This window comes from Notechis scutatus, chromosome 4, assembly GCF_049901735.1.
Source record: "Notechis scutatus isolate UNSWTSFEM ecotype Mainland chromosome 4, rNotScu1.2, whole genome shotgun sequence".
NCBI classification, from domain to species: Eukaryota; Metazoa; Chordata; class Lepidosauria; order Squamata; family Elapidae; genus Notechis; species Notechis scutatus.
In genome coordinates this window covers 144,950,384-145,022,472 of record NC_142012.1, presented here as the reverse complement: position 1 = coordinate 145,022,472, position 72,089 = coordinate 144,950,384, and the positions used below count along the sequence as shown (strand labels likewise).

At 39.0% G+C, this 72,089-nt stretch overlaps 1 protein-coding gene and 1 pseudogene across 1 annotated transcript; both read right to left on the bottom strand.

Annotated features, from left to right (window-relative positions):
* Positions 1–18,815: 18,815 nt before the first annotated feature.
* TIPARP (TCDD inducible poly(ADP-ribose) polymerase) lies at positions 18,816–48,089 on the bottom strand. Its single transcript, XM_087965228.1, has 5 exons — positions 47,130–48,089; positions 26,485–26,653; positions 25,490–25,671; positions 22,012–22,281; positions 18,816–19,571 (listed from the first exon to the last, which is right to left on the bottom strand). The coding sequence occupies exons 1-5, from the start codon at positions 48,035–48,037 to the stop codon at positions 19,124–19,126; spliced, it is 1,977 nt and encodes a 658-aa protein (XP_087821354.1). The 5' UTR covers positions 48,038–48,089; the 3' UTR covers positions 18,816–19,123.
* A 5,838-nt stretch (positions 48,090–53,927) lies between these two features.
* On the bottom strand, positions 53,928–55,842 carry LOC113411754 (protein phosphatase 1 regulatory subunit 12A pseudogene; annotated as a pseudogene).
* Positions 55,843–72,089: the final 16,247 nt, after the last annotated feature.

Sequence of the window (72,089 nt, the reverse complement as noted above, 5' to 3'; positions counted from 1 at the left end):
ACTGGGGAGTGTTGATCTAGCTAAACGCTATCTGGACTTTAGCTTGGTCTGTACAATTGTTCTCATTGTAACAGGCCCAAATCTGCATCCAACTTGATGAATTAAATTCTGAGGCCATTAGGTTTAAAGGCTACATTGGGGGCTGATGTCAAAAACTAACTTTCTTGATTTTTAAAAAAATAAATCCTATTTTAAGTTCAAAAGCTTCACTCCCCTTGCTGGCAACTTTGATAAGATCATACGGTTGGAAAAGACTTTGAGGTCCTCTAGTCCAGTCCTGTGCCCAGTCAGGAATCCTCATACCATACATGTCCATTCTTTTTTTAAAAAAACACCCTCCAGTGATGAAATACCCAGGACTTCAGGAGGCAGACTGTTTCATTGCTTAAGAACTCTTCTGGTCAGGAAATTCCTCTTTATTATAAGCTTGCATCTCTCACTGCAAGGCTTCCATCCACTGGTACTTGTCTTGCTTCAGAAATTCTGGACGATAAATCCACACCCTTTCCGCTGTGATATCCCTTCAAGTATTGAAAATTGCTATTATGTCTCCCCTTAACCCTTTCTTTTTTTGGGATAAACATACCAAATTCCTTTAACCATTCCTCATAGGATTTAACCCAGGACTCTCACCATCTTTGTTGCTCTTCTCTGAATTTTTCCTCTGCAGCCTTTATACTGTAGTGAACAGAATGGTTGTTCAGCCAATTGTGACTCTATCTGGTAGCGCAACAATCCATCACATATTGTTCCAATTTGTCAAGAAGTATTAGACAGTCAATTGTATCAAATGCCTTTTTGAAATCTAATGTATGTAGCATTCCCTTCAACTACTATTGTTAAAGAAAATAATAAGATGTTTCTGGCATGACCTATTTTTAACAGACTCATGATGGCTTCTAATAATCACCCTGTTCAAGCCTACTGCTGGATTAACATTTCTAGAATTTTCTCAGGTATTGATATCAAGTTGATATCAGGTCAATATTTTCCTGGGTTGAATTTTATTCTCTCTTTAGATCCCCAATCTTCTGGGACATCCTCTGTGTTTCAGGATTTGTCAATTACTTCAGGAATTTCTCAGGTGACATCTGCCAGTTCCTTTAATACACCAGGATGTAAAATCCATCCAGACCAGGATACTTGAATTCAATTATATATTCTCTCATCAATTCCTTATTTTGACCTGCATTTCTCTTTTTCTCCCCACTGTGGAGCTTCTAACAAGTAGGACCACTTTTTCCTTGGGTGAAAATGACAGATGCAAGGTAGCAATTAAGTAGTTCAACCTTTGCCCTGTTGACTGCCGTCATCCTCCCAACTTCTCCACCCAGTGGGTCAACTGTTTCCTTGACTTTCAACTTGTTTCCACCTCCAAAATCATATGGAACAAAACTAATAAACACTCAGCTTCACATGACTCCATACCATAAATCTTCTGACAAGCCTTCATCACTTTTATATGGTCCCATGTTTCTAGAGAAATGTAGAAAGAAAGTACAACTGAAATACCATTTGTTAAAATCAAACTAATAACTCATTTTTGAAAATCTCCTTAGGTTTGCTTGATCGATTGCTTGCATACCTTTTTTTTTTTTTTTTTGCTTTGGGAAGTTCTGCAAACAATGTTACTTAAAAAGGCCATAGTAACCTCCCAGTCTAGCTACAAATACCAGCAAATGGTTTTGTCATAACCTTTTGCTCTGACATCATTCTGTAAGATGATAAATTACCTTAGCAATAGTGGGAGGAGGTATAAGAACTCATCATTTACTGGATCTCTATGTTCTTTGTTCTTAGTTATCCAGTCTGCTGAGTTCTTTCTGTTGACAAGATAATCAAGACCACACAGTGTCAAATACATGCACCAAAGAGATGTGTTAATCTACGTGTTCAATAGCACAGGTCGTTTTGTTACATCCATTTTTTAAAGTTATTGTTCCATTTTTCAAAGCACAATCTCTTCCTTTTCCTTATCCCTGGAACACAATTTTGTTCTCCAGATCAACCTGTGCAACACCGTAATATGGAATTTTTCCTTATGAACTTTTGTAATTACTGTTGGTATAAATAAGGCTGGTAGAAATATATGTATGTAGGAGTTTGGATATCTAAAATATATTCAATATTGTCCTCCACTTTAATTGGATTTACTCCCAAGAAAGTGTGCATGTAGGATAGCGATCTATATAAAGCTTGGATCAGATTTGCTGTGTTAGCCCTCCTTTTCTTGAATACTCTAAAGAAACTGAAGAACACAATTGTTCTGGGGTTTACATTCCATACTTTTATAATAGTAATTCTGTTTTGTAAGCCTGGGATTATTACATTTATTAGAAAAAACAGAGAATGAATGCGACCAATCAGTAAGTAAATAGTCCTCAATTCTATTCCATTCAATTTTTTTTTAATATTGTCAGTTTTTAGCTGTTAAATCTTCAGACTTAATTTAGATAGATCAAGTTAAGAACACTTCACCATTAGTAAAACAAAGTCATTGGATGTCAGAAAGTAATCATGAACCAAAGCACTACTTGTATAAACATCTCCTGTTTGTAGCAGATTGAAAATGAAATACCTTGATGTTGGTATATCTGTATTATTGATACCATATTGACCTGCATAACATATTCTTTTGTCAGAACCAGATGAACACTAGAAAGCTTAAATTAGGATTGGTCACAATTTAATAATCTCCAAACCTTGATTTTGCTCTGCAGAGCATTTCCCAGAGCAAGATGAGAATATGTTACTGAATATTTAGCTTTTTGTAAGGAACAAAACTACATTTTTTTTTAAAAATGTGATTTTCTTTATTTCCCATACTTTCACAAATCACCTTTTTGTTGTTATGATCCTAGGAAAATTCTTCCTCATCAAACTAATTGGGCTATCTAAAAGAAGAAGAAGCAAGACATCTAGCCTCTGGAACATATTCTTAATGCATTTAGAAAAGCAGGATAGTTAAAAGAAACAAATATTTTCTAGGTGGTAGGAATGAATCTGAGAATTTGCAAACTCTGGAAAAAGTTAGACTGTCAGAAGATGTAAAGTTTCACTGGACCTTATAGAAGAAATGCCCTCCAGAAAAGAGAAACATGTGGAATGTCCAGACCTTTGAAAAATGGATTGCTTTATTGAGAAGACAGGACATATTTTCAGGAGCAATAAGAAATGCAACAAAGAAGGCTTAATCATGAGTTAGGCACGTCTGCATCACATCTGCATCATGTGGTTGTCAGCCAGATTAGAGATTAGTGAAGCAGTCCATTGCCAGTTTAACCCAATTACAGACAGGAGTTTAGAGCTGCCCCAAATTTATTAAAGAAAGCCAGTAATTGTACCAATTTATATAGCCTTAGTTATGTTTCTTGTCCAAACTCCCAGTTTCACATTTTTAAACAGTTTGAGTAAGTGATGCTAAAGTACTTTTCTTAAAACCCTGTGGAATTATGTTCTATGAGGGCACAGAAAAATAGAGGCTAAATTGTCTTATTATAGGGCAAACTTTAATATTAAAAATCATTTTTGACAAGGTTTCATATATGAAATAGTCAATCATATTTGAATCTAGTGTGAGATGTAAATTCAGCCTGTGTATAAATCAGTATGCCTTAAAATGTTGGAAATGTGGACTAATTCCATAAATCATAATCATGAGACACCTTACACAAAGATGGACATCCTCTGCTACTTGTTAAGAAAGTCTGAGTAATCCAAATTGGACCTGCAATATTTTCTGACTTGCTTTTTATCACTGACTTCTCTTCCCTTCCCTTCCTCCGTTCTGTTAAAAGTTTTAGTGCAAGCAGTTCAGGCGGGGATTTGTTCTATTGCACTTTGTAATGTGAAATAAGTATTATACTGATGCTGTAAAAACAAAGGTAATAATAACAGTGTGTTTTAATAAATGTAAGATATCAGACTGGTTCCATATTTGATTATAGAAATGACATATTTATTTGGATAGAGTTGCTTTCCTTGTTTAGCATACACTTGAAGTTTCTGGTTTAACTTGATGTGAATCTTTATTCTCAGTTTCATCTCTTGGTTGCCAAAAATTCAAAAGGAAAAAAAAAATCATGAATCATTCTCTGTTTTCTCTTGCCATATTCAGGGCTGGCTTCTATACATGTATCTCCTGATTTGCATATTCACTCAGTGGGAATTTGTAGAAGAAAAGAGGTGTGTGTGTGTGTGTGTGGGGGGGACTTTAAGCAGCCTGTCTCTTTCCTTTAAACTACAGGGAACGTGCTAGTAATTTTGCAGTGTTTGTGTAAACATCCTGTCATCGTCATGGGCAATGAGTTGGATATTTGCTCATGACCTCAAATTAGGCTTTCAGTTTTGGTTTCCAAAGAAGGCAAGCCCAAATACTAACCAGTTGGCATTAATCCCAGCTCCTTGACAGCTTCAATCTCTCAGATGCTCTGGGGATCTCATCTCTGCCAAATATATGGACAGACTTTTAGATCTTTCCAAATTTTCCCACAAGGCTGGAAATAGCTACTGAATTCTGGCCCACAGTGCAGCCTGTCTCCCTTGGAGGGCTCATTCCTGACGCCTGAAAGGCTAACCTTGTAGACATCTAGCAGACCCGCCTTCTTCTACCTGGCGCCTCCCAGCTGGATTTAGAAGATTGGAGATGAGACGAAAGCCTTGTTGTGAGGACGTGGCATACAAATAAATGGCCTGGGTATACTTGTGCTGTGGTGAGATGATACCTGGATGAGCCTTTGCTAACCCTCTCCGTGTCTACCTCCATTCCCCCTTTGAAAGAAGGTGAAAGGAAGGAGCAACAGAGCAATCCTCCTTTTTTTTCAGGGACACAATAGATTCTTTTAATGCCTATCTCTAGATACCAGAAGGCATAGTTAATTCTCTCTTTTTCATTTGCATGATACTGGCTAAATTTCAGGTCAGACAGGCTACTTTTAGGATTTAGGAGGCCTGTTTATGACCTGAAAATAATTTAATTGTGACCTGATTTTAATCTGGGTTTGCATATCATTTGGGCTCTTTACGTAATCTTGTCAAGCATGATAGGCAAATAGAGTCATTGACTGCTGCACAGATTTATCCATGCATTCTACTACTTATATATTCAGGATTACTGGGCATTACCTTTGCCTTTCAGTAGCCTTTCAGGAAATCAGCTCTCCTTGCCAGCTATCTGGTAAGGTTGATCTAACTGGATGATGAAGAAAAGTAGGTTAAATTTCTGGAAAATCTGTAGGGTCAGTGGGAGGGACTGGGTGAATAGGGGAAGCATCTAAAGTTTTCTTTCTTTCTTCCACTGCTTTGCTATAGATATGATTTCTCATTGTATCTCATTCTCATTGATGAGGGAATAGAAAGGGAACTTACCAAATTTGCAGATGATACTAAGCTGGCAGGAATAGCTAACACTCAAGAAGATAGGCTCAAGATCCAGATGGATCTTGACAGACTAGAACACTGGGCCATATCTAATAAAATGAAATTCAATATAGAGAAAAGTAAAGTCCTACACTTAGGCAAGAAAAACCAAAAGTACACATATAGACTGGGTGAAACCAGGCTCAATAGCAGTAACTGTGAGAGGGATCTTGGAGTCTTAGTGGACAACCAGCCAAATATGAGCCAGCAGTGTGCAGCAGCAGCCAAAAAAGCTAATGCAATCCTAAGTTGTATTAACAGAGGGATTCAGTCAAGATCAAGATCAAGATCACTAATACCATTCTATAAAGCCTTAGTAAGACCACACCTAGAGTACTGCATCTAGTTTTGGTCACCACATTATAAAAAAGATGTTGAGACTCTAGAAAAAGTACAGAGAAGAGCAACTAGAATGATTAGGGGACTGGAGGCTAAAACATACAATGAACCGTTGCAGGAACTGGGCTTGGCTAGTCTAGTAAAGAGAAGGATCAGGGGAGACATGATAGCAGTCTTCCAATATTTGAGGGGCTGCCACAGAGAGGAGGGGGTCAAGATATTTTCTAGGCCAGACAAGGAATAATGGATGGAAACTGAACAAGGAGAGATTTAACCTGGAAACAAGGAGAAACTTTCTGACACTGAGAACAATCAATCAATAGAACAGCTTGCCCTCGGAAGTTGTGGGAGCGCCATCACTTGAGACTTTCAAGAAGACATTGAACTGACATTTGTCAGAAATGGTGTAGGGTCTCCCGCTTGGGCGGGGGTTTGGACTAGATGACCTACAAGGTCCCTTCTAACTCTGATTATCTGTTATCTGTTATAGAAAAACTGGTCTGCTCTCCACTGGTCAGTTTAGCTTGATTACCTTGCTTGCCAGGGAAAATTGGTCTTCTGCTACATTTGCAGTCTGAGAATGGTGTAAGTTCAGTGATGCATGTTCTTGCATGTTAATAGCAATAGACCCTATACTGAAATCCTGGTTTTTATTGTGAACCCCAGCATATTCATAAACACCACAGGAGCTGTGGTGGTGCAGTTATTAGAATACAGTATTGCATGCTAACTCTGCCACTGTCAGGAGTTCAATCCTGACCAGCTCAAGGTTGATTCAGTCTTCCATCCTTCTGAGGTTGGTAAAATGAGGAGCCAGATTGTTGGGGGCAATATGCTGACACTTAGAGGATGCTGTAAAGCAGTACTGTATGAAGCGGTATATGTGCTAAGTGTTATTGCTATGGCTATCTCCCATTGATGACTATCAGTCCCTTGTTCTGATGTACTTTGAAATTTAAATGTAGGGTTTAAAAAATGACTAGCAAGCTAGAATATTACCTAACAAACTACTGATTTTAACTTTTAAGAATGCCCTGAACTCTTCAGGCATTCTTAGAAAATAAAGAGCATTATCTTGCTTCAAATGTTTCTACTTCCTCTGAAAAAAGCCAATGTTAATTGGAGATATGATCGTAGCTAATTTTTCACCAGGGTGCCCTCTAGGGAATGGGTATTCTGGAACTGGCCAGAGTAATTGTGGCAACTATTTTGTGAACAGGAACTTACCTAACTAACCCTTTCAAGGCATCCACGGAACCCTCTCAAAACGTCAAACACAGTTGCTGTGCCCAAACACCTGATGTTTGCATTAGAGCAGGGGTCTCCAAACTTGGCAACTTTAAAACTTGTGGACTTCAAGCTCCGAGAATTCTTCATGCTGGCTGGAAATTCTGGGAATTGAAATTGACAAGCCTTCAAGTTGTCCCTCATTAAAGAGATGTGTGAAACCATGATTTCTAATGGTTAGAAATCAGCAGATCTGCCTTCACCGTACAAAACCTTTGTTTGGATTCTTGATAGACACATCCATATGTGCAAATATTTTCCAATGCTAGCAAAAACCAATGATTAACTGTTACCACTGAGTAGTCCTAGCTCATCCAACCAAGCACAAGGCACGTTCATCTCAGTTTGAATGCAGAACTAGAACTTGGCTGTCATCTGATATGGAATTGCTAATTTGATAACAGTTTGCAGAGGTGCCACATATGTTCCAGAGTTGTTGGTATGGAAACAACACAGACACTGACACTTTAGTGCTTTACTGTTGTATATTTTTGTTGCTAATTAATTAATATAAATCTCAGAACAGGTTGGTAGGAAATATAAATTAGCTGAGATTTAGAATAAAAGTATGGAATTGCCCATATGCTTTCAGACTTCTACAGAACCAGTCAGATAAAAAAAAATGTGTGAGAAATTCATCTATCTCCCTATTACTAAACTCTTCTGTGGCCAACTCCACATCACCATCATTACTCATTCTTGTGGATTTCCAAGGAAAAGCAAGGCACTCAGTTCATCCATTTGTTGTTCAGCTCCCCACCCATCCTCACATCATTAGAAAGTTATGTTGGCATAAAATTTGCTACCCCTCTGCCAGTCCCTGCTCTGGCTTTAAAACTTCTGACTTGTTGTACAGGGCATGTTAACCAAAGCCAGTGGTTAAATCTAGTGGTTTGGCTGCCCTTCCTTTCCTTTCGCCTTTCATCAGTACCCTATAGGAAATGATAAGCTAATCACAGTGATCTGGGATAACAGTATGGTGGGGAGAGATGGCTAGAGACATGGAGTCAGAAAGTTTTCAAAATACTGAACAGGTACTCCCTGACTTACAACTATTTGTTTAGTGATCATTTGAAGTTAGAATGACACTGAAAAAAATGACTTACGACCTTCACAGCATCCCTATGGTCACGTGATCAAAATTCAGGTGCTTAGCAACAGGCATATATTTACAACAGTAGCAGCATCCTAGGTCCGTGATGGCGAACCTATGGCATACGTGCCACAGGTTGGCATGCAGAGCCATTTGTGTGGGCACATGAGCTCTCGGCAAACTTACCTCACTGCGCGTATGCACGCCTTTTTTGGCCTGCCAGAGGCTTGAGGGAAGCCTCTGCAGGCTTTACAGACTGAAAAATAGGCCCGTTTTATCACTTCCTGTATTTCCGGAAATACTGGAAATGACGAAACAGGCCCATTTTTCATCCTGCAAAGCCTGCAGAGGCCTCTGGCAGGCCAAAAAAGGCCTCAAATGGGCCAAAAATCATTTGGGAGGTGCAGTGTAGGTTAAGGGGGTGGCGGGAGGAAATTGCATATGCATGCCCAGGTGCACATTGCCTTCTGGGTGTTGGCACGTGAGCATGCACGTGCATAAGAGCACACAGTTTTTGGCACAAGAGCCCAAAAAGGTTAGCCACCACTGTCCTAGGTCATGTGCTGTCTATTTGTGACCTGCCCAGCCAGATTCCAACAAGCAAAGTCAATGGGGGAAGCCAGATTTGCTTAACGACCATATGATGTGGTGGTTCGCTTAAGAACCATGGCAAAAAAATCATAAATCAAGCTTAACAACTTAACAACTATCTGACTTAGCAGTGGAAATTGTTGTCCCAATTATGCTCATAAGTCAAGGAGTACCTGTAGTGAAGTAGCTAAACCAGAGTGAGGCAGTGGTTTTTTTTCTGCTTTTATGGGAAGTTCTTCTACAAGCCTCAATTCAGGCATTAGGTTGTGGCTGATTCATAGATGGCAGAGACTGTCTTGTAAAGCAGAAGAGTGTTTGCTATTTCATTAAGCCTTCCCCAGAGTCATGGGATAGTGTGTCATTTCTTTAGACAACCCTCCCAGTCCTTAGGGCTTCGGTGGAAGCATACTAAATTCATGTTTCAGCTGCTTTTAGAAGAAGGCTGAAGTTGGGTATGAAAGGCTGTCTAACAGTTGATAGGATTGCTTAGTGCAGTTGGAGAACTCCTGTCCAATTCACCAACTTACATGGCATTCTAGCTCCTCACATCTCTCACTCCTATGTCTGCCATCTATTCGCTTAGATTATTTTAAAACATACTTTAGTGCATTTTATGCCCTCAACCTTTCTGGCTCTGCAGACTGGCAGAGGCGGTGGCAGTGGCAGCAGTGACGGGGGGGAGAGATGGTTTCACACACGCAACCTAATCTCGCACACACACAAATGGAGCTTTATGCACTCTACCACCGCTTGTGCAGCCCGGTTCCCAATGGGCCCTGGACCCCTGCTTTAGTGTGTTTGTTTAAAAGTTGGTGAAAGGGTGTTTCTCTCACTCTCCTCCAGTCAAAGTCCACCTCTCCTATCAATTTCTCAGCTACTCTTGGGGGCCTGACTTGGGCTTTGGAGCTAGAGATAGGCTTTCTCTCTTTGGAAGAGAAAACCAAACAATCAGGTGCCAGTGGGAAAAATGTTTGGTGTCCTTTTCAGCTTTGTTGGATCATCTTTATTATGTAATCCTTAATCAATTACCTTTTTTAGTGCCTCAGAGACTAAAGATCGCATTCTCCTAGCTGTCTTATGGCTACAGGATTGTTTGGTTTTCTCTTCCAAAGACAGAGCTCAGGTTCCAACTTCAAACCAACACCAGATTTCTCCTCCTGGTTGTCATGCCTGCAAGTGGGGTATCAGAAATCGGACTGGGACAACTTGCCAAAGCTCCCAGAAATATCAGAAAATATGGATGTGGCAGAGATCAAGAGGAACGACTCTTAACTCTTAGCATTCTTCCTATCCCCTCACAGTTGACCATCATATTAGGAGGTGTTGAATATGTTCAAAATGGTTGAATATGATGAAAATGCAATGTAAAAGAGAAGGTGGAAGAAACATCAACTTTCTGGCAATGTTGGAGCACTGCAACTTTGGAGTGTTGCAATTCAGTTACGTCTATGGCAGGGGTGGGATTCAACTGGTGTTACTACTGGTTTGGTGATTATGTTTTGCGTGCGCATGTGCGCTTCACAAAAAAACCTTAAGCTGTGCCGCCCGGACAGATGATAAGCGCTGCGTACGGGTGCACAGCGTTTGAAAAGCCTCTTTTTTCCTGCTTTTTTCAACCTCAGCTGTTGCCGCACAAAGTGGCTGAGGTTGAAAAAGCAGGAAACAAAGGACAGGTAAGAGCCCAGGCGGGTGGGTGGGCCAAACAGCAGCAAACAGTTCCGGGTCTGTTGCTCTTCAGAGCTACCGGTTCTTTAGAATCGGGCAGAACTGGTAGCATCCCACCCCTGGTCTATGGAGATTCTCAGTCATCCAGGTCATGGTTGTTCTAGAGATGCCTTTTCAAAAGGCAAATGAACTTTGTTTTTCCTTGAAAAAATTTGCTTTTCATCCAAGAGGCTTTTTCAATCAGAACTAAAAAAGCTTTTGGATGAGAAGCAAAACATCAGTTAATTTTTGAAGAAGCGAGGTCTAGAATTTAAAGCACATCATTTCTTTTCTTTCAGCACTGGTTTCATTGTCAACCTTAGAACTAGAACATGAAAATTGAGTGAAGAGAGAATGTAAAAATGTTAACCCAGACTGCTGAAAAATGGGCTCTTAATTCATAATTTTTTTTAAAGAAAACTTAGTACTGTACATTGCACCAGTGCTATATTGAGAAATTGCAAAATTCAAGCATTGTTAACATGTTAGATATTCCAGTTCTCATAAGAACAGCTCACACTTTATCAACAGGGGGAGAGAGAGAAGGAAAATCAATTACATGGAATCAAATAAAAATATTTATAGAGTGGACCATTTGAAGATTTTCTTCCCCACCAAGACGAACTCTAGAGAAAATTTGAGTTTGCTTTGGAGAAAATTCTATTGTATAATTGGCCAAAGATGTGAGAAGGGAAAGGAAGACAGATTTCTCTTTAGCACTCAGCTGGCCATTTAGCACCTGCAGAGAGAGAAAATTGGCTCAGAGCTTTGCACAATATGCCCCAATGTGCATGCTTCTACCCAGGAGGTCCTTCCTTATGGGCCATGTAAAGGAACAAGAATGGAAGAACAGTTTTACAGCATTCCCAAACTCAGTATCGCTATACCAGCCAAAATAATAATGTTGCTACCCTTAAAATGTAAGGGTTACAGTGAGGATTGAAGGAATAGTTGGAATACCAGAACTGTTTATTTAATCAGTTGACTTCTAGATATTAAAAATGTTTTTTAAGTTTCCTTCTGAGATAAATGCTTACTTCCAGGAGAAATTACAAGAATTCTTATCAACTAAACACTTCAGAATGGCATTGGCACCTACTGTCATCTTTAGTTTAAAAGCAGGGGTGGGAATTCAAATTTTTTAACAACCAATTCTGTGGGCATGGCTTAGTTGGTAGGCGTGGCTTAGTGGTCATGTGACTGGGTGGACATGGCTTGGTGGTCATATTATTGGCTGTGCATGGCCAACTCAATATCACTCATATCGAGGCATGCATCTCCTCGCCTGGCCTTTCATGACTGTGGGGATGCTGCAACAGTCGTAAGTGTGAAAAATGGTCATAAATCACTTTTTACAGTGCCATTGTAACTTTGAATGGTCACTCCACACAAGCAAAGTACCAGCAAAGGAGGGAAAAATAGCTCCAGAGAAGTTCCTGAGACAGGAATTCTTGTCCTGCCAAGAATGTAATAAGGGTTAACGGAGAGGCAGTTTCTGTAAACAACACCAGAATGTTTCCTTCCTGCCTTCCTTACAGGATTAGGCCAGTAATTTCTTGTAACAACTGGTTCTCCGAACTGCTTAGAATGTTAACAACCCGTTCTAGCGAATAGGTACGAACTGTAGAATCCCACCCGTTTAAAAGGCCATCCTGGACTGAGCTGGGCTAATTTGGAACTTCAGACAGATATAAGAAATGATTGGGAGAAAAACTGAATTTTTTTCTTTACAAAGGAAGCCTAATAGGCATGCCAAAAGCTTGGCTAATCATTGCATGATTATTATGGTGTGCATATTAATAAGATGTGATATGACCCTCTGAGTGAGGGAGAGCAGATGTTATATTACAGCAGGTTTCTGGTTTCTGCTGCTACTTTGTATCTCTGTCCATTTGAACAACCATCAACATAATATATTAGATAATTCATAAGTTTGCAAGATACTACAGCTGCAGCAGATTCCTATTATGCAGCCTTGGATCTTAGTAGATGTGTCAGTGGAGGTTCTTCTTATAAGAGGTTAGGACAACTTCCCTTTCAATCCTTCAACCAGCATAAGAATTAATATACATCCAAACTAAAGAAATCTATGTTCAGGATCTGTGACTGTCAGCAGGATCTTGTACTAATAAACCTTTCATCACTATCTTTGATGATAGTAGGGTTTAGCTCAAGGTGCTTGTGCAGGTGGCTTACATAGATAAAACATTAAGAATAAGCTTGTCTGGCTCCTACTTTCTACCATTGTTGAATGCAAAATAGTCAGCATGGAATACCCGGCCTAGACTTTGATCAACAGAGACCCACTTATTCATATGGGATATCTATGCTACCAGGATCACAAAATATGCTGGCTAGGAAGATCCCACTTTGAATGGAACCCTCCCTAGCTGTCAGTTATGATATAGTTCTTGCAAGTAAGAAAGAAGAAATGAAAGAAAGGAGGTCCTGAGTACACATTTCAAGAACCGTTTTCAGGCTAAGGACTTCCCATTGTCTTTTAAGAGGCACACTGAAACTCTGCACAACCAGGAGAAAGATAAATGGGCAGAGCTAGGATAAAAATGAAAGGTTGATGTAATTTCAGTTTAATTAAATCTTGCCCATATTATTGTTATTTGGCGATATTCTTACAAGACTTGAGTCATTTCCCCACTTATACAGTCTTCTGAAGTCATCCAACCAACTTTTGTGCCAAAATAAGATTAATAAAGGTGATATTTCTATCATTTCAACATTGTAAGTTTCTAATGGGGAATTTACCTTGATTCTGAATGAAACCAGTTTTCTGGGTTTGCAAAATACATTACACTATAAACTAATCAAAACAGGCTGGCTTTTCCCAACTTATTAACCCATAAGATACTAAACAAGATTATTTGTAACCAAGATTAGATATTGTGTTCCTCCTACTGTTATCTAACTCAGTTAAAACATATTAGATGAACATAGCCTTTGCATACTTCATTTCTTCTGTCACATTCACAATCGGTTTGATTGGATTCGGGGGATACACCCAATGTTTTCATGCTCTGTAAGCAGTACTGAGCCTCAGTGTGTAGCCCTGGCATATTGCAAGAAAGTCAGTTCTTCTGCAAGTTTGAAGTAACTGCTTCTTCAGTTGAGAAGTACTTTTTGCTTTTCGAGCTAAGAATGTACTTTTTGCTTTTCAAGCTAAGAATGGTTTACACATTTTCTTCCTCCAAATGTTCAACAATTTGTGATCAGGAGCAGAATTGTTGTCTCTGTGAAGTATATAACCCACGGAGTCTCATGGATAAATTGCTATTTGATACTGGTTAAACCCTGCATTTTCCCTTCATTGCTATCTATGTCCTACTGATATTTTTTTTTTTAAAGTTTGACATTGTGGACGAACTCCAGCCCAGAGGCATTCATAAGATTTTCCTGAACTTTGTTCTAGTGGGATTACTTTACTGCCCAGATTCCACAAATTGCTTGTTCAATAAAAAGGGTGTGTTTTTTAACAGTCCACTTAGTTAAAATTTACCTTCAACCTTTAACAACCTTAGCTGCAAGAAATATTTTCCATACCAATGAACAGTTACCCCCCCCTTTAAAAAAAAACTTCTGTGAAAATCAGGTCCTGTGAACATTGAGAAACAACCATGAAAGTTTAAGTGTTTCCTTTTCTAGATATATGTAGAGTGTGTGGAGAAATGAAGATAAGAATCGTTGCAGATGGTGGTTCATCAATCTATCACACAATCTGTTTTCTGTACAAAGGAAATGGAGGCCTATCACTTGGGCAAAGCAAAGCACAGTGTAGTGAACTGAAAAGCAATAAAGTAGAAGCCAGGTGTTCTGTGATAAGTGCTGCTGTATACGCATCTGTGGTTTTCTCAGGAAAAAAAAATCATTGCAAACAAATGTCCCCAATATTCAGGAACAAATACTACCCTTAGATAAAAAGCCCATTAACAACAACAAAAGTGGCAATAATTTTAAATGGGGATTGCTTTTGGCAAGGTAACTTGAAACTCTCCAAATGTTTCAGATAACAGCTGCCATAATTCCTTGTCACTGGCCATGTTGATTGTATTAGATAGAGATTAAAATTGAGAACCAGCGAAGGTACTGTTACACTGCTTATCCTTGGCATGTGGGAAAGGAAGTGATTTTATTCTATTTTATCTGAAATCTACATTACTGCCCAATTCACACAAATAGGGAAGTTATGGTCTAAGTGAGAAGTCTGGGTCCCGTCAGATGACCTTGCCTTAAGAAAGTCACCTGGACTATAGTTATCCTATTAGAGCAGGAGTCTCAAACTCACGGCTGCAGGCTGGATGCATCACGCGCTGGCCACGTCCACTCCCAGTTTAGCAAACGAAGAAAAAGTCACAATAGCTGTGACGACATGATGCCATGAGTTTGACGCCCCTGTATTAGATCATCTGGAATATAGTCAGAAATAGTCCTGTGCCTAACTCAGTCCTGTGCCATGGCAGGGGGACGGGGCGGGGACTCTATAGGGCAGGGGTCCCCAACCACCAGTCCGTGGACCGGTACCGGTCCGTGGAACAAGTCCTACTGGGCCGCTGGTTTGCTGGGCGCCGCCATCTTGTTTTGATGAAAAAGTGCTTCCGGTGAGCTCACCGGAAGCACTTTTTCATCAAAACAAGATGGCGGCGCCCAGCTGATGCCGGTACCGGGCCGCGCCATAAAAAAGGTTGGGGATACCGGGCCGCGGCATAAAAAAGGTTGGGGATCACTGCTATAGGGGATAACCAGCCCCGTAACCAGCTCTGAAACATCTTTGAAGCCAGCAAGACAGCAAAGTAGTAGTCTTACATGTGCACTCAGGACTATTGCTGCAATCTAGCCATGTTGCCATGATGTACTTCCATCTCAACATGTTTGTATAGCATATGAATAATGCAGTCTAAGTCCATTCAACAGCAAACTGTGATGACAATATCATAGCAATAGTACTTAGATTTATATACTGCCCTGTAGAGCTTTACAACTCTCTCTGGATAGTTTACAATGTCAGCATATTGCCTGCAACAATCTGGGTTCTTCTCATTATACCGACCTTAGAAGATGGAAGACTGAGTCAACCCTTCACAATTGAATTCCAGGCTGTGGGCAGATTTGCTGCAATATTGCATTGTAACCACTGAGCCTGGTGCAGTGGTTAGAATGCAGGAAATATATATTAAGGCATCATCACACAAATGCTGCCATTATGTACTCACATGTGCTCTCATCCCAGCATACGATGCAGATACGAGTCATATTTGCATAAGGATACGATCATACATTTCAACATCTGGCAGTTTGTATGCCTGTGAATCTATTCTTTTGAATTTTGATGCTTCTGTGTTTAATAAATATGCCAGATTGATTAGACTCATACAGACCCCCTCCCTTTTTTGTTGAGACCAGATGATGGAGCTGGAGGCCTTACTAGAGGTTATGGTGTATACATTAAGAATTCATCTCCATGAGTAGCAGAAAGTATAACATGAACACAGTTCCTGCTAGTGTTTGATTCCACAACTGATAAATAAAAAAATATTGCAGAAACTTTGTTTTGTTCGCTGAGATGTTTCCTTATCAAAAACAAAACCCTCCAGAGAGCAATTTGAATGAGAAAACATTTAAATGTGATCCTTCCACAGCGGCCTGAAGTGACCAGAATCCAAGAATAGTACTATTTTATGCTGCTTGGCTCTAAGAAGCTAAGCCAGAGAATAATATCGATGGCTAAGGATGAAGGAGCCTTCTGTTGTATGTCCCAATGCCAACCTGGATATTGCCATCACTGGGAAGGCAGCCTGGGTGGAAATCCTCATTCCAGATCTCTGTATGCCACTGAAAACTCTCCTCTGATCCCAGCTACTAAATTCAATGAGTAGGAACAATACAATTAAACTAGGGCCCCCATTCTTCCTTTATTACTACTTCCTGAACTCCTAGTTTTTCCATGAAAAGTATGCAGGCATGCAGTAGGGACAGCTGAAACACAACAATTTTCTTTCCCCTCTCAATTTCTTCAGGTTTTCATTAAGAATGTGGGTTGTAATAAAAGTTTAAATCAGGGACAGAAGTATAAGGAACATTTAATGTAGTGTAACCTACAGAGATTTTCAGATAGGTGGAGGTAGTACAGCTGGACTTTTGACTTATGACCACAATTAAATCCAAAATTTCTGTTGCTGAGACTTTGTTAAGTGAGTTTTGCCTCATTTTGTCCTTATTTGCCACAGTTGTTAAGTGAATCTCCACAGTTGCTAAGTTAGTAACATGGTTAAGTGAATTTGCTTCCCCGTTGATTTTGCTTGTCCAAAAGTTGAAAAACGTTGTTCACATGACCTCAGGACACTGCAACTGTCATAAGTCAATTGGCAAGCATTTGAATTTTGATCACATGACCATGAAGATGTTACAATGGTTAAGTGTGAAAAATGGTGGTCACTTTTTTCAGTACCATTGTAACTTAGAACAGTCACTAAATGGACTGTTGTTGAGGGTTATCTGTATTCAGATAAATAACAAATAAGCATTTGGACAATGTAAATGTAAAACAAGCAAGACAACAATGGCCTTTTGGCAATCAAAATTAATTCTCCATCGTACTATAGCGTCCTTGTTAGAACAGTGATCCCCAACCTTTTTGACGCCGCGGCCCGGTACCGGCATCAGCTGGGCGCCGCGGCCCGGTACCGGCATCAGCTGGGCGCCGCCATCTTTTTTGATGAAAAAGTGCTTCCGGTGACCTCACGGAAGCACGCTTTCATAAAAAGATGGTGGCGCCAACGCTCGGTGAGCTTTTCCGGTAGAAATGGCTTTCTACCTGGAAAAGCTCACCGAAGCGCTGGCGCCATCTTTTTGATGAAACGTGCTTCCGGTGAGCTTTCTACCTGGAAAAGCTCACCGAGCGCTAGCGCCACCATCTTTTTTGATGAAAACGTGCTTCCGGTGAGCTTTCTACCCGGAAAAGCTCACTGGAAGCACTTTTTCATGAAAAAAAGATGGCGTCGCCCAGCAAGCCGCGGCCCGGTAGGAGTTGTTCCGCGGACCGGTACCGGTCCGGTGGTTGGGGACCCCTGTGTTAGAATGTTGCGTGAACCCAATCATTATTTGTAAGCATGATAAAATGAACCTTTGTTAGATATGTTGTAGGACCACAGCCACAACACTGTGAACTCCAAAACTGACTGGGTGGGGGAAGGCATTACTTCTCACTTCTGAACAAATGGAAAACACCTGGCCAATGTTAGCATTATTTTAGCTTGCTTCAGTGATTATGGTGGAACAGAAGTGAAGATTATGCTATGTTTACTGGCAGCTGGCTTGCCCTTCATTTTAAAATCTCATATATTTTTATTTTGGAAAAATTGGAATGAATGAATATATATATATATATATATAAATAAAGTTTTCACGGGTACTTACATGTATGGTATTCAGCTTTGTTCGGGTATTTTCCCACATCATTAGGAGTTGTGCTTTTAAAGTTGTAGCAACGTTTCGACAGAATCTCATCTGCCATCATCAGGCTTCTGTATTGTGTTCGTCTTTCACAGCTGTTTGTCTGACTCACAGACGAACACAATACAGAAGCCTGATGATGGCAGATGAGATTCTGCCGAAACGTTGCTCCAACTTTAAAAGCACAACTATAATGACGTGGGAAAATACCCGAACAAAGCTGAATACCATACATGTAAGTACCCGCGAAAACTTAAGAATATATATATTAGCAATTTGTGAAATTATCAGAAAGACATAGATGTTACATGCAAGTAAGGTGTGCAACTAGTTTCCACAATGGTGGACTGTCAAGCTGCTAGCCAATTAACTTGAAGTTAGGTTTGCATCTCACACATGCTTTTGTGTTTCCATTCAAAACTACATGGCCCTAAATGATTTTTTTTTTAAAAAGGCAGGAAAACAAACCCTTTCTAAGCATAAATCAATTTTATCATCTCCCCAAGCATGTCATTTTTTTGTCTCCATCTCTTAGCCATCTCTTCTCATTTATGAAAATCCCAATTGTTGAACACTTAAGAGGGAAAGTAGCCATGAGAAAATAAAGAGTTTCTATGGAAGCATTTGGCTTTCCCTTCCTGTTATCACTGTTTTATGTAGCAGGAACTGAATCTCCAACCTTGTTCCTTTTAGTGAAGCAGATAATATATTTCACTTGGGCATGTTGCCAGTAAATACCTGTACAGTTGCAGAGCATATATATGTAGCCACACCTGCCTTCCAGATACGATTCAAAGGTGAAGCATTTCACAGTAAGGGATCAAGTACCTCCAAAAGCCCAAAAAAGAAGCCAGATAAGAACAGCAAGGACTCAAGACAGACAAATTACAAGTTTTCAAGATATCACTGGGTCACACTATTAAGTTTTTAAAACATTAAATTTACTAACATAAATAGTGTTTATAACAAAAGGCACAGTCTTTTTCTTCTTCTCAGCTATAAACAATGGAAAATATTTACAATTTGCACAATTGGTCTTTTCAGGATTATTTTTCTTTTTTTGTTAAAAAGGTTTGTTTTTTCCCCCTCCATGTTCCTCAATACCTTTATTAAAACTTCCCCAAATTGGATTTCTTCTCCCCCCAAACAAGGAGTCCATTCTATAAACAGCAGAATAAAGTCCATCAACAACAATAATTTATCAATGGAAATTATTTCTCTCTCTGTCTCTCAGATGATAACAGTATTACTAACTTCTTCATACTGGATAACAAAATAAGGGTAACTCTGGTCATCGTTAAAAATAACAAAAATCTGTGGTTCGAAGTAGTTGTCCACACAGGAATCATACAGATCACTGGTGATGCTTGCAGGGTTCACAGGTGGAGGTCTTCTCATGGTGTGGTTCCCTACTGTGTACTTTCCAGTCAGTACTTTTGCTAAAAACATGTAGTGGATCCCTTTGGGTGACCGCTTGGAGAAATTATGGGAGTAGCTGGCTTTCCGAGCAAAGTAGCTGCCTTGCCCGAACATGGTGGCGTGTTTCCCACATACCCGAGGGTCAAAGTTGTGCTTGCAGATACCATCTACCACGTCTTGGGAGGTGCCATGGAACAAATGTCTTTCATTCATAATCTTGTCTAACCCGGTCATTTTTTTAGACATGTATTCTTTTTTCCTGGAAATGAAACATAAGACACATACACGGTTATACCTTTTCAAATTCCTGAAAGTTAAAGTCTGCCTAAAGGAACTTAAAAAGACCAAGACATTTTGTAGACCCTGGAGCTTGAGTAGTATGTCTTTGCCTGAAATAATCTCCAAAGCTGTCCTCAGTTCATGTCTGGAGGATTGAGTGGCTTGCTTTCACCACTGCTTATTTGGTGCTCTTTAGCTATCCTTAACAACGCCCCCAATTGCCAATGCCCTGCTTCTTTTGTGCCTGTTTTGACTCATTGCTAAATGGTGCTGCCTGATCTTTGCACACCCAGAGAGTGAAAAACCAAAGAAATTGGCCGATTCCACCAGTTTTCTCTACTGAATGACATCTGCCAACAAATCTTGAAACAAGAATGATTGCTACTGCTCTGTGCTTGCCATGACTAAATTGTTTCCTTCTCTTTCTACATCCCATTCTGTCATCATCTGAGTTTAACACAATTAAGGAAGTTAAAATTCAAAGCATCACAATTTATTTTTCAGGAGGGACCACAGCAGTTATACCACACATGGTTGAGATATCTAGCACCACTGTTTTCCTAGATCCCTAACATAGCACAACTATTTAGGGAAAGAAGATGGCACCAAACATGGTAGCCTTAGGTTAAAGGAGAAGTGTGACCTTACTTAATGGGTATGTATGTGTAAGACTTTACATGTTTTGCAACTTCTTGTGAATACTATTCAGTTTAAGGGGGGGAACACTACTTTCACATTAGTACAGCTAAAGATGGTGTACAGGTAATCCTCACTTCATGACCAAGTGTTTTAAGACAAAGTTATGATGGTCATGGATTGAGTGCTTTAGGGTCCATAAAGGACTTCAGCAATCATAAATGATCAGGCTGTGCCCCTATATTCACATGTCAGGCAGGTCAGTTTATAACCAGCCATGGGCTTCTATGGTCACATGCCTGATTCATTGTTTTTTTTTTTTTGTTGGTTTCTATAAAAAAAAATAGCCTATTCAAAAGAAGAGGTTTGCTTAACACCCACCACATTTATACTTAATGATTCCTGCAAAAAGGGCAGAAAATTACTTCTGCTCATGTGGGTGCCTTGACTTATGACAACAGAGACTATAATTCCACTCTCAATTCCAGTCATAAGCTGAGGACTACTTGTAGACCTGCCTTACTTGTAGGCTTGGAATGAGATGGAGGCAACATCGAGACATGGCAGGAAAAAAAACCCAATGCCAGGCCATTTGTACCCTGCTTAAATGAAACCGGGGAAAGGCTCTAGCAATACACAACCTAATTATAAAATGCAGGAATAGTAGGATTGCAGAATCCTCTCCTGGGTCTACCACTTGCCTTTCTGCTCTTCTTAATGGAAACATTAATCCTGAGAAAAACTTACTTGTAGTTAAATGTAACTAAGATTTAGAAAACACAATTATATATTGCTAATCTGTACTATTTCAGAGAGAAAGCTGGAAAGTAGAATACTTGGCTATACCATAACATTAGCAATACTTTCTCTTTTTTAATGCTAGCTTAGAAAATTTCCCCCATATCAGATTTTTCTATCAGCATACTGTTACAGTATTTAGACAAAATATTCCAGGGGAAAAAAGCAAATAAAATGTGATTTTGTAGCTCTGTTTGTGGGATCTATCACGGAGATTTCTGCTCTTCTCAGTTTGGGTTAGAAGCTAAAACATGGTGCCAACTTAACAAAACGAGAAGCCAGGAAGCTCTATTCAAATTCAATCAGGCCAAACAAAACAGCTGTTCATCACCAAGGCTGGTGCTTCAACAAAAGGTCTCTTTCATAGGTTGAAAAGGAGATGCAGGTTTTAGTTCAGAGGGTGGCTTTTAGCAAAGCAGAGGCACTCCTTCTGTCTAGGCTGCACTCCTTCTGAACAATTTGTACACAACAACGGCCATTCCTGATATTTCCCAACAGACAGCTGTTGCCTGCAGTTTTCCCCACTCCAATGTAGCTGAAGTTCTTGTTTGTGTTTCTAAGGACAAGCTCTTCACCGACATCTAGGCCAATAGTATATAAGGCAATTGACCATTAAGAAGCAAAATTTGTTTAATTTATATGCCTCCTTTGTTATTTTTATACATAACTCAAGGCAGCGAATATATCCAACACACTTTCCTCCTCCTAGTTTCCTCCCAAACAACCCTGGTCAGGTGAGTTGGGCTGACTGTGTGTGACTGATCGAATGTCACCCTGCAGGCTTTCATGAGTAAGGCAGGGTTAAAACTCACAGACTTCCACTTTCTAGCCTGGTACCTTAACCACTAGACTATTATGGCTCTCTTGTTGAAGGCATTGGCAGTAAAAAACGCTTTTCCAAGAGATGTTGCTATTATTGTCCCACCTCTCCAAAAACCGTGAAATAATGAAGTGAACAGGAGATTACTTATCTGATCTTGACTTACCTCTTGTACTTCTCCCACAAAAACTGGTTCTGAACTCGCAGTATTTTCAAGATTTTATATTTGGTCTCAGGCACAGTCTTATGAAAGAGATTATAAATGGTTCTGTAGCTTTTGTCTTCCTTTGAAACAGGCACTTGGATAAAGTCCTGAGCTGGGTCCATGCTAATCCATGTGTCTGGATAGAAACCGGGAGCGGTAACAGAACCTGGGAATAAAACTTGTGATGGGATAGATTCTGTCATTGGCACTGCCAGGCTGCCACTAAGTGTCCTGGAGAAATAGGGAGAGAAATGGAAGAAAAGGATTTAATAGGATATCTAACATCTGTAAGCTGTACAGAGTCCTCCATAATTTTTGTAAAAAGTGGGAAGGGGTGCTAAAGGGGGAAAAATGCTGCTCTAACCTCTCACTCTGAGGCTGAACTTTTTGCTCTTCTAATATGTTAGTGATCATCTACAGTTTTTTGTTATCTGAAGTTTGATAAGCATTATCTATTCACTGAGGTTATTAATGAAAATACTTAAGACTGTTGTGTCTTGAACTAAACCACGAGACATACCAGTTTGATGAAGAACCCCTGATGACTTACTCTCTAGTACAGCTTTCAAGTTGGCTATGAATCCAATCGATAAATATAACCTCCATCTCATACTTGCTAAAACATGTCATGATGAGTTTGTCAGATGTTTTGCTGAAGTCTAGATGTATTATTTCCACAGCTTTCCCTCAACTAAAGAAGTTCTCCAATCTGAAAATAAGATTTGTTTCCAAGAAATCCATGTTTCGAATTCTTAACAATCTGCACAATTTTCAAGGAAGTGGTTACAGAACTAACTCTTTCATGATCTATTCTAAAATCTTCCCATATAGTAATGTGAGATTGACTGATAGTACATATCTTATATCCTTTCTTTTCTTATTTCATAAGATAGGAATATATTTTCCTTTTCCAAGTTTGTGTTATTTTGAACTATCGATGCTCCTTTTATAGATTTTTGGACAGACTATCATCAGATTACTTCCACATCATAAAATGCAAATATCTCTGGCCCAGAAAGTATTGAATCATTTTGATCAGTACATATTCTCACTTATATTTCTGTTGAGCTCAAACTAAGAGAGATTCTGTTCCTTCAACCATGTTTTCCTAACCGTTTGGTAGAATGCATATTTCTTATTTAGAAGATATCTGAAGAAATACTTTTAGTTATTCTTAACATGTTTCCTAAGGGTACCTATATTTGAATTTTAGTTATCTTGATGCCATCTCTACAAAATTGGGCTACTTGTACATTGTTGTCTTTGCTGACCTATTCTTTCTAACTCCTTTATATCGCATGCACATAAACACACAGGTTTGGTTTTTCAGATTTTCTTTTATATCATGTTCTTCCCCTGTAATTATCCCCAATTAAGTTTTTAGTTATTTTTAGGAATTCCCATTCTTACCCATCTTGAATTCCCTTTCCCCATTCCTTTTGCGGTCATATTAATCCTTGTTCTGATCTGTGTATATTAAAACTTGCACCTTTAATTGCATTCTGCTTAGTGTCCCATCCTAAATGGAATTTCAGCATTCATTGGTCATTTTGCTCAAATTCACATTCTCTAGTAGCTCTTCCTTATTGGTTAAGGTCAAATAAAGACTGGCTAATCTCTCTTGTCTCTGAGACAAGAGAAAGGTCAGGAATTTCCTGGAAGTAGAGGGCTTGGCAGTGTTTGTCTCCCAGCAAATGCTGCAGTAATTAAAAAAAAAAAGCACAACTAATTGATGCTTATTGAAAGATAAGCAATTTGTTCTTTAAAAATAACATTTTCTCTTTGGTTGGATAATCAGTGGTAGACACCAACAATGAAACTATTTTTATTCCACTTATTATAAATCCGATGCTCTCAATAGAGAGCTATAAACAGTATATATGCTGAACTACGGCAATTCCAAATACCTATTAACTAGCTCTTAGAAAGCAAATAATGCACCCAGAAAGAGCTAGATCCAGATGAGGTCAATTCCATTTTGGTCCTTTCAAAGTCAGTGTGGTTCATGCTAAATATAAATAGTTTTTCAAAAGGAATTCAAAGGGAACTTGAGTGCAAATTTGACAGGATCCAGATAACGGTGTTAAAAACAAAGCCATTCAAAGAATTAAGATTCAGTTCCAAAACAACTGTACGCCAAAGCAATTTTGTCAAAATATGGATTGTTGTGTTTCCAGGAAGAAGTATTTGCTCGTTGCTCACTTCTACACTAAATTTTCAGCAGTCCAAGCTGCCTTGTTCCCAACAAAACAGAGCTAACTTTAAAAACAGCTGAGAACTGGAAAGTGACTTGAATATGGAAAGTAACTTTCTTGCAGAAAAAGGGCTTCCCCAAATAAGGTTTCTTTCTTATTAAAATTAATTTTTTACAAGTTCTTAAAATAATTTGTGGCTGCATACTTTTGCCAATTTAGCAAAAGCAAATTGTGTAAAGCTAGTGCAATTCCACCCTTATTAAAAAAAAAAGTTATGTTCAAGCTAGTTTGTTGCCTTTAGCATAAGTGAAAGCTGTGCATCTTGTACAATCTTATCGGATTAGTAGTTAGTCAAAGGAGCAGAATCATTTGAATAGAGAGGATTAATAGAAATCCAATAGAAAAAAAGAGGGGGAAAACAGGAGTACAATTCAGTTCAGTGTTTCCACAACAGAAACCAATGCAATTAGTATCTACAGTCAAAAGGAAGACATCTGAGCTGATTTGCAGGCAGAGCTGTTGGCATCTACACTTCAGATAGGACGAGTAACTCCATTGCTAAGCAATGTGGTCATAAGGTGTAACATGACATGATCATATCAACTTATGACAGCAGTTCAGGCTGCCCCATTTGCTGTCATTAGGTGACTTCTGCATGGTTGCACTGTCCTGCATTTACGCGATCACCATCTGTGACCTTCTGTTGGCTTTTCCATTAATTTGTTTGAAGCTGGCAGTGCAGATGGCAAATGGCAGTTCAAATGTGCGATGCTGCGGTGTCATAATTGTGAAGTTGCAATCATATGACTGTACGGATGCTGCAATGGCCACAACTGCAAGGACTGTCATTCAGTGCCATCGTAACTTCGAACACTCACTAAATGAGTAAACCTTGAATGAGGACTACCTGTGGTATCAGAAGAACATCTAACAAACCCACTGTCTATTTCTATGTGTCGGTGTATATTATGTTGAGTATGTGTTTATATGTGCATGATGGACAAATAGATTGTTTTTTTTAATTTATGCAGTCTTGGTTTTAGTTGTTGGCAACATTTTTTAGCGGTATGCAAGCACCAGGAAGGAAAAATACAATGTTTTGCAAAAACAAAGAATTGGCTAACTCTATGACTAAGACAAAAAAACCCAAAACATTAAAGCTACATAATCAACTTATATTGTATACCTGTGCCACCACCCCATGGTTATTACTGAGGACCCCAAGAGATACATAAAGTACTTACTGCAAAAACGGCATGAGAATCACACAGGAGCGGAAGAGAGGTCTCTTCTTGATTTCTCTTCGAACACATGCATTTTGCTGGAAGCCATCTTTAATGTTCAAGATGTAACGATTGTGCCATGTAACAAATCGGACCTCTGCCAACCCTCGGTAGTTGGCTTCTTCTATCAATCGTACTACAGGCTGTTTGAAATAAAAATAATAATTTACTTCAGTCTAGTTCATGTTCAATTTCGTAGAACTACTCATCAGAGTAAGCAACACTTCCCTTCTCCTTTCAAATACAGCCAAGCTTTCTTAATAATTTTAAAATGTAATAATACATAATGATCTGTTCATAGGTAGGACAGTCCCACTCAAATCAACAAGCCTTATGTTAATGATAGACATCTAGATCTAAAACCACTGCAATGAAAACAACCCCAACCCAGAACAACAAATTCAGTATCTAAAATTACTAAACTAGGTAGATCAACCTAGTGTCCCTCAAAACTGAATTATAACTCCTAAGGATCTCTCACAACAGACTATATTTTCTCTGAATGCTGGGAATTACATTTCCATAACAAATGAACTGCCACGTTATGTATCCTTGTAAATTTGAAACAGCCTGCTCAACTTTTGGCTGAAAGTTTTACTTTCTTCATAAAAGGAAGTAGATGAATAAATGAATATAACACGTATGTACGTAAAATCCTTTGAGCATATCTCTTATTTCTGTATTAGAAAAATTACTGTTCTCTGGACCGCACCTTCAAGCATTCAAAGCTCTTAAAACCAATCAAAGGGTGGGTTTGCACAATTCATTAAGCCACAGAAAGAATGCATGTTGTAAGACTAACTAAGCCTAGCATGTAGTACAAACACAGGCATTAGGTCTTTAACTGACCTGATTAAACATGTTGCAGAAACACAGCTACAGTAAGCTTCCTGACTAAGTGGTAATTTCAAAACACAACCAAACCCCCTATGTTACCCCAATGATGGGAAAATTACCTCAGAATATTCTCTCCAGCCAAAGTGATCCCTGCAGAAATATTTCCAGACTGTATAATAGTTGGAGTCAGTACTTGTGCAGACAGGTGTAGAGAGTCTCCTCAACCGGTCAAACTCAGTTGTATCATAAAACGTCAGGGCATTCAGGTCTACTAAAAACTCCTGACCTCTGAAAGAGAAGATGACAAAAGGTTCAGTTCTTCCATTTGTTCACAAACGGATTGAAAGCTATATTAGCAGTACTATTTTTACAAGGGCTGCCATTTGGGACTGGAAGCCAAAGTAAACTCGTTATTAAATGCATAGAAATAACTAACTACAGGCTTCTCATTATTCTCCCAATCCCATAATCAACTCTCAATTCTCCATCCCCTGGAGCTTTAATTTAGCTTAGTTTTTCCTTCAAACAGATCTGCAAGAAGGATATTAATTAGAATGTTCTAACAGTTTGTATGTAGACATGTAAATCTTCCACAAAAATCTTCAGTTCTTTTCATGCTTCATTGTCCCAGTAATTTTTAATAGTACACATTATCTATTCTTTCATATCTATCTTTCTCAATTTGATCTGGAAACTGAACAGAATATGAGCAGAAACAAAAAAAATGATATTATAGGACTATCAAAACTGGGTTGAAAACTTGACAGATCATCTGAATAAAGAGGTAGAGTTTTTTTTAATCTCTTTCCTTTCCTTAAGTATGCATTTTTTTCAGCCCACTGAAAAAACTATTGAGAACAAAGAATAGAAACTATGCTCCAATAAATGATACAATCACTAGCATCACCATCCAAAACAAAGACCAGGTAGAATTTAAATCTACATTCTTTGATTACTTTGTCAGGCATTGAAAGACTACCCCTTCTTCATCACTGTGATAAAACCCAGATGGGACAATATATTATACTCTATGGAGTGATGTTTTTTCTTTATACATATATAATGCAAGACACACTTGTTTTGTATGAATTTCAGATTTAAAATGTTATATCATTGAACTACTTCTAATAATAAAGGTTTTTATGTCCTTTTTATGTTTTACATTACCACATATTTTATTACATTTAAATTATTTACTAAAATGTTGTACACTACCTGCAGGTACATTGCACAACAGGTGGAGATATTTTTAAATTAAACAAACAAATGAATAAACTGTTACTTTCTCTAGACAGGGTCCCCAACCGCCGGTCCGCGGACCGGTACCGGTCCGCGGAACAAGTCTTACCGGGCATGGTTGCTGGCGCCGCCATCTTTTTGGTAAAAAGTGCTTCCGGTGAGCTTTTTCGGCAGAAAGCTCACCGGAAGCACTTTTTCATCAAAAAGATGGCGGCGTTGCTCGGTGAGCTTTTCCGGTAGAAAGCCATTTCTACCCAAAAAGCTCACGAAGCGCTATACGCCGCCATCTTTTGACGAAAAAGTGCTTCCGGTGAAGTCACCGGAAGCACTTTTTCATCAAAAGATGGCGGCGCCAGTTGATGCCGGACCGGTCAGGCGCCCAGCTGATGCCGGCACCGGGCGTCAGGCCAAAAAGGTTGGGGATCACTGCTCTAGAGCACATTCCATAAGCTGGGGATCTCCAGAAATGGGGATAGAACTATCCAACTCTTGTGTACTTTCCAATCTTGGCTGTGTCAGTCTCTCCTTCTGCATTGCTATGGAAATTCTTATACTAGACATAATTGTTTCTTCGGTTATTAGACAGAACTCCAGCAAGTTGAAGATAAGATATTTTATGGTACCATTGTTTATTTGCAGTAAGTCATCATATCCTTGTAAAGCAGAAACAGGACAAAAGTCAACCACACTGCACCATTTTTGTTTTTGGATTGAGCATAGAGTTCCTGGTTCAAAATAACCCTTTCTGACTTCCTAATTATATGCTCTCCTCCAGGTTTAAGATAAGTTGTTTCGTTATGAGTAGTTAGTTACCGAGTAGTTATGAGTAGTTAGCTCCTCTTCTTTATTAACAATCCAAGGACTATTCCTACTTCCTAGTCAATTTAGATGGAGAAATACCTGAATATGACATATTTTATAAACTCTTTGCATTTTGAATGAAATGTTCACGAATTCGATCTGACAACTGCTTTTGTGAGCATGATATGTATTGATTGCCAGCACATTCCAAGGGAGCTGCAGTTTATACTGTCCCTCTTACAATTTTTGCTCTCAAACCCTTAGAGGCAAAGGAAGACTTTAGAAAAGTCTTTTTATTCCTCATATTATAGGTAGCACAGCACTCTCATCTCAGAGCTTACCTATAAATCTTTTTAATGTGAGTAATCATTCTTTTCAGTTTTCAGAAAAAAAATATGGAGCATTTTCTAGTACAGACATTCTTCAACTATAGGATTCATTTTAGATACCGCTTCAATAGTTTGAAGTAAGATAACTTGGGCTCTCCTGCGCACCTAGCAGCTCATAAGCATGCAAATGCGAGTAGATAAATAGGTACCACTTTGATGAGAACACTGTTCCGTGTACCTCGGCATATAGTCATGCTGGTCACATGAGTATGGAAGTGTCTTCAGAGAACACTGGCTCCTTTAGCTAAGAAACAGAGATGAGTACCACCCCTAGAGTTGGGCATGATTGGACAGGAGGAACCTTTACGTTGGAGCTGCTTTGAAAACTACCTGATTCAGATTTAATTCAGAACTTTGTTTTGGAGAAGTTTTGTGCTTTCAATTGATCATAAGAAAGCATAAAAAGTCAAATGGTTCTATCTTTTTTTTTCAATTTATAAAAAACTTTGATAATATATTCAGGCTCAGTCGTCCCTTTTTAAGAGGACTTTATCTACCAGATTCCAGATTGATAGAATTTCAAAGATATACTTCTCTGTTTGAATCTTCCAGTGTCACCATGAATATCATATTTGCTAGGAAACTATTTGTTCGAAACTTTTAGAAGACTTGATTCCCATCTCCCTTCTACAAAAACCTCAAAGTACAGCTATGAACCTTAAGATAGCAATAGCATTTAGACTTGCATATCATTCACAATGCTGTACAGCCCTTTCTAAGTGATTTATGAGTTGGCATATTGCCCCCACAATCTGGGTCCTCATTTTACCGACCTCGGAAGGATGGAAGGCTGAGTCAACCTTGAGTTGGTGAAAACTGAACTCCTGGCAGTCAGCAGAATTAGCCTGCAATACAGCATTCTAACCACTGTTTTACCATGGATAGGGGCAACTATACACTCACAAAGAGCTAATGACTTTCGAAGCTATGTCAATACCACAGTGTGGACAAGGAGGTAAATCAGCAACATTTAAACTGTTTTTGCTGGAATTGATTCACTGATTTCATAAGCACTTTTTTTTTACTTTGTCTATAATGTAAAAAAACACTATTTGAATGGCAAGTTATGAAGCAGAGTATGAACATATTGAAAGTAGGGGTGAGTTATAAGAATATGGGGAGGTAGAATAAATGATGGTGTAAACAGATTTAGCTATTTTTTTAATTTTTTTCTAAGCATATATGATTTGTTCTAATTGTTCCTTCTCATTCCTTTTCTGTTGTTTTGCATATGGTTGCTTACTTCAAAAGGGATTAGGCTGGTGGCTATGCACATGTGCATCTGAAACTTCATGGTGATTTAGAAATTCAATATTCAAATTCTGTATTGCCACACAACTAGTTTGCAATTTCCTGTGCCTTCCAGATGTACCAAATGGCAATTACCAGAGCATGGAGTCATGTACCAAATTTACTGCATGGATCCTTTGAAACAGAGCCCAACCTTAAGTTTTAAAAGTCCCTGGTAAATAAAATAAGATTTAAAAATGGCTAAGGATGCACACTCTAATTATACTCCTATTCTGTGAACTACAAGAAGGTTTTCCTATTATCTTAATGAAATGGTGGTAGGGCAAGAAAATTTGGAAGCTTTTTATAAGTGGACTGGGAAGTGAAGTGGTAAAGGTTCCCCACCATTAGCTCTATGGAGAATAACATTTGTCACTATAACCACATTCTGTTCTAAGAGACACATAATTCAGTATCTACTAAAAGAAGGGTTGGATTCAGCTTGCTTTGCAGGGGAAGACATGCAAAATTGTGCTAAAGTTCATCAACTCTCTTTAAAGCCTCTACAATAGATCATAAACACACACAAACACTGTGTTGATCCTATCACCCTGACAGCTGAATAAAAAGATTTGCAAGCTCTAGTAATAAAAACCAAGGAATACATTAAAAATGGGAGTAAAACTACAGGTAACTGACAATGAAGATAACTGGAGTGGTAGACTGCTTCTATTGTTGATAAACCATTAATAGTAAAGAAATAAACAGTCAAAAGTACGCCACAGACTAGCATTTGTAGAGCAGCCACGAATGCCTTGGGAAATACATTCAAATGCTGTGATGTGTCTCTACCTACAAAGATCAGAATTGTGTAAGCAACAATATTCCTTCTGACGTTCTATGGAAGCAAAGGTTGGTCTTTGAAGAAGCAGGATATGAAGGATTGATTATTCCAAGATCCAGCTCTATGAAGAAGGAAGATGGAAAGGAGGGAAGAGAAAGAGAAGACAAGCAAAGTTAATAAGCTCAGTTACAGTGGGGATGACTGCTTCATTCAAAGAGCTGAAAGACCAAGTTAGGATAGAATATCATAAAGAAAATCTATGTGGTTGCTAGGAGTCGAAAATGACTTAATGGCACATAATCAAATAAGACTGAGATATTTTGAAAACACTCTCCACCCAAACTTTAGAAGAGGGCATCTGCTTTTAGCAAATTAGCTTCTTAAAAAGGCCAGTCCACTCCTGGGAAGACATTGCCCTCTTTGTTCTTGCTCAGAACACATCTGTGCCTGGTGGAATCTCAAAGTTCAATTAACATATGCAGGACTACTATTAGTAAAGAAGGTTTTCCTGTGGGTTATGGTTCCTTGCAACCTACCCACCCAATAAACTACATATATATCCTCACTTTATATCACACTTTGAACTCATAGATTGCATTTGCTATTCAAGAAAGGGCTCCAAATTCTGCCTAACTGGACTCTAGCACAAGAAACTTCCTTAAGCAAGCTTATTTCTTGTCAGTAGCTAAAACATTTCCAAATGGTTTTATTAACTTGTATTTCACCAAAACGAACTCAAGCCATTTCTGCAAGGGGAAGAACTTGCTTAATTTCAACCAGAGCATTTAGTGAAAAAGGAAACAGTAGGGTGGCCTAGTGGAGAAGACGCTCGCCTCCCACTTGGAAGGTTGAGGGTTCAGTCCTTAGGTCGGAGAGAAGTTTCTCTCTTAGGGTGCAAATTCTACATAGGCGACAGGAAGGGCACCCACAGCCAGTAAATGCTTAGCTCCATCCAATCGCCCAAACCTCTATTCCCAAAAAGGACTACAGGGTCGTAAAAAGGGAGGGTTTTTTATTTAATCAAAAAGGCTTAATCTTAAAAAAAAAAAGATAATATCAGAATATGTGAATAATTGGATGGGAAACCCCCAGGAAACCCCAGAACAATAGCTAAGTTTAGAAGTTCAAAAAACATCCCAAAACAAGGAAACTACTGCTATATTGTTGACAGGAATCCTTCTTAGATATCTCTACAAGGTCACCCAGAAGTCAAGTTAAAAGTGCCACAGCAAAAAATTGCTTCTAATAATTTTGCTGAAATTGTTAGCAACTTCATATGAACACGCAAGGAACTGAGCAACACAGAATCCTCCAAATGTTGAACTCAGTTCTGATTAAACTAGATGTAGCTATACAAAGTCCCCTAACTTTTTGTAAGTTAGGAACAAGTCATCTAGCTGAGGAGAACTAGACACAACATTAAATAGCTAGCTGTGAGTAGGCTTTACAAAGGTTAACACAACAAACTATTCTTCCTCACACCTTGCTGCATAGAGATTAGTGCTTTTATATGCTAATTAATTCAACAATCAAGCTCACATTGATTGTTGAATTGTAGTTTGTTATAGCATCTGTATCCTGGCAGGAATTTAGCACCTTAACAAGCAACTCATTTGAGGGATGGATCAAGCTCAAACTGGTTTATGATATTAGACCAGCTGACAAAATTTATGGGTTCTTGTGTTCATCAATTTTAATATTTTATAATATTTGCTACTGCAAGGATATGTCTCAGTAATTGGATAATTACATTTATTTAAATAATTATATAAATTCTATGCAATGTTAAAACATATCAGTTTGTTGAATTAATTTGTATATAAAAGGGAATGAATCTTTATCAACAATATCAATAATACTTTATTAAAACTTGTACACTGTCCAACTCCCAATAACTCTGGGTGGCTCACAAGTAGACTCAAAATCCTCTCCGTAATCTCAAATGAATTCTGGATTATCATCTCAATTCTGCCCTAATATAACAACGCTGGAAATACCATCAGCCCACCTCACAGTGATTTGTGAAGATCAGGATTTTTGTGCATAGTACGCAACATGAAATCTGAGGGCTTGGTGCCATGAACGTTACAAAAATTCTACACTGATGTAAAAAGTAGTGACTTTCCAGCCATTTAAGCCTATCCAATCTCCCAAGAGCTGCCATTTGACAGGAGCCCTGGTGGAGCAGTGGTTAGAATGCAATATTGCAGGCTGACTGCCGACTGCCAGGGGTCTGATTCTCACCAGCTGAAGGTTGTCTCAGCCTTCCATCTTTCCAAGGTTGATAAAATGAGGTAGATTGTTTGGGGGGCAATCTGCTGACTCTGTAACAGTGGCTCTGTACATTTTTTAAATACTGGTTCTGTGGTCGTGACTTGGTGGGCGTGGCAGGGGAAGGATACTGTAAAATCTCCAGTCAGAAGTGGTATTTGCCAGTTTTCTGAACTACTCAAAATTTCCACTACCGGTTCTCCAGAATTGCTCAGAACCTGCTGAATACCACCTCTGCTCTGTAAGCTTAGAAATGGCTATAAAACACTGTGAAGCAGTGTGTAAGTCTAAGTGCCATTCCTATTACTCCTAGTAAAAACATCCCTTTGTATCACATGTTGACACTGCACAGGAGGGCACAAAAATGAGTGTCTGGAAGAGAGCCAGACGTAGGTTGATTTCCACGCACAAGTTACACAATGGAAACTTCGGCAGACATGATTTTCCTAATCTGCACACAGGGTGTGGAAGCAGCATTCATATTCAATTAATGCCTTGCTGAGAAAGACAGGGCAGACTACAGGAGTCAATTCACCATGCCATGAACGGTTTCCATGTACCACATTAACTTCAGCCTCCTGGCTAAAAGGCTCCTGACAGGAGACAGGAGGATACTGTGCCCCATCATTTAAGGCTTTGCTTCAGTGACTATGCCCTGATTCATCAGCACTGGTCAAGTGGTGTGTGCCCTGCAGTTATAAGGGAGGAAGGAGGAAAACCACACGCAGAACGAGGTTTTGCTTAATCACTCTTGGAAACTGGCTGACAAAGCTCTTTGTTCCCCTTTTGCCAAACCCTTTGTGGCTTAGCAACAGTAGCTAGGCACACACTCAACACAACCAAAGTTAACACATAATGCAATTCCTAGTTTTGAAGTTTTCAAGCAATTCAGCAGGAAGGAGAGTGTGTGGAAGTCAATGCCCCCTTTTCAGTGTACTGAGAAAACAAAGCAAGGCACGGAGCAATTTGCTGTATGGAACAGAGGAGAGGTTTTGAGTGCCAACATCTCTGCCAAGATTACGCAGAAGCCGAGAATCTTTATCCCCTCCACAAAGACCGGGCTCAAAGAAAGCAACTTCTGCAATAAGGATGGACAATTTGCAAGTTTGTTTGTGACTCTTATTTATGTAGCTAAAACATTTATGTAGCAGTCCATCTTATAACTAATTCTGGGCAGCTCCCAATCAACAGTTAAAACAGCATAAAAGACATCTTAAAATTATAAAAAAGAAACGTACTGTATATTTAAAACAAAAAACCTGATGCTAAGTCAAACCTCTGGTGTGCAGCCACCCCATCTTATTCCAGTGTTTGGGGGTGGAAAGCCAGATCTTCATATAGCTTTACCGAAAAGCTAGGAAGCGGCAGTGTGTTCCACAGGATAGGAGCTTCCATGGAAAAGTCATGTTTGCCAGCTAACATCAGATAGCAAAGTTTAGGCAAAGAAACTAGAAGCATGTCCATCTTACCTGGCCTGGTAAGATGGGGAGATGTCCTTAGGGAAAGAGGGTCCCCACAGATAATCTGGCTCTGATTCTTTCAGTACATTGTAAATTTTAAATCACAAAGAGAAACAAAGCACCACTTAAAATATTATCAGGAAAAATACAGCCTACTAACTATCAAAAGAAGCTTTTCCAAAGAAACCCAAAATGACCTCAACCATTTTTAAACAGAAAGAACAGTTTTCAAAGTGCTAACAACTGAATTACAAATAAAGCCAAATTTGGGGATAATAGCCTGGATCACGATCATTATCAGTATTTACTCTAAATAATTAGGTTTGTTTTAGGGCATGGATGCAGTCCACAATTTTGAAGAGGTATCAGAACTTTTTGAGTAAATGTCAGCTCACATTTTCCAAAATGGTGGTCCAGAACAAACTTTAAATGTAATTCAATTAAGTTTCTGCTTTGTTAAAAGTTAATCAAATAAAATTTATATGTTCACTCCTATGCACAGTATAAGCAATGTTTCCCTCCTTATGTCATATTAAATACAATTTGGAACTATTTAAAAAGGAATTTTCTATCCCAAAGTACTGTTACAAAGAATGACCTTCCTAAGAGTCTAAAATAAAGGATGGATTATAGACTTTTGTTTATCTAAGTGATGAAAATTACCACTAAAAATATCACCTAAAAATAAACTTTCACTAGGTAATCCCCAGTTATGGGTTCCTAAAGGAACTGATGTTTAATATTTGATTTCTAATTACTATTATACTGTAAGAAAAAAATAAGAGACAAATGTAAAAAAAAAAAAACCACCACTATATAATTAACAGATTACTCCATCCATCTGGGTATTTCTTTCAAAAAAAGATTTAGTAATAGAACAAAAAAAGGTTTAGTAACAGTCCATTTTTATTAAATGAATATGCATATCTAAATTGTTAATGTTTGCAAGTATTGTGACAAAGAATCCTATTTAAACAGCATAAAAGTTGTTCTAAGAAGCACACCTTCCAGGGCAAAAGAAACGCATACCAAAGCAGAGAAGAAGACCAATTTCTCATTGTCAATTTTCAATGAAATAACTAAAAACACAAGTTAAAAGTTGAGGTGTGGACTTCTATCATTCTGTACTCTTCTGCCATCCCAAAAGCACTCTTATTACAGGACCATAGCAGTTATAGAAAGATTAATAGATTAATGCACAATCTGCATTTCTAGGTGCACAAATAAGGAAATGATAAGACTGGGGGAGACATCACAGGTTGCAAAAGCCTGTGTTTCCAAAGAGACTTATGACCGCTTTTCACACTTACGACCATTGCAGCATTCCCATGGTCACATGATCAAAATCCGGATGCTTGGCAACTGGCATGTATTTATGATGTTTTTGCAGTGTCCCGTGGTCATGTGATCACCTTTTGTGACCTTCTGACAAAATCAACGGGGAAGCCACATTCACTTAACAACCGTGTTACTCACTTAACATTGCAGTGATTCCACCTAACATGCCAATAAAGGTTCTTCAAATGGGACAAAATTCACTTAACTATTATCTTGTTTGGCAACAGAAATGTGGGGCTCAATTGTAAGTTGAGGACTACCTGTATATTGAATGCAATTCTGTTTAAGAAAGAAATGCTTAGATGTAAGTAAAGACTGGGCCTGTGTGGATGAAAACCACTTGCCTACAAATCATTTTTCTATATTTTACTTATTTTTATATCCTTAATTATAGGAGCAAATGACATTTCCTATTTTATCTTCTGAACAATAATCCTGTGAGGAAAGTTGAGCTGATATGAAGTAACTAGTCCTAAACCATTTATGAACATCATACTCTACTATCCAACTGTAACTACTACAGAACTACTACTATTTAGGGCAATGGAAATTGATATACCCATCCTCTGCATGGATTTGATACAAATTCTCAGTATTCATTTCTACCATATAAAGGCCAAGCATATTTAATAGTGATATGCAAAACAGTTTGATTCCAACCAATTTCCTATCCCATTTTTAATGTGAAAATTCTGTTTCCCAGAATTTTGGAAGTATCCTAACCTTGAAAAAAAGCTGTTTTGAGCACAAAGTACTATTTCGAACTTGGAACATTTTTAAACATACACAAATATTTGGAGGATGTTTTTCCATCTTCATGGCCAACAAAACTATAACACAGGTGGTAATCAGAAGTTTCTTGGTACAATTCACTAGAACAGGCTAAACTGATTGCTGCGTTTACCTATGCCTTCTTTTCCCGTTAGGCTGCCATGCATTTATTACCACTATACAAGGAACAGACTGACCTAGATCAAACCAGGTGACAGCTGCTTCCCCAATCTTATCATCATAGTAACAGAAGTAAATAGGAGAGTGTTGACTCTGCCCCCACCACTTCCAACATGTGTCTTTCAGTTTTCTGAGATCTATAAGGAGAGAGTCTAATCATTTTGTTTCCCGTATAAAGACAGCATATGAGCTTGCAGGAACCCATAACACACAATATCCACAACCATTCAATGCTGCTCCCATTTTTAAGATCTTTGATTCTTTTAGTCTTGGAACAGCCAAAGCACCCAAACAATGCAATTCTCAGAACCAGCCCAGAAATCAAATTCATCCGCACTGATTCATAGCAAGCTAGCTCTGTCACTGAAACAGCGTACAGGTAGCCCTTGGCTTATGACCATAACGGAGCCAGTCCATTGTGATCGCAAGCCATGATGGTTGCAACCTGAGTCATCATGTGACTGACCCAATTTTACAAACTTTTTTTCCCCCTGTGGAAGTCATTAATCAAATCACCCTGGTCATTAAGTGAATCTGTAGTCATTAAGCAAAAACAGCTGTCATTACGAGAGCCTACTGTTCACTATGGAGTATTTTTGCCTGAAACCAGGAGTAAACACCAGCTTTTGGCAAAAATGGTGTAAACTGAGATCATGTGACCACAAGATGCTGCCAATAACTATAAATGAGGATTAGTTGTCAAGCACCTGAATGGAGTCACATCAGAACTGGGGGAGGGGATCAGAACTGGATCACAAGTAGCTTTTGGAGGGTCTCTAAGTTACAGTCGCTAAGCTAACAGTCATAAATTGAGGACTACCTATACAGATCACCCTGCATAATTTTCAGGTTAAATAAACTCTGACATCCAGGAAAATAAGAGAAGTCAAATAATATTGACTTACAAAGCTACAGTACTTAACAAAAATTGGACATCTTTCTACATCAAAATATAATCTGCAATCCATGTCGAACATGAAGAAAAACGCCAACAGTTTCAGCTATGGCAATCTGATTCTGATCATATTATACAACAGACGCAAATAAAAATAAGTTTCATTATGTACTAGAATTTATTTTTAAATAAGCTATCAGGACACCTGCAGCTAAAATAGCAAACACTTTGACTCAACAGGAGCAGCTTTATGTGCCTTTATATGGTGCCAGAAATATAATCACTACATTCTGTTTTGAAAAACAGATTAGCAGAAAACCTTTGAATTTCCTGTTCCAAATGCAAGGGGGAAATTATTTATATGGCACTGGGCCTACACATGAAAAATAATCAGATGCAAGAATGTGAAGATGATAAAATGAACTGAACTATGCTAGTCAGCAGATGGATTTTGCCTTGTGAATCCACAATATGATTTTTAAACTTCAACACACACACATGGTTTTTAAAATTAACACACACACACAACACACACACAAATAGATGTATTAAGTCTATTTGCTGAGGCTTTTATATGTAATGGAGCATTCAAATTTCTACCCACAGAGTAGCAGTCCATTCTTTTAACACATTCTCACAACACAGAAAATTTCCCATTCTTTGTAGGCACAGCTTCAGATTAAGAATAGAGGATCAACAGACCAGCAATCAAAACATGTTCCTCACTGAAAACCAACCCAGATTTCTTTTTTCCAGTCTGAGCTCATTAAAAAATAAAGATATTTGTAATAATACTGAAGAAAATTAACTATTTTAATGACTCTTAAGCTTTTAAAAAAACAAATGTAATTCAAAATATATGTCCTTCTAAATTTAGAAGGATTTGACTTCCATGGAAGTATGAATGTCATCAAACTGCCAGAAAAAAAATCATATTACATAGTCAACACAGATTGTAAAAAGTGAAAATGTAATATGTTATGTGACTGGCAGTCCAAGGATAACCACTTGAGGCATATATAAGCAGAGCTTCTATATAAAAGCCTCCTAAAATCATAAGTAAAAAAACAATAGAAAACAGACTTCAATAAGCATAAACTATCAATTCCAAGGAGATTTTAGGGAAGGGGAAAACCTGAATGGACAACCCCCACTTTATGTTCCCCCAATTCCTTATCAGTACAGAGTCCATTCCCTTCTCTCCTTTCATGGCCCCAAACAATTCTATGCCCAAAGAGAAAGTCAAGGCAAGTAGGCCATGTGCTGCTCTACCACTTCACTCCTTGCATATTTGGACAAAGCAATCAGCCAAGCAAGAGATAGCACAGAAGAACAGCAGCTGTGAGGAGATCCCAAGTACAAACAAGTCCCCTTTAACTGGTATAGGTTATGGCAGCTGCTCAATACTTCTCACCCCCGCATCCACCCTATCTGTACATATGGCTATTTATTCTTTCTTACATTGCCAACAAGTCTTGGCAGCAGCAAAGAATACGGAATGCAATGTTGAATTTAAGTTTTAGAATAGATACAGGGGGTAAGATCAACTGAAAAGCAAGCTACTTGTAGGGCACCTTGTTCTTTAGCCTCTGGATGAGCCATTGGTCCAGAATCATGAATGGACTTAAGAGCACCAAACAATGAAGGTATTATGGATACCAAGTGCAGTGATGGGTCACTGTGCCATGTAAACCATTCAAAACAAAGGGGAAAAAAACAAACAGCTACCCCCTGCAGGTTACTACCCAAGGCTGGTGGCAGCTTGTCATCTCTTAGATACTCAGAACTGCTGAATTAGACATTTCCTTGTTCCTGGCAAGCTTTGCAGATAGTCCACTGAAGTTTTAATAGCTTTAGCCAAATCAAGAGTGGTAACCATGTGAACTGGGAAGCTCACAAACTAAATGCTAAAAGAGCCAGGTTCAAAAATACCACTATCCATGTGGAGTTGCCAGGATACACAACATCATCTGAAAAACAGAAGGGAAAGTTGGAGTGCAGTGGCCACATGTAGGCTCCATGTGAAACTGGCATGGGCTTCAAAAGTTCAGTTCTTCTAGACTTCAGTGGAGGCTAGAAGAATCCAACGTTCAACGCATTAGTTGAGTTTATGAAAAACACATTAAATTAAACCCAGGGGAGAAAACCATAATTCATGTAGTGTACTATGCTTAAATAATGAAATCATAGTATGACTTAAATCAATAACAAAGTTCTCACAATATGCAAACAGAACAGTCAGGAATCTTAACACCGCGGACTACAAACTAAACCGCATCCTATACTAAGTCACAAATTAACCAACCCCATTGTATCCTAATATGTGACTTAAACTTAGCTATTAGATGTATGCATAATAATAATGTGGATTGGCAAAATAAGAATTAATTTGGGTTGTTTTAAAAAAAAAAGATTAGTGTGGACAGGTTTGCTCCAAAAAATATTTCATGGCAAATTCAAGGGATCATGTTCTTCAAAAGACCTCAGGTGGATCCTGGAGGAAAAGGATCCCTAAGTTTGGTGCTTGTTTTATTTATTTTGTAAATAAGGCAATCCAACATGTTAATGTGCTTGTGTGGAGAAGTAATCACCCCATGCATCCAGTTATTCATTGCATTATTCTTAACAGAAAACAGATACTTCGTCTAAGTACTAATAACCTCTCACATGGCTATGTGGAAAGTTAGGTACGTTTCTCCAGAATGAATTGCTTCAACTCCTTAACCCTGGGAGTTGAACTCTGAGCTTTGAACTGATTATTTAAAAATGCTGAATTTGTTTTTCTTCATCTGCTAAATTTGCTCATACCATATATTGAGACCCTTGCCTTGTTCCACAAACCACTTCTGTTTCAGCATCAGCTGAAAGATAAGATGGCCTGCCAATTATTTTGATACAAAACAGAATCCACACTTCCTTTAATGGTGGCAGGTCCTGAGGCAGCAAAGCATTCCGAAACCATGACTGTATCACCTCTATTGCTTGACAGTTGGTATGAGGTTCTTATTGCAAATGGAAATGTTTGGTTTCTGACAAATGCAACACCCACATAGCTAAAAAGTTTCAGATTGATTCATTTGGTTTTTAGAGCATTCCTCCAGAAATCCCAAGTAAAATACTTGGGAAGCTTCACTATTGCTCCCAATCTTCCCCTCGTCAAGACTATATAACTTTTTTTTTGCTAATATTCAGTGGCAATAATATGCAAAAATTCTGAAAACCTAAAAGGAATGCAAATAGATTTTCACAGAATTGTTTTCAATGAACAGATACTCACATATTTAAGGTATGTTAGATAGTGGAATTCCACTTTTTTTTCTAAACAGAAGCAAGGAAGCTTGGCAGCCTACAAGGTTGGGATATGCCAGATGAAGATTCTCAGCCATCTAGGTAGAATTGTTTGAAAGCTGAGTCATGGCAACTGGACTTCTTGTTGATCCAAAACGTTTTGCTGCTTATCCGAGTAGTAGAACTGAAGAAGAGTGAAGAAGCTACCGGTAGCGAAATGTTTTGAATCAACAAGAAGTCCTGTTACCAACTTTCAGAGACAATTAAGTCCCTTTGGGAGTTAATATCAGTATCTATAAATGCAGCATATCCCAGGTCACCAAAATTCTCTCCAAGTACAGGTAGTCCTCGACTTAACAACAGCTCATTTAGTGACCGGCACTGAAAAAAGTGACGTATGACCACCTTTTTCACACTTACCTTTGTAGCATTCCCCATGATCATGTGATCAAAATTCAGATAACTTGATAACTGGTGCATACTTATGACCGTTGCTATGTCCTAAGGTCACATGATCACCTCTTGACAAGCAAAAACAATGGGGAAGCCAGATGCACTCAACAACCATGTTGCTAACTTATCAACTGCAGTGATTCACTTAACAACTGTGTTGTAAAATGGGGGGAAACTCACTTAACCAATGTCACAACAGAAATTTTGGGCTCAAGTAGTTGTTAAGTTGAAGACTACCTGTACCACTTTTTAATGGACTTGAGATGGAAATTGGGTTGGTTAAGGCAGGGGTCCCCAACCACCGGTCCGTGGAACAAGTCCTACCGGGCCGCTGGTTTGCTGGGCGCCACCATCTTTTTTTGATGAAAAAGTGCTTCCGGTGAGCTTTTCCGGGTAGAAAGCTCACCGGAAGCACTTTTTCATCAAAAAAAGATGGCGGCGCCCAGCTAATGCCGGTACCGGGCTGCGCCATAAAAAAGGTTGGGGATACCGGGCCGCGGCATAAGAAAGGTTGGGGATCACTGGGTTAAGGGTGTTTGGGTTCACTTCAGGCATAGGAATCTATAGTCCAATTCTCATTTGAGACACAAAAGAATATGCTTTACTCACCAAATTCAGCATTTTTTTCTTGCAATTTCAGAAGATTTTGGCTGTCTCATACATGTTTAGAACATTTCGATAGTTGTTCTTTTCCCCCGCCAGCAGGTGAGGCTGGGTAGGAAGGGAAACATTGCAGAGTCCAAACTGAGTCATTCACGGAGACCAAAGGTGATCGACTCAGATTGGAGCCTGCAACGTTATCCTGGGACACGTACAGTATATTTAGCTTTGTTTGCAACAAAGGGAAATGCTGATGGGAAAATACACTAATTTCCTGCCCTTAAATTGTTTTATATTAAAACTGAAAAGACAGCATCGGTTGTTGCCTTTTCATTGAGACAGTTCGTCAAGGGAGGACAAATTTTTAATCAGCATCCTTTCCCGCTGATTCAAAGATAGAAGGAATGCACATAAATGTGAGAAAATATCCTTTACCCATCATTGCAACAAACTTGAGTATAAAATAATACAGCTACCAGATCTAGGCTGTAAATCATGGCCAACAAAGAAACATAGAAAACCCAAACTCTTTTCTGTGTTAACATAAGAACATAAGCTGAACTCTGCTGGATCAGACTCTCGCTCTGGTCTCCTGCTGGCTATAAGGAAGCCCATTAGTTTTCCAGTGGATGACCTTGGCAAATAATAAAAATGGTAAAGCTATGTTTTAAGATAAAAGAATGACTTGCCACTTCAAATATTTTGAAGCTTTTTGGCAACCATCAGCAAGATGATAGGGCAAATATGCTGAATCATAACAGAGTATAGCCCTTTTGTTGTAAGCTGCTTTGATCCAATTCAGTTGCATTAATAAATAAACCACTTGAACACATTTAGGAAAAAAATGTGCAGGCTTTAAAAATTCATTAGCTTCTATCATTAATAATTATCCTAGCAGCAGCCTTAAAAACTCAAATGCTTCAATGGAAGAGGCTTGAGTATAAAAATACGTTTTCACATTCTTTCCTCAAGGTCCAGGAAAATAATCAATATATGTAATCTTTGACTTACAGCCATTCGTTTAGTGACCAATCAAAGTTACAACAGCACTGAAAAAAAGTGACATATGATAAGTTTTCACATTCACAACCATCACAGCATCCCATTGTCAATGGGGGAAGCAAGATTCACATAACGACCACACTATTCACTTAATAACTGCAGTGATTCATTTAGCAATGATGGCAAAAAGGTCATAAGATGAAGTGCAACTCACTTAACTGTCTGACTTAGCAACAGAAATTTTGGGTTCAACCATGGCCATAAGTATAGGACTACCTGTACAGTTACAGAGTCTGTTGTCCCAGTTCTCTGAATTTGCTCACATGTTGTTTTATCTCTTTTAAAGAATGTTTTATTTAGACAATTAGTCTTGTATACTTTTTAAGACAACTTCGTTTTTTATTTGAATATATATTTAATACAGTACTTGAATTGTATTTGTACCAGGAGTGAATGCAAAACAATACAAATATTCCAGCAAAGTAGTTTTGAATACTATAACCAGCCAGAAATTCTGCATTGTAAAATAAGAGTTAAATTTTATGGAGTTGTATGAATACAGAGAGATTAGATAAAATCTTAAAGTGCCCTGAAGACTGTTAAATTTATCCAAACCATGTTGATAAAAGTACTTTAGTATTTTCCTCTGTGGAAAACAACTTTATTTAATGCCATGGTTTCTTCTATATTTTTACTTTTTCCTCTTTTCATCAATAGTTTGCCCTGTGTGCACATGTGCTGAGAAGTCACAATTTGGCTTTTCCCAACTACATAAAGATTTCATACTCTTCCTTACATAAACATACATTCTACATCTGAAAATTGCAATTTATAGCAGGTGGAATGTGTTCATTTCCTATACACATTTAAGGATAAAGTGAACATTCCCATGATTTGGGAGATGAGTAAAAACCAAAACTAGGTTTGTTATTGTTTAAGGGTTCAAAGTGACATTCTGGTGTAGACAAGAATAAATTAACTTTGATTGCTGCAGAAACAACATAAAAGTTTTAAATCAATTTGTCTCCCCATTATAGATTTCAAAAGGAAAGCATCCCATTGCAGGCAGCCTCCAAGAATCAACGAGAATAGTATTTGAATTACTTCTCTAGAGACTAGAGATTTGTGCTCATTCTCTACAACATGCACATTAGACATTCCTCAGATCCAAACCATCCTCAATAGAGGTTCATTCAGCTTCTGTTTTAATGTCACAAAGAGAAATTCCACAACTTCCCCAAGGCAACTGTTCAACCAGCCAACTGCTCCTACTCTTTGACAGCCATCCTTCCCTACTCCTACTCCCAACACTTTCACTGTGTCAGTTAAATCACTGATTACTCTTCCTTCTGTATTTGCATAAGCCTAGGCTACTTCTGTGCGGACCTAGACTGGAATGTCAAGTGGGTCATGCATAACCAGCCCAGCTGCCAGAGCAATTGCTTGGAGCAGCAGTAATTTTGTGGGTGCAACTAAGGCTTTGTTCCATCCAAGTAGAATGTCCTAGGATGAGGGCATGAACTTTTGGGTCATGCAGTGCAGCTGTTTCAAAGTATGGCAAATGGCTCTTGGTTAGTGCTATACAAAATCATGTCTCCCAGCCCTGTTTTGCTATTGTTGATTGTTTAATAACAAGGTCAGGTGCAAGTTAATTTCTCCAGCACAGTTCCCCCACAGGACAACAGGCACACAGATAAAAAGCCAACCAGAACAACACTTGAGGAGCAGGACAGATGGATAAGCTCAGAAGCAATGAAATAAAATGATACTAATATTCTTTATATAAGCATGCTATCATATTTAACACAAATAAAAATATGAATGCATAGACATGCAATCCTATCACATTAACAATTCGATTCAGTGGCCACTTTTGAATGTGATTTCAGGGACCTCTCTCAAGACTTCTGGGTGTGCTTTTAGAGTCACATGCATCCTTGGGGATTCAGATTATGTATGAACCTCTGCTTTAAAGAAATTATTAAGGAGTGGTGCACAAGTTATTCCACTCTGTATCTCTACCCTGTTGCCTATAATTTAATCCAATTTTGTGCTGGCAAATATAAACAACAGACAGTATGTTCCTCTCCCAAAGGTCTGTTAGTCTACATGTTACTTCATACACTCTTTGTTCTTAGCACAGATTGCTCTGCTTGCATCACAGACAATTCACGCCTACGGTCCTTTGGTGTTTCGCCAAGCCTGGGTACAACCCAATCTAAAGAGTTCCCAGAGAGCTCTATGTGCATTAGACACCCTGAGATCCTCCATTAAAGGGATCCTCCCTTTAATGGATTGTTTTAGCCTCCATTAAAGGGAGGCTAGAACATATAAAGCATGAGTGTCAAACTTGATCGTATCACAACGTTTTTTGTGTTTGTGGAACCAAGGTAGGCATGGCCTGCGCATGATGCATCTGGCCAGCAGGCTGCCAGTTTGACACCCCTGGTATAAAGAATGGTTGCTGGAATTGGGTATGTCTAGTTTAATGAAAAGAAAGACTAAGGGTGACATGATAGCAGTGTTCCAATATCTTAGGGGTTCTCACAAAGAAGAGGGGGGGTCAAGCTATTCTCCAAAGCACTCAAAGGCAGGACAAAGAAGTAATAGATGGAAACTAATCAAGGACAGAAGCAACCTAGAACTAAGGAGACATTTCTTAACAGTGAGAGCAATAAATCAATCCAGAAGTTGTACGTTTCTAAAGAAGAGATTGGGCAACCATTTGTCTGAAATGGTATAAGGTTTCCTGCCCGAACAAAGGATTGGACTAGAAGACCTTCAAGATCCCTTCAACTCTGTTATTCTATTAATCTTTGGGGATCAACTGCTGCCTGCAACAGCTATTATAACTTCATTTAAGTTTACTATTTCTTGCAAATCTATCACCTTTGTATGGAAGTCAAACTATGTTGTTTCTTGGTCATAGTGATAAAGCGTGTTTTTGGAATCTCAATATTTTAACTGTGTGTAAAATAATGTACAACTATTTCAACTTTTGCCTTTGTATAAATCCAACCACATTTGGAATACTGTATGTACCTTGCTGCAACTTAGAAAGGAAATTTGAAAAAAAGTAGAACAAGGCAATCTATATGGTCAATTCAGCCACTGCTCTGTAAGGAAAGATAACAGTTTTGAAGCTTTTAGATATGATAAAAGTGAATGAAGTTATTAATGTAGAAAGTAAAAAATGTATGAAGAGCAGTTCCTGTCTGACATTGAGAAAAGACTATCAATTATAACTAATATAAGACAAATAAGATCTAATCAGAAAAGAAGAAAAACAGGAGACAAGCATCTGTTGACTATGGGGATCTAGCTGATCTAATTAAGATCTGTGATCTGCCCAGAAACGTGCAGGATAGTATAGTGGCTGAGAGATGATAAGTGACCCAGACAAAAGACGCAGAAGCTCGCTGGATAATTACTATCTCTCAACCCAAGTTATCTCAGAGATAGGGGAACTGGCAGGAAAAGTGACAAACAAAAAAAGTGACAAACAAAAAAAGTGACAAACAAAAAAGTGACTAACAAAGCAGTCAATCAAAACTTTTTCACATGGTTTCCACTCTATAGCACCACTTTTTGTTTCCAGACCAAAATTAATCCCCTGCAACCAATGATAAAACTCAAAATAGTTACATCCACCAACATGATCCATTTTCTTCAATTACTTGTTTGACTTTTACTTTAGTTTTAAAGAGTATCTCTTGAACTATTATTTCATATTACTAACATTAAGCATCCATCCAATTAATGAACCTTAGAAACAAGTCTCAATTATGTAGAGCAAGTCTTCAGAGCAAGTTCTTTTAAGACAAAGTTAGCTTTCAGAATAGAAGGTAAGGGGCTGTTACATTTCAAACTGTCCCCCAGCATGTACAACATCTGCCCTAACCAGACATGAACTGTTATGTCCTACTGCACAAATTCTGCAACTCTAGGAAGATTTCTAAATCCTACTTTTTGTTCCACCTGCACATTTATATCAAAAACCTACCGGTATCGCATTTTGACCTTGTCGTTATCTGGATTGCAGTAGAGTCTCTCCAGATGCTCCTGGGAGTCAGGAGTCACACTTTGCCACGCCTGTGTAGCGGTTCTCCTGGCTTGCCAGTGATATGGCAGGACAGTATGATGTTTGGGGCAATCGCTGCCATACACGCACATGCCTTGAAGAAAGTGCACACAGATCTCAATCCCATCCTTCTGATGGGTATGATATTGCAACTGATTCAAAAGTTCAAACACCAGGTCAAGGGAAGCGTCTTCACTTTTGTTCTGGAAAAGACCAGCTCCAAATTTATCACCTGGATTCCCATTACACTGGAGCAGGCACTGGTTGTTACTTGGGGATATTCCAGATGGGTAACCTTCAAGTACCTTGCCAGGGTATGCAAGGAGGGCAGCAGCATTAGAGGCAGCATGCAAGCAGCTGTCTTGGAATGGCTCATTAGCAGGAGAGGTAATGGAGGGGAAGCTCTGGTCCTGTGACTGGACTTCCTCTTCAAGATGTCCATCAGATAGTTGTCCCTGAACTGCTGGAGCTCCTGGCACTAAGACAGCTACATTGCTATCTGGCTGTGGGCATGGAGCTGCAATTCCCAAGTTCTTTTTTGCAACAGATTCACACAAGTTACTATGGCTACTACTCTGTCCCCTGGGCACGAAAATTCCATCCAAGGTGCCCGTGCCAAGCAAACTGGTGAAGATCGGCCGCAGAGCCCTCAGTGCTTCTGAATCCAGCCTTTTCTGCATCTGCTGCTTCTTCTTAAAGCATGGCTTGATTGGTGGTATCTTTTCGGGAACACTTGCAGGTGGAGGAAACGCCTCTGTGGGATCAGAGGGCTGTGTTTCCTGACAGGCAGCTGGCTGGACTTCACACGGAGATTCCATTTCAGTTTCCATCGCAGATTGTGCGCCTCCTGGGCCTACCCTGTTCAGAGTTACTTTCCAAGTCCTAGACCTACAGTAAACAAAATAAAGGTGTTATTATAGAACGATAGTTGTGTCACCCCTGTGGTGTCAAAGAACCAGGACTTCGGCAACACCTCTTATAACACATTTTATTGACTCTTTCATCGAGAGGAAAAGTGAGAAAAGATGCTACCAGGTTCCCAATATAAAAAGATAGTGAATTTTTCCCCAATTCTTGAGGCTAGACACAAAGCCTGAAACCAATTAAAAACTGAAGACCTAGAACCCCCAATAAACATATTCAAGTTTCCCCAAATCCATAAATAGTTCAGTTCTGGAAAAGGCATTAAAGCTACCTCTCTACCCACCCACACAATTTCCCTATTTATTTGCCCAGGATAGATTGTCCGGGATTCTTAACATCCCCTTGGATGTATTCACCTTTTTCCTTCCTTCTCCTGATCTTTCACTGATTAATGAACATAAAAGACAAACACGCCTGCACCAGTTGGTTATCCCAACAACAGGAAAAGATTCATTTTCCTTCCACGGATGACCTTGCAAGTTGCCACATTCAGAATTAATGACTAGCAGCATGTGGGAATGTGAAACTCTTTTCAAAAGGCTCTTTTGAAAGAGACCTTGTGCTTAGTGGCTTCGGAACTGCCAATTGTTCCTCCCTCCAAGCTTCCCGGACAGTTTCGTATTCCCACATACTGCTAGTCATTCTGTCTGAATCACATTCCACAAACCCAGGCTGTTTCTGGCTAAATGACACAGCAAATAAACATGCTGCCACCCACAGGCAGAGCCAAATACTGCAGTCACAGAAAGAAAAGGCAAAACAGCAGCTGCATACCCACACACACATACATGCAAAAATTAAAGTTTGGAAACGTTCTCTTCTAACAAGAGCCTGGGGAGGGAGTTAAAATGCTTAAAAAGGGGTGGTGGTGGATAGAAGCTCTTTTGAATTGCTTTTCTGGCTTTCTAAATAAGCAGTACAAAGACTGTAGATAGGAGCAAGAAGAAACTGGATACAAGAATACGTACTAAAATGTTAAGAAACATTCTCCTGCTTTTTTTCCCACCAGGCCTTTCTCAATTTTACAAAAGTGAATTTGCATGAAGATTTGCTTTCAGAGAACATAATTTCAGTTAAACTCTCATGGGTGGAGTATTCTTCCACTTCCTTAATTACAAGGTGGCCTAGAGTGCTGCCTTGCCTGTCATCTTTCCAGCAGCCAACAGCTCATCTCAGATTTACAAGTGTCAATTAAATCTCCAAGGAATTCTCCCTGCTGGGATGTTCAGACTGGGGACCATGTGGGCAGCCAGGCAGGTTTCAGAAGGATAGAGAACTACACCACAAAAAAATGTTACCACTGCTAGCTGTACTGCATTATCATCAATCATCTCCACAAACAGAAAAAAATAACATATACTGCCAAAATTCAAAAGAAATTCTTGAGCCCCTTGTAAGATAGAAAAAGAGGAGCCCCTTTTGCTGGGGAAGAAATCCTTAGAAATTGCAAGGCAGATTTAGACATGATATGAATACTGAATCCAGCATGCCAGTGAAGGCTCCCTGTTCCCTCTGTGCCAATGCAGAAAAGATGCCTCCCTTAAGACACAGAGCTGTGCCAGGCCACTCGGACAAAAGACTGAACTGGCCATCCCATTCTACTGCCAGGCCAAGCAGACAGAGATTTTATTCAAAGTATCATATACGTGTATCATACATATGTATGAAGGATTTATCTATCCCTAGAGCAAATAGTTTTGGAGAGGTTGCCAACGAGAATTTACCCTCCGTGCAAACCTTCAGGTGCCTAGCAAGTTTATGCAGCACCCAAGGATTACTCAGATGGATGAGTCCCCTTCCTGTTCACCAGCTCCTGACCCACAGCGCTTCATTCATTACACTTCCTGAAGTTTTACAATTCCAGGATTATGCACCATCATTCAAAGGCGTCCCCTCTCCGTTATTTTGTCTACGAGGGGATCTCATTCCAAGGAGATCAATTATTCAACAGCGAAGAGTCTCGCCTAACATAGATACAAGCGTCGAAACAGCGGTGGGTGGGTGTAGGGTTTTGCTTGCATTCGTTTCTAAGCGTTCTTTTTTGAATTGTGGGATTCTCTAATCCACATTTGTCCCTGCGCCGAAAGGTCCAGATTATTCGCCCTGCATTAATTAACATACCCTTGTCGCGTTCCTGCCAAAACAATCGAAGGGGATTCCGAGATTCCTGGTTTTTGGAAGGTGCTAAATACCATTCACTTCTATGGGGTTCTCCCCCCACCCCCCGGGGGGCTTTTTCTGAGGGTGGGACGGAAGCCGTCCCGCTTTCAGACAAGCGGCTGAAAACTTTTCTCTCTCTTCTCTCTGGTCCCCGGTTGCTTCCTGCCTGGGCAATGCAACGCTAACTTCGAGGCGAGTCCTGGCCAAAGTCAAAGCGAGGCTTCTGGGGCTTGGGATCCCCGAGCCCGAAACGGCTGCCCGGGAAGACCGACCACAGGGACTCGAGAAGGACTCGCGTTTGAGCCAAAAAGCAGGCTGGAAAAAAAAGAAGGAAAACGCCCGCGCCCACCTTCGGCTCTGCTTTCTTTCTCCTCTTCAGGCGCTCCAACCCAACCCTCCCGCCCTCCTCCTCCCAGCCCGGACCCCTTTTTTGTTCCCTTCACGACCTGATCCCGGGGAGCGCCGTCCTCCGAAGTCGATCCGCAACGCGCAACGTTTGCAAAAAGCGACAGGGCATTTTCCAACCCAACCCAACCTCCAGAAGCCCGGGCCAGGCCGAACATTTTAACGAGAACTAGACTCCTGCGCGTATATAAATCCCTCGGCTCCGTTCTGCCCGGGGCAAAAAAAAAAAAAAAAAGTAAGGCGGGGGGAGAAAGAAAGGAAGTTCCCCCCGCCCCCCCGAGTCCGCGGCTTGGACGCACCTCGCTTCCCGCTGCTCGGCGGCCGGCACCAAGCAGCTAAACAAGGCGGCGAAAGACTCCGGGTCGGAGCGGCGGCTCGCTCGCTCGCTCTCTCGATCTCCCTCGGGCACCGTCCGTGCGCTCAGCGCAGTCTGCTAGGGACGGTGGCGCTGGGCGAGCTGGTGCAGCCTTTCCTGCCCGTACGTGACCAAGCTCCCATTCCGGCCGGCGGGGGTGGGGTGGGGTGGGGAAGGGTGGAGGGAGAGGCCGGCGCTCGCACCAGTTCCCTCTCGCCTCCGCCTCCTCGGAGCCCTTCCGAAGACTGCGCGGCTCACATGCTCCTCGCAGCCTGTTTTAAATACCGCTTCCTGCAAATGCCCTCGGCCAACAGCTGCACGATCCGGGGGAGGAGCCTTGTAGCCTGCGAAGGGGGTGGGCGGGTGGAGCCCTTCCCACCTTCCTGCCTGTCTGTCTGTCTGTGTGTTGTTTGAGGAAGGGGGGAAATGGAGTTAGGGGTTGTGTGAGAGGAACTCCGGTCCACAGAGAGGCATTCCGGGCCGGCCTCCCCCCCGACCTATTTTCCCTCAGGCCTCGCCTCACTTGCGCCTTTCCCACCCGAGCAGGGCGGGCGGAGAGGAAAGGCCCTATTTGCATACGGTTCTTGCGGCTTGGGAAGACAAGGAGGAACACGCACGCACGAACGAAGCCGGCAACTGGCCTGGTTGCAAAGAGGCACTTTGTTCCCGAGCCGGCAGAAGAAGAAGAAGAAAAAAAGGGGGGGAAAGCACGCTTGTGCACATGTGTGCGTGGAATTAACATTCCTCCCCCCCTTTTTTCCCCCTTTTTACAAAAGGGACTTCTCGGTTTTCTAAACCTTAACGAGAAACCCGGAGCGTGCTTTGAATCCAGAACCTGGCTTGAACTTGGGTGCAAAGAGTGGAGCAGTTCTTATATACACACACATACACACAACGGTTGGGCAACAGCCTCAGGTATAAATTTCGGGTAAAACAAGAATTCCGTTTCAGTGTCAGTTTCTGGCTTTGGAGCCGGAAGGGAGGGAATCCGAAATGAGCATGAAGAATGACTGATTGTTTGGGTGAAACTGGCCTGTGTTTGCTGGCGTAACTTAAGTCCCTGCCTCTTTGAGGGTTTTTAAATTAAACCGTCATTTAATATAAATTAAAGAAGAAAGCGAGGAACCTTAGCCAAAAAGGGTGGGGACGAAAGAGGAAACGGCAAAGTGGTTCCAGGAATACTTGTCTCTGTGAGAAAGTTTGTGAGATACCATACTCACTTTTGATGTGCAGGATCTTGGAACAAGAATTGCAACCCTGTGTATATCGAAAGTGAATGTGAATTGCCTCTCACAAACTTTCTCACATAGAAACAGCGTCGTGTGCCTGGAAATGCTTTGCTTTGACTGGCAAGATAACTGGTATCGCTTATTGAGAAATATTGAGTTACAAGTAGAGAAAAAGTAATTTCAGAAAGAAGGAAGTACAAAGTGGACAGATAATAAATTTATAGATTTGGACAAGGTTATTTGCACTATCAAGTCCAATCTTTTGTTTAGTACAGGACTAACTTCTATTTTTATTTCACTCATCCTCCCTGCTTTTCACACCATTCATCTGAAACCATTAAATCAATAGGTCCACCTGACACAATGAACTGTAACAATCATAGACTCTAATCTTTTTTTTCAGCGTGGCTTTAGCACAATAATGGTACAGAAACTTGTTCCAAAACACAAAAACCCTATTAAGTTAACAAGAAATGTAGTTAAAACTGCTGTCAAAATTTAAATCATCAATGCAAAGCTTTTTGATACAGGTAGTCCTCGACTTCATTTAGTGACTGTTCAAAGTTACAATGGTGCAGAAAAAAGTGACTTGATGGTTGCAATGACCTGGGATCATATAATCCCCTTTTGCAGTCTTCTGACAAGCAAAGTAAATGGTGAAGTTAGATTCACTTAATAACCATGTTACTAACTTAATAGCTGCAGTGATTCACTTAATAACTGTCTAATTTAGCGACAAATTTTGGGCTCAATTATGGTAGTAAATCAAAAATTACCTGTACTGTCATGAAGTAATACTATGGATCTGTGACTTTGAATTTCATGGTTTTTGTACCAAAGTTACCACACTAAGATTATATTTGCCATTAAATTGGTCAGCGGGTAATCGGAATAGAGTGGAGAATGTGACTTTTTATTCTCTTTTATCTGTCAGTGGCTAATTGAATCTTCAGCCTTCATATTCTTTTGGAGTACCTTTTAAAATTAGGACATCTGACTGTATAATGAATCTAATCTTATTTATTTTATTTATTAATGAAATTTAATAATTCATAGTGATTCTAAGTGGCATATAGGAATAACCCCGCCTTTCCCCCCAAAAAACTCCCAGAAACAGTGACAAAGCAACAAGATAAGGTAAAAGATAGCAGAAAGCTTTTTTTAAAAAAAATTGTTTATGTACAATTAAGGCTTACTGATTCAATATTTGAAGTTTATCAGACGTTGTAAACAAGATTCCTCAGTCATTTTGTCTTCTCAGCAGCTGCTTTTAACATATAAAAATAAGACACACACACACACACACACACACACACACACACACACACACACAGGTAAAAGGGCTTTTGACAGAATATCTGAAAACAATAGTCTTGAAGAAATCTTCCCAGGAATCCAGTGACTTCTGTGGTCCGCTGGAGTTACTAATTATGTGCAATCCCCTGATTTGCTGATAAGTGTAAACAATTTTATTTGGACAGTTTGCTGATTACACTGATCAAAGCTTCATCCTTTAGCCCCTGGTTATCTGCCTTCAGGTCTGATAGCATCTTGAATTCTTCCATTTCATGTAGTTGCCTTTTTGGAGTTATTCGCTCTCCTTTTTCCATTTTTTGCAGAGATTGATCAACACATGCCAATTGTTGTTTAAAGGCCATTAATTTGTATCATGCATTGTGCTTTCAGTTTTTCATTTTGAGCTATAATATTTCATAAAGTTTCTAAAAATAAGTTGTATCTTCTTTTTCTAGTTTACTGGCATATAATTTGTGATTTTCCAAGTAATTGTAACCGGGTCATCTTAATACTGAATCATATCAATCTCCATATGACCCTGTGTCATATCTTGAATGACTGTCACTCTTCACTTCTTTTTTATTAGTTTCCTCTTCTGGAATTAGACCCATGTTCTTGTTTCATCATTATCCTAAGTCCGAAAACAAATTCCAGTTGATCTTTGTTTTTCTCTTTCTCTTATTGATTTTGTTTATGATTTATCTTTTCCCTTCTTCTTTCTTGTCTGTTTTTCCTCTCTCATTTTCTTTTGCTGAACTTCTTGAGTAAGCAGAACATATGTCTATAATGCCGTTAGGTCTATTCATTTGCCTTGAAAAATTAGAAGATGCGGCTACTAAGAAATTGATGAAGCAATTGAAGATATGCTTTTACAACTATGACACAGCTCTTCTAAGGTTCACACATATATTTATCCTTATCCTTAGTTTCTGGTTATTTGTTTTTTATTTGGTTTCTTTTGCCTTGTTCTTTTGCTTCCTATTCTTCATTCTCTTGTTTTCTAGTTCATGTAGCCCTTGTATATTTTTTTCCCCCCAGCTTCCTGGACATGGGTTAATGTTACACCCTGTGTGGATGTTCTGGATTGCCTCGTTTGTCTTGAACTATCTTTTCTTTGGGATTCCGATTCTTCTTCCTGAAGAGGAATGAGGCATGACTTGTGCCTCTCCCTGACTTCTGAAGATCACACAGTACCGCTGGTCGTTGTAGACAAGGCAGACAGTATTTACAACTAATGGTATAATACAAGCAGTAAGTGACGTAGAAACATTGTATTCCTCAGCTCATAAACGATTTGAGATACTGCTCTGCATGGCTGCTGCTGCAGTATCTATGATGGCCTTTGTAGGAGAGTTTGTGCTACGAAGCAGATTTTTCTGAACACCAGTCACAGAGATAACAGTCAATGTGGATGTAATGTTTGGAATACTAGAATTAGTCAAGTCATCTTGTCTTTTACGAAAGGAAACATTTTTACTATAGTTTGAATTAAGTGACGAAGTTCCTTCATTTGATATATTTCTTCTGCATCTTATTCCCATTTCCTTCTAGTATAAGATCCACCACCATATTATTATACTGGCTTAAGAATTCCTATTTTCTTACTCTTCAGATTCGGAGCCAGACATGTTCATATCATAAGTGCCATATATGCACGTTGTTGTTTTTGTATCTTTTTCCTTGTCTTTGTTGTCTAATGAAGAGGACAATCTAGGGCTTGAAGCTGAACACGTAACACAGTTCAACCTTTTTCCTTCTGAATTGGTTTGCTAGCTGTAATCTTTGCTGGAACGCTGTAATTTTTATTTATGCATTTATACCCCACCTTTATTATTTTTACAAATAACCCAAGGTGGTGAACATATCCAACACATCCTCCTCCTCCATTGGTGTACATGGGAGACTTTAAAAAAGTCTTAACAGAAATGGCCTTCAGATTTTTGGGAAATACTTCAAGCACCTCCAGAAACCAAATGAACCTTGCAGAATTGAAGTTAGTCCTATGAGATAGACCTTAGAAGAAGCACAACCAGGAGTACTAGGTCTGTTCTTTATTGTAAGGTTATATTAACAGAAACTTGCAAGACTGAAAGTATTTCTCCCCTTCTTTCTTTTTACTCTCTGAAAAGTCCCTTCTGAAATGTTTTCCACACCCTCCCCTCTTCTGTGGGTTGAGACATTTTTATATGCCTATTGTCTTGTTTGTAGCTCTTCCTAATGTTGCCCAGGATCATTCCCCACATACCATTACCACAAATTCATCCATCTATGAAAGCTCTGGCTATAATAGTCTTGACACACCAGTCTCCTCCTTTCCCATTCTGGCACAGTTGCATAGTTTTGCAGATTCTGCTTATGACCCCTAGGAAGCATCCCATCCAGCTCCATCCTCAAGTCAGATGAGTCTGAACTCTGTCTGCGATCACCAGTCATCTCAATTGTTCTGTGTGCTATTCTATTCACCCAAATTTCTGCCAATCTCTATATCCTCCCATATATCCTTATCATCAACCACCCAACAAGCCAGTTCTTCCTGCCTAGTTAAAACCCTTGCCATTCTCTTTTTATCTGAACAAATAATCCCACCCAAAAGCACTCTTGTCCTGATCACTAGGTCCCCAAACAAACAAAATTATTCATATCAAATGTTAGAGAATATGATCCTCTATCGCACAATTGTTGTCTGGAATGTGGATTATTATAAGGCATTGAGTTACACTTTTAGAATCAACTACTTCTGATGAAAACATTCAGCTAACAATGTTGTTACACTTTAACAGTTTTCCAGTGGAGATTTTAGACAATGGAAAATTATCAGTCCTTTCAGCTGAGAGATTTGTTTTATTTAGCAAACTTTTGTCTGAAAGGTAGAACAATATAGACACAATTAGTAAACGATCGGTAACCATAATTATCATGAATATTATAAGCAATACAGCAGAGACTAAACCATGATGCTAAGAATCAAATCAGTAGCTTGAGATAAATATTTTAAAATAACTGCCACTTGATGCCTTACAAATACTATAAATGAACGTCAGGCTCACCTCAGTCCCTCTTTAGGAGATTAAAAAAAGAAAGCAATGCCATGCCTGAGTACAGCTCAAAGCCTAATTTATAGCCATTGCAGGAGTCGTGCTGATGAAGTCTGACTACAGCAGCTTATTTAAACATTTTTGCTTGTCCTTGATGTTCAGCCTGCAAAAGCTTTATAATTTCAAATTTGCTGAGTTTTTGGTCTTGAGATCAATTGAGCTTGGGTAGCCCCTATTTCAGCCTTAATTCACCTTTGTTAGTTACCTCATGTATATTATAATTATTAACTATTTGACTTAAATTTCAGCTTCTTTACTCTCTGTCCTCTTGTGAACTGCTTCCAAAGACTTTACAAGGATTTACACTGGAACTCTGTTATTGTTTCAGGCCTCTCTGTCGCGGCATTCCTTTCAAACAGAATAGATCTCCAGTAAGCACATATCAATGGCCAGAGGTCAGTATCTGTTTCATTTAATATATGAGCATAAAGTGCACATCAATGCATATGCTCCCCACCCTGAATCAATGGAGGTTAAAACTAAGGAGGCTTAGTATGTCTTTAAATGCAGTGTGCTCTAAATGTGGCTGCCCTTGAAGACTACTTGGAAATTTCAGCTGGTCCAGAATTTATTTATTTATTTATTTATTTATTTGATTTGCCAATTGTTTACAAGATAATAAGTATAAGTGTATACATAGTTGTGAATACATGAAATGAGTACATATAAGAAAAATAAAAGAAGAATAAGAGAAACAATAGGACAGGGACGGTAGGCACGTTGGTGCGCTTATGCACGCCCCCTACAGACCTCTTAGGAAAGGGGTGAGGTCAATAGTAGACAGTCTAAGGTTAAAGTTTTTGGGGTTTGGGGAAGAAACTACAGAGTCGGGTAGAGTATTCCAGACATTGACCATGCAATGCAATGCAATGGTGTGAACAGTTATCAGCAACCCTCTGTTTATCCATGGGATAGCTCTGCTTCGCAAGCTTCACTGGTTGCCAGTTTGTGTCCAGGTGTGATTCAAGATGCTGGTTATGACCTATAAGGCTCTACACAGCATGGTGTCCACTTATTTGAAGGGCCACCATCTCCCATGGTGTCTGCCCAGCCAATTCAAGCTGACAGGGTAAGCAAGGTCCAGTTTCCTTTGGTTAAACAACATCACTTAGCAGGACCGAGGAAGTGCAACTTCTCTATATGGTGCTTGCTCTCTTGAATGAGATTCCTTCTGAATCCCAAGAAGCACAAAGGACCTGACTGTTCTCCTAGGATTTGTGCTGGAATGCTTGTTGTCCCCTTTGTTGGATGTCAGTTGTTAATAAGAGGTTTGCTGGATTTGCCATTTTGCTCTTCTTTGAATTGGATTCTGGTGTTTGTATATCTGTTTTTATATTGTTTTAGTGTTGAACCACCTAGAGGCAGCATGACCAAGTTTAATACTGATTTAATTAAGCATGTCAACCACAGTGTTTTAAGTGTGAGAGAAATAAGTTAAATATAATGCATTTATAAATATAATGCATTTTAATGGAATACTACAGAACTAGGCTCCAATTGCTGTCAGTCAATTAACTATTATTATGTGCATCACAATATAAAATAATATAAATGGATTCTGCATGTTCATATGATATACTCCTGCCCCAGCTCCATTACTTGTCCTTCTCTTTTCTTCAAAGAAGAGGCATCCACAGCAGCAGTCACTGGCTTTGAAAGGACAAGTGGAATTGCACAATCAAGCCCCTGCCCCTGTAATGTATGTTATATATACTGTAAGCACCTAAAAAGAGACAGGGTTTGATTGCCAGTTCCTCCTGTTTTTTGATGCCAAAGGCTTCAAACATAGTTGCTGTGTATATTGTAGTAATTTCTCCTATAAATTCTCATTTATGCTTGCCAATTTCCCTTGCAAATGTCTACACTGTAATCAGTTTCTAAATAAGATCTTATCAGCAGATTCCAGCTTTATCTATAGTTATGCTGTAGGATTGGAAAACTGCCTGGATTATTTTCTTTCTTTAATTTACAAGTTTGTGTGTGTGTGTGTGTAAATTTTCCTTTAACAAAACTCTGGAATTAAGATGAATATTGTCGAGCTTTCAAAGATACTGTTCTTACCAGCACAAAATAGAAAAACTCACTGCACAAAATACATGTCATACCCCCCCCACACACACACATTTATAGTCAATGTTCTACACAGCCAATGTCTATAAACAGCTTTGTTTTAGAAAGAGAAAAACAAGCAGCTCAATTTCTTAGGAATGCTAACATGTTTTTTGTCAATAGCATTTCTCAGGAAAAACAGGTGTAAGTGGGCAAAAGTCCACTCGATACTGTAAAATTTCCTTTTCTCGCACAGTATGTTTCATAGGTGTATATAAATAGGATGTGAATGCTTTTATAGCTATTGCTTAGTTTTTATGCCAAAAGGCAGAAACTTAGTTTTTAATGCCAAAAAGCAATTATGCCAAAAAGCAGAATTTCTGCTAGCTGACTATTCTGCTTGCAATTTGTCTTAAGGAAAGAGAAATAAGGAAAGAGAGAGAGGAAGAGGAAAGGGGTAATTATACATAATTTTTTCATATCCATGGGTTTAGACTTTGTTTTATATTGCATCATGCATGCACAAAATGACACATATTAAGTACATATCTTACATATAGGGTTAGGTGTTTAATGTATCTGTTTTTGTTTTCCCTTCTCCTCATTCAGTTGTAGCAGGTCTGACTGGGTCAGCCTGATCACAAGGCTCCATGTGGCTTTCTTAGAGCAGCTGGCTCTTTTCTTCCTTGAACTGACTCACTAGGCTGGTCAAGGAGAGAGTCATGTGGCTCATACTGGCTTCATGTTCCACTTGGTTCTTTTATGATTTTGGTCTCTCATATTGCTGCTGAATGTCTATGTGATTCAGATAGTCCCTCCTATTTCTATTGAAGTCTCCAGCCACAGAGATGGGCTAGTGATAACATATGGAACATGATAATTTGAATATAAGAGGAGTAGATGGTAACACCATACATTAATGAAATTAAAAAAATAAAGATAGATACTTGATAGAGAGAAGGAAAGAAGAGGTCTTCATGAAGGTAGACTGATCTTCTGAAGACATGCCTCTGAAGTGTGTGTATGTGTGTGTGTGTGTGTGTGTGTGTATGTGTGTATGAATCTTAATATGAAGCTGATTATTTTGGAAGCAGCCCTTTCAGTTTTATGAAGAATACAGTTTTGAAAGTGGTCGTCTTTAATCACTGTAATTACATCATTTTCTCCTAATTATATAAAAGCCCTTGTTATATCCCTGACAGAATTTGAGGAGGCACTTGGATTACTTGAAGATGGTTTTACTTCCCCTTTTATAATTTAATTGGTAATTTTCATGCAAAGTTGGGCAGGGATAAAAATAAATTATCTATACATTTAAGCCTGGAGGTGTATGGAGATTCTCAGTTGTCCAGGTCATGATTGTTCCAAAGGTGCTTTTTCAAAAGACAATTGGACTTCCTTTGTTTTTCCTTGAAAACATTTTGCTTTTCATCCAAGAAGCTTCGAACAACAAAGAAAACAACTCCAGCTGCCTTTTGAAAAAGCATCTTCGGCACATTTAAGTCTGGAGATACTGAAAATATTTCCTCCCAAGTATTTCAAAATGTGGGACATACCTGACATATTTATTCAGGTCTCAAGTGTACTGTTCATCCTGTGTTGTTTATAGTAGTCACAACACAGGGAGAAATAATAAACTTGTCAACACCTTTTCTTTAAATAGGGAACATGAAGGAAAGGCAACGCCTAAAGTTTTGCAATAGGTTAATGGACACATGGAACATAATATGCATGGCTCATACTACAGTAAACCACTGTCCTCTGTTGTTTCATGAGTTTCTAGAGTATTATGTTTGGTATTTGATTGTCAATGACTTTAAGTTTTCTTTCTCACCTTAAGGGATATTTATAAGGACTGTTTGGTGATGCAAGAGTTGAAAACAGTAAAAAGATAAAGGTTTCCCTTGTCCAGACATGTGTGATTCTAGGGGGCGGTACTAGTCTCCATTTCTTATCCGAGGAAGCCAGCATTGTCCAAAGACACTTCCCTTGTCATCTGGCCAGCATGACTATATGCCAAGAATGCTGTTACCTTCCCACCAAAATGGTACCTATTTATCTATTTGCATTTGCATGCTTTCGAACTGCTAGATGGGCAGGAGCTAGGGCAAGTAACGGAGCTCACCCTATCTCATATGCTTGGGTCTTGAACCTGGGCTGTCAGTTTTCAAGCTGACAAGCTCAGCATCTTTAACCCTAGGCCATAAAAAGGGCATATTTCATCAATAATTGCACGCTTAATGAAAGAAACATATTGAAAGAAATATTGTAAGGGAAGTTATCCATGTCAGAAACAAAACGGAATTAAGTGAACTGCTATTTTAGTCCCATAAAAAGGTGAACAGGAAGCATTCATGCAGAACGGTGCAGAATATCTTCCCAACTGGAGAATTGCTTTTAACTAACATTAAATGAGGCATGCATATAATTGGTTCACCACCCTGGTTGCTAGGGTACACTTAACTATTCCTTGCTTTACATACTTAGTGCGATCCCTGCTTTTGCTGCTTTAACAATCTAAACCCTTTGCTCAAAGCAGGATCTGTAGGTACAGCATCCACATTAGATAGTTATGGCAAGAAAACTGCTAGATTTTATTGACATCAACAAATCATCAGACCTTGATGGCATCCATCCAGATGTTATTAAGGTGCTTACAGCCGAGATTGTAGACCTCCTAACTAAAATATGCAACCTGTCTACACTCTGTGGTTGAGGACTGGAAGGTGGCCAACATAACTCCCATTTTTAAAAAAGGGCTCACATGGAGATGCAGGAAATTATAGACCTGTCAGCTTAACATCTTTTCTGGGGAAGACAGCAGAAACTGCTGTTAAAGATAAAATTACCAAACTTAGGAAGGCACAGCCTTATTAAAGGATATTGAACATGGTTTCAGTAAGGGGAGGTGCTGTCTGTCTAACTAACTACTATAGGATGTTAATAAAGACATGGATAAGGGCAAGCCAGCAGACATCATCTACTTAGATTTTCAAAAAGTCTTTGATAAAATCCACCATCAAAGACTTCTTAATAAGCTTAACAACTATGGAACAAAAAGGCAGGTCTTCTTTTTGATAAGCAACTGCTTAACAAAAGAAAATCTATTTCTATCACATTGTGAGACATGTACTATCTCACGATGGAGGGATAGAACTACTGAGATCCTGCATGGTTTTATCCTAGGATCAATGGTTTTTTAACTTTATAAATTATCTGGAATTAGGTGTGACAGGAGGAATAGCCAACTTTGCTGGTGATGCTATATCGCCCAGAGCAATAAAAACAACAAGAGACTGCCAAGATCTCTGATTTTGGCATGTTAGAGGAGTGGGCTTCAAAGTGGCAGGTGTCATTTGGCATGAGCAAATGTAAAATAATGCACTTTGGAGCCAAAATTCCTGCACACATCCTGGAGATTGAGAAGTTCCCTGAGGATGGGCTCCAGCATGAGCCCAAAAGATTGAAAGAACAAACTTCTGGTCCCAGTGACCAGTTCAGATTGGATCCAAAAATCCCAATTAATCACACAAAGGAATGGGATCAGAACTAGCTGTGATCTCCAAAACAGGCAGAATTCCTCCAAGAAGTAGGTAGGACTACAGCAAAAATTAAATTTGATTTCATTTGATTTCATTTATTTAACATTAAAAAGAATGAATATAGGCAACATCATACCCTAAATTTGTTCATTTTTTCTTTTAGTTCACATTAAAAATATATTTAGAATGACCCATAGAAACTAGATACATGGGGTTTGGAAGAATGTGAATTTGGAGCTCCAGGCAGTGTATCCCTACATCCTGGTGTCCTTTTCTTTTCTTAAGTGTCAGTACAATAGCCAAGTGATCAGCTAAACTGAGTCTATAGTCACAGAGCTATACATATTCAAGTGAATGTAAGCCAAATTCATGGGAATTCAGAGGATTGCAAAGGCAGATAAACATGCATGGAGACATCAGAAGAAAAAAGCTGATAAAAGACAATATTTGTAATTCAGGGTTAAACTGCAGGGTTCTTGGTGCACTCTGAGCTTGGTTTTCTGCTGACATTTCATTACCAAACTAGATAACATCATTGCATCATGGTTACTGATGATGTTACCTAGTTTGGTAATGAAATGTCTGCAAGAAAACCACCAAGTTCAGAGAGTACCAAGGACCCAACATTAGAAAAAGGCAACTTTATCCCTCTGTACTAAATTTCATGTCTTCTGAGGGCTTGTGTACATGTGGGGAAAATCAGTTCTTAGATGAGTGTAATTAATTAAATCAAGTGCATGTATAGACATATAAGCCCAAAGTCTATAATCAGAATCATCTCACAGATTTGCAATGGGACATTTTTCTTTTTTGCATCTGGCATTCCCAAACTGCCCCCACCCCTTGATTTATGGGAAACACTTCCTCCCTGTTTTAGTGTTTTATTGCTTTAGTTCTCCCTTTTGGTTTCTGAAGGAAAATGGGGGCAGGATATAACATGAGCTCTATTGCCTATAAGTAAGTGAGATCCTTTACCTATGCATATGTTTTATTTTTATTTATTTATTTGGTTTGTCAATTGCTTACAAGATAATAGGTATAAGTAAAAACATAGTTATGAATACATGGATACATATAAGAAAAATAAAAGAAACAATAGGACAAGGACGGTAGGCACGTTGGTGTGCTTATGCATGCCCCCTACAGACCTCTTAGGAAACTGGTGAGGTCAATAGTAGAAAGTCTAAGGTTAAAGTTTTTGGGGTTTGGGGAAGAAACCACAGAGTCAGGAAGAGTATTCCAGACATTGACAACTCTGTTGCTGAAGTCGTATTTCCTGCAATCAAGTCTGGTGCGATTAACCTTGAGTTTGTATCTATTGTGTGCTCTTGTGTTGTTATGGTTGAAGCTGAAGTATTCATTGACAGGTAGGACATTGCAGTGTATGTTTTATATACTATACTTAGATCGGACCGAAGGCGGCGTAGTTCTAGGTTTTCTAGGTCTAGAATTTCAACCCTTAGAAGCGAGTCCTATGCTACTAAGAGAAATAGAAGAATACAGAAAGGTGGCAGGGTTAAAAATTAACAAAGAAAAAACAAAAGTGTTAACAAAAAACTGTACAAAGGAGCAGAAGGAAGAACTAGCAAATAAATTAGGTATGCAGGTGGTAAATAAAGTAAAATATCTAGGGATCTGGTTGACTGCTAGATGTTCGTCGATTAAAAAAGATAACTATGATAAGTTAATAATGCAAATAGTTAAAGATTTAGATAATTGGGCCAAATTGCAGTTATCGCTATTGGGACATATTTCGATAGTAAAAATGAATATTTTGCCAAAATTGTTGTTCTTGTTTCAGACAGTGCCAGTCAAGTCGGAAAAGAATTTTTTTGTAGAATTAAACAAATGTATATCTAAATTTTATATATGGCAGAGGAAAAAACCCAGAGTTAAATAAATTATTACAGGATGCCAAGAAAAAAGGAGAATTTGGCCTTCCAGATTTTGAATTATATTATGATGCTGCTATAGTAAACTGGTTTTAGGATTGGATTAAATTAGAAAATAGAAGGTTATTAGTATTAGAAGGTTTTGATCTCCAACTTGGCTGGCACGCCTTCACGTGGTATGGAAAATCTAAACAACATTCATATTTCCAAAGGCACCATGTAAGAAATGTGTTGTTTAATATCTGGGGAAAGATTAAAAAAAAAACACTATCCAAAGGTTCCATTGTGGCTATCTACATTGGAAGCAGTCACACATCCAAATGTATTGGATTATGAAAATATTGTCAGGTATAAAGATTTATTATATGACACTGGAGAGCTTAAAAATAGGAACCAAATACAAATTCAAGGAAAGGAGATAGCATGGTGGCCCTTTGCACAAATATAAACCCATTATAAAAAAGATAGAGAACAATTTGGCTTTAATATGACCCCACAAGAATTAGATAAAGTATGGCTAGGAGAGGACAGGTAGGACATTGCAATGTATGATTTTATATACTATACTTAGATCGGACTGAAGGCGGCGTAGTTCTAGGTTTTCTAGGTCTATAATTTCAAGTCTGGTGGCATAAGGTATTCTGCAACAAGTAGAGGAGAGGAGAACTCTTCTTGTGAAATATTTCTCGACTTTCTCAACTGTGTTATTATCAGATACATAATGTGGGTTCCAGACTGATGAGCTGTATTCAAGTATTGGTCTGGCAAATGTTTTGTATGCTCTAGTTAGTAGTGTGATATTACCCGAGAAAAAGCTACGCAGGATTAGGTTAACAACTCTTAATGCCTTTTTGGCTATGTAGTTACACTGGGCTCTAGCACTTAGATCATTAGAGATGAGTACTCCAAGGTCCTTTGGATCATCAACAAGGTTTTGACTATTCAGCTTGTATTTTATTTTCTGATTTTTTTTTTTGCCAATATGTAGGACAGAGCATTTATTGGTTGAGATTTGAAGTTGCCATTTGTTTGACCATTCTGATACATAGTCAAGGTCTTTTTGAAGGGTAGCAGTATTGTCTGTGGTGTTGAATAGCTTTACATTGTCAGCGAAGAGAACACAGTTGCTCTTAATATGATCACAGGGGTCATTTATGTAGAGTATGAAGAGAGTTGGTCCTAGAACACTGCCTTGGGGGACACCACTATTGACAGGTACAGAATTTGATAGGATGCTCCCAATTTTGACCATTTGTTGTCTGTTTGACAGAAATGCTTCTATCCAGTTATGCAGGTGTCCAGAGATACCATAAGAATTTAGTTTTAGGAGTAGTTTGTCGTGTTCCACTGAATCAAAGGCTTTACAGAAGTCTATGTAGATTGCATCTATTGCTTTGCCCTGATCGAGTTGTGTAGTCCATATGTTTTTGCAGTATAAGAGTTGCAGATTACAGGATAGCTTTTTCTGAAACCAAATTGTTTATTAGAGAGTAGGTTGTTTGTCTCTAAGTGGAGGATAATGGATTGGTTAATAATTGATTCCATGACTTTACAGATGATGCAGCATAAAGAGATTGGTCTGTAATTTTCAACTAGGCTGGGGTCTCCCTTTTTGAAGATGCGGATGACTGTGGCTTGTGACCATAGTTTTGGCAAGGAGCTGGTCCTGAAAGATTTTTCGAAGATTATGCTTAGAGGTTCGGCTATGGCAGTGGATAGCTTTTTAAAGAAGTACGCACATATTCCGTCCGGTCCAATAGATAGAGATGGTTTTAGATTGTGTAGTGCTTTTTCAACATTGTCTACTGTAAAATGGATATGTATTAGATCATTGTGTTGTCTGTGGTTTGACTAGGAAATACTGGGCATGATCCATTGCTGTTTACAAATACTGAAGAATGTGTTAAAGCGGTTGGCTTTAATGGTGTCATTGTTGCAGTCTTTACCATTAGGTCCTTTCAGGGGTGGGATGGACCTTGAGTCTTTTAGTTTGTTGTTTACAAAATTGTAGAAAGCACGGGTAGAATTGGTGCGTAGAAGGTTTTCCTCTTGTTTAATGTGATAATTGGTGCATTCAGTCTTTATCTGGTGGCATAAATTTTTGTATCGGCTTTTGAAGTTGGCAATGTGACCAGATTTGTTTTTCCGCCAAAGTGATCTCTTTTTGGATTGAAGCTTCCTTATTGTTATGGGTAATCTGTTTTTTTCTGGTTTTTGGAGTTGTTATTGGTACATATAGTTTGATGACTCTTTTGACTTCAAGTAAAAATATGTTGTAATGGTCTTCAACAGTATTGCATCCAGTGAATAGAAATTGCCAATCAAGGGATGAGAGATCCTTGTCTATAAGATCATAGTTGCCCTTTTTGAAGTTATAATTGGGGATCACATGGTTGTGTTGATTTTTGTGTGGACGTATGTTGAGACAAAAGTCAGTCATGCTGTGGTCACCTTTGGAAAAGGGTTCTTTAATTTGTATTCCATAAATTGAATTCAAACTATTGCAGCAGATGAGATCGAGGCAGTTGTTAAGTCTAGTATTGTTGGTTACTAGTTGTTCCAGTCCCAGGTTTGTTACAGCATTGTAGAAGGTTGCATGTATGGGTTCAGTTTTACATTCGTTTAGGGTCCAGTTAATGTGAGGTAGATTGAAGTCACCAAGAAAGATAAAAGTGTGTGGGCAGGATGTTGCCCATGTTAGTAGTGAATTTAGCTTGTTTACATGTTCGATGTCATAATCAGGGGCTCTGTAACATAGTAAGAATCGAAATGTGATATTTAAGGACAGTTCACAGACTATGGTTTCAGGAAGCGCAAGCTCTTGGGTAACTTGGATGTTTTTTAGATGTAAGGACTTTTTATAGAAGATAGCAACACCACCTCCTCTATGGATTTCATGATCTCATGGGTAAACATGATAGTCTCTTACTGTGGTAATGGAGTCAGGGAGAGATGCATTGAGCCATGTTTCACAGACAAATGTGATGTTGAATTTAGCCATATTTAATAAGAGGAGAAATTCAGGTATTTTATTCACAAGGCGTCTTGCATTGAGTAGCTTGCATTTAAGGCCAGTTGTCGTTGGAATTGAGGTAGTTAGGGGTGTGCATGCCTAGTTTTGAGTGATGGTAGGTTGGATGAGGTAGGGTTGGATATGGAGTTGTGGGTTGTGTGTCTTACTTTTGATACAATCAGCGTGGTAGTCAATGTAGAGATCCTTCTCTCCATTGTCTAGATGTCTTTTGAGTTCCTTGCGGAGTTCACGGGAGCGGATTCTTTGCAGTATGAATAAGTCTGGTTTTGAGCAAAGTTTTTTGTGGTTGGGATTGGTTTTTGCAATGGCGTTTATTGTATAATGAATATGCATTTGCTGGACTCATTTTTGCAAACAACTACAAAATTTTGGGGGCGATGAGCCATCATTGTATTTGGACTCAGGGCCACCTCTAGTTATTTCAATGATATCTTCAGGAGAGATGGTTGTTGTATTTGAGTTGCTTATGATATTACGAACTTTGGTGATGTCATCTGATTCATTGGTGTCTTCAAGACCAAATAAGATGGCATTTGGATGTTTCCGATCACGTTCAATGGTGTCTCTGATGATTAAGGAGATATCATTTGTGGAATTATTTGATGGGATAGTAATTATTTGTGGTTGTGGTTTGGTGGTTATTTTTGGTTGTAGTTGTGATTGTAGTTGAGGTAGTATCTGTGGTTGTGGTTGTTGGGTTGGGATTTGATTTTGAGCTGATAGGTAGTCGCTTATTAGTGCTGTATTTTTTTTCCAAGAGAAATTAGGCTTTCTTGTATGATTGTTTCAAAATGTGTTGCTAAGCGTTTTTCTATTGAGAGCATGAGTGATTCTATGCTATCAACTCTGTCAGGCAGTGTACTTGGTTTGTTTAGCTTAGGAAAACATGATGGACATAGACAAGGGAATGTATCTGATGCTTTTAGGAGAGCAGCTATGTCTTTGTTTAAGTTTAAGCAGGCAACCTGGGCTTGATTGTTACATAGGTAGCATTTGATGTTATTTTTGCTTTCATTGATGGTTTTAAGACATCTGAAGCATGTACAGGAGTCTGGGAGGTCATTGGTAGAGATATTTTGTTGTTGTTTGGTAGTGGAGGATTTGGAGTTTCTGGAGTTTCTGGCTGGCATGGTCAATGACAGTAGTATACTAAACAATTACAATAGCGAATTAATGGGATAGGTAGACAGTTACTTAATGAATGTTGGTAATTAATAAATGTTAATTGATAAGTTAGAAAACAAATCAACAGTAAGGTTACTTATTACTAAAAATCAATCAATCACCTTATTACTAAGAATCAATCAATCAATCAATAGACTAGACAATCAATTATACAGTATTAAATTTCTATCAGTTCAATGAATCAGTAAATTAGTGGTCATTTAACAATTAATTATTATACTATTATATGATAAATCAATTATTATAGACAAAGCATTATTTATAAATATTTGGTCTTGAGGTACTGAAATAGTGGAGGTAGTAAAGTATTGGAGGTTTGTTGTGTAAAGTTCCTTTGTTTTTCGTTAAAGCCAATTTTTTTTTTGTTTTTGTTTTGTTTTTGTTTTAAAGAGGAAGCGTTGCTATATGATAGATTTGAATGGAGAAGATTTGAATGAGCTCACCAATCATCTACTTTGGAGTTTGGAAAGGATGAGATTTGGGTGGAGGTTTAATGGAGGTTGTCCAATCAGCTGAATGGGAATTTAAATTCAGGCTGACGAATCAGCTGGGTTGTTTAAATGGAGCTGGGTGATTTATATGGATACAATCAATTCTCCATGTGTCTCCTTTGTTCTCCCCAATTGGTGGCCGTTTAGAATTATTTTTGGTGATTTGATTTAAATGGAGACTGTAGACATCATTCCAGTTCTTCCATCATCGGAATTCACAATCAGCCTCAGTTTCAAAAGGCAGTTTTCCTGAATAAAAACCTTCTTCACACCTCTTCTTCTCCTCTAGTTCCCCCCCCCCCATTTTTTCCCCCTCCTTTAATCGCTCTTTTCATCAAGCTGCCATTTAACTTCCAGAGTTAGAGGGTAAAAACATAAATTAAGCCGCTGCTGCTTAATCTCCACACTCACCCCTTCCGCTTTGGAGTCTTCGCTTTTAAAGTTGTTTCTGATTCGGCTCCACAGTAAATCTTCGAGCTGTTTACCCGGCTCCTTCCTCCCACTGAAAAATGCACCGCTGATCTATAAGGAGCCGGGGGAGACACTCACCCGCAGTTGGGTCGCTTCTAAGCTTGCAGTTTTTGCTGGCAGTTGCCGCAAACCCTCAGCTCGTTCGTTCCCCGTGTCGGCTTCCCTCTCTCGAGACCAGGCAGATTCTTTAGACAGAGGTAGCTTCTTTTCACTGGGCAGCTTTTTCCTCTCCAGGCAGCTATGATGGATGTCCTGCTCCGGCTTGCTGCACTCTCTTCCCACGATAGGAAACTATGTGTGCATACATAATACACACCTATGCATTAATCTCTCTCACCTTTCTGAAATTTATAAATATGAGTGCACCCCTTTGTTGGGTTGGGGTCTCAATATTCTTTGGAGGAAATCTCTTCAGCACGTGCTGTTTAATAGACATTGCCATATGCCTTGATTATTTGCTTTAGATCCTGTGTTTGATTCCACAGCAAGACAAGTTTATTCTCATGATGTGGACACCAGCCCTATGTTAATACAAACTGACTATGCAGTGGGTGTTTGAGAAGCTCCATTACAGTGTTGCCTCATACTATACCCTGTGTCTCTAATGATGTTAGAACCTGAGAATGTGCCTTCTCAAAGTGTAGATTCTACAAGGAATTGTGTTCCTAAATATTTCAACCTGTGATTGATAGACTTCCTGGCCATTCAAACCAACAGTGTTTAGATTTCCCCCCATGAAAGATAAGCACCCTGAAATAACGTTTATAGTTACTTATCTATCAACAGAACTTTGTGATAAGTCAATATGGTATAGCACTAATGTCCACAATGCATTCTTTTCAGTATCCCTACTGGCAAAGAATTATTTTGTTCCCTCTTAGTATATCCCTATACAGTGGAAATAGTCTGAAACCCCAGGCTACAGGTAACTTCTGAAAGCCTTGGGTATGGCTCTCAAAAGTTACCCAGGAACTGCCAGCAAGTGGCATCTGTTTAATGTTACAGAAGGAGAAAATTACAGAGTTACAGTAGGATTTACTTCACTGTTCTGTTCTACTACCTACATAAATTGCATAACTATGTGTGTCTATGTGTACACCTATATTTGCATACAGTTTATATTGTAAAAGTTGTATGCACATATGTGTGTATATGTGTTTATATATACATGCCACTTTAAAGATAAATCAGAGGCAACCCTATTTGTTTTAGGCCTGGACCCATTTTCACTTCATTTCAGAAACACAACTCCTGCTATTCCCCTCAAAGGTCCAGCAAAGTTCACAGGAGAACATGCTAAGAAAATGTAGGTTGTGGGAAAGAATTCAGGATGTCCACAGTTGTAGTTTTGCATATCTAACCTAGTTGGATTTGCAACAATAGGCAGATGAAGGCTTTTATTGGCATGGGACAAGATTTTGTGTAAATGACTGTACACCAAGCTGCTCTAACGATGCAGCTACAAGACTGGTTCCAGCCACTATGAGAAAGCAATTGGAGAAAGACGCTTCCCCCCCTATTATTTTTGTTTTTATTACAGATTACAAAGGATGATTCTTAGTTTACAAACACATGCTGTGTGAGTTCCCAGTCATTCAAATGGGTGGCAAATGAATGAGTCAATGAATCAGTCAATCAAGCAATAAAGCAAATAAAGAGGCAGGCAATCCAGCCACCTGTTCTTGGCTAGGAACCAAGAAAACTTTGGGCTAGCCCCTTTCTCTCAGCCCTATGAAAAAAATAATGGCAAACCATTTTCAAAAATGCTAATAAGAAAACTGAAACAATGTGTTTAAGTAGTTACCAAGAGGAGGGAAGGATAAATTCCTATGAATGGGGCTGCAGCTTGGAAATGCTAGAGTTACTTTTCTAAGGAAATATTAGGCTTTGGCTTAATGGTTTTAGGCCCTTACTTAGATAGTTCAGTAATTTCTGTTTCCAGGTGCACAACTTGACACTTCTGTCCTTCCCCATAGCAATTTCATGCTTTAGAATCCTTCTGTATCCCAAACAATTTGCAAACATTTGCATTTCGTAAATTAAATGCTGTTCATTTCTGCATTAAACTTAAACCATGACACCATGAAACTACACTTCTTTGTTGTAATGCAAAAATCATTTACTTCAGAATATACCTCTTGTCATCATAGAAAGGAGCATAATTTAAAAATAGAATGAGAAGAACATCTATGTGAAACCATCCACATTCCTGCCTTGTCATAAATACCATCTTCTAAAAGCTTTTCCATTAATTTAAGTATTGTGATAGTTGTTGCTAACCTCTCTCTCAGGCTCTCCCATTGCTTCAAAAGGGATAATGTAGGATCAGAAGTTACAGCCATCCACCATGTGATATTTGATGCTACCAATGTATGATCCTTCATGTTTCTGAATTCCTTCCCAAACCATGTGTTGTTTGTTCAAATTAGCATGGTGGTATAATTCCTCATGGGCCACTTCAGTTAGTATTTTCCTTCCCCAGAGTCTATACATACAGCTGTATAGAGACATCAATCCATATGAACATACTAATGCAAGTGTTTAGGTGTGATTTTACAGAAACTGTTATTAATTTTGATTTGGCACAACAGCTGTTTACTAACTCCAAGGTCATCTTTGCAGCTCACTGCATGCGTCTGCATGCATGCCAGAACATGGTGGGTTAATTAAGCAGGCTGGTGCCATTGGCAGGGATGTTTTGCGTGTGAGTCACATACTTACATTTGATTAGTAGGTTTCAGTGAAGGTGATACT

Excerpts from the sequence above, each read along its gene's own strand:
- TIPARP (XM_087965228.1), bottom strand. The coding sequence starts at position 48,037 with ATGGAAACTGAAATGGAATCTCCGTGTGAAGTCCAGCCAGCTGCCTGT. Across the intron at positions 26,654-47,129 it reads AAGGTCAAAATGCGATACCG|AGGTCAGGAGTTTTTAGTAG; the intron begins GTAGGTTTTTGA and ends CTTCTCTTTCAG. Across the intron at positions 25,672-26,484 it reads GCTGGAGAGAATATTCTGAG|CCTGTAGTACGATTGATAGA; the intron begins GTAATTTTCCCA and ends TATTTCAAACAG.